This window comes from Gobio gobio (assembly GCF_949357685.1).
Source record: "Gobio gobio genome assembly, chromosome: 5".
Classification (NCBI taxonomy): domain Eukaryota; kingdom Metazoa; phylum Chordata; class Actinopteri; order Cypriniformes; family Gobionidae; genus Gobio; species Gobio gobio.
Genome location: NC_137101.1, coordinates 39,335,563 through 39,406,998, shown reverse-complemented (window position 1 = coordinate 39,406,998; position 71,436 = coordinate 39,335,563). Strand labels below are relative to the sequence as shown.

General features: G+C 40.4%; 2 protein-coding genes across 2 annotated transcripts; both read right to left on the bottom strand.

Moving 5' to 3' along the window:
• Positions 1–10,774: 10,774 nt before the first annotated feature.
• LOC307126512 (uncharacterized protein) lies at positions 10,775–44,629 on the bottom strand. The gene is made up of 3 exons (XM_079817072.1): positions 44,310–44,629; positions 40,893–41,021; positions 10,775–13,269 (listed from the first exon to the last, which is right to left on the bottom strand). Exons 1-3 carry the CDS (start codon positions 44,584–44,586, stop codon positions 12,113–12,115), a joined length of 1,563 nt encoding a protein of 520 aa, XP_079673198.1. The 5' UTR covers positions 44,587–44,629; the 3' UTR covers positions 10,775–12,112.
• Positions 44,630–62,456: 17,827 nt separating this feature from the next.
• LOC307126295 (zinc finger MYM-type protein 1-like) lies at positions 62,457–64,304 on the bottom strand (the record flags this gene model as incomplete). Its single annotated transcript, XM_079816760.1, has 1 exon — positions 62,457–64,304. One exon carries the CDS (start codon positions 64,302–64,304, stop codon positions 62,457–62,459), a length of 1,848 nt encoding a protein of 615 aa, XP_079672886.1.
• Between the last annotated feature and the right edge of the window lie 7,132 nt (positions 64,305–71,436).

The following is a 71,436-nucleotide window of genomic DNA, read 5'->3' as shown; positions in this document are numbered from 1 at the left end:
ATTGTGGTGGGGAATCACCAAGTTCTGTACAACCAATCTTCGTATACATACACACTTTGTATACGGAACACAAACCGGAGAGACCAGGGGCCCATTTCAGAAAGGAGGTTAAGTGAAAACTCTGAGTATGTTTACCCTGAAATGAGGGGAACTCTGGGTTTTCTGTTTCTGAAAGGGTGGTATGTTAAACCCGAGAAAGCAGGCTAAGCAGGTTAGAGAGAAGCAATCGAAAATCAGGGAGAACAACTAGTGTTTGAGTACCGTTTTCATTTTCTCATTTGATCTGTAGTTCAGCTGTTATTTAGAACGTTGTCTGTGTGGTGTAGTAGGCTGTTTGTTGTAGTCTCGTTTGTTAACACGCTGATCACGTGACCTTGTGCGAGCTCAAGCGGTTCACTGGGCGTGGCCTTAAGCCAGCGTGGTATATGAGCGTTCACTTTTTACATTATTGAGTTAGAGAGAAGCAATCGAACATCAGGGAGAACAACTAGTGTGTGAGTACTGTTTTCATTTTCTCATTTGATCTGTAGTTCAGCTGTTATTTTGAACGTTGTCTGTGTGCTGTTTGTTGTAGTCTCGTTTGTTAACAAGCTGATCACGTGACCTCGTCCGAGCTCAAGCGTTTCACTGGGAGTAGCCAGCTGTATTCAATAACGACACTTAACGTGAGTATAAATTGAGTGGTACTCCGCGGCAGCAGAAGCGGTAGCCCTCGTGTGAAGCCCTCATGGTGTGAAGAACGAAGAGTGTAAAGACCATTCGACTATGCGCGACTCCACTCGAGCAAGGACACCGACAAGGCACTTGAGTATAGCTTTCCTTCTACTTTGTCCACTTTTGTGTTTTGCTTGTTTTCATCTGTTTATTTCTCTGACCCCTATTCACTATTTGCTTTCAAATCTACTATTACCACATACACCCGTAAATCACGCTCAGTACATTCTAGACGCTGTAATCCTAATAATCTGCCTAGTGTCCCTATTTCCTCTGCTACATTAATGTCCATTCCAATTGGTCTCTGGAATTGCCCGTCTGCTGTAAACAAAGCAGACTTTATTTAATCTATTTCCACTCATTCACATCTCAGTCTCATGGCTCTAACTGAAACCTGGATCAAACCAGAAGACACTGCCACTCCTGCAGCTCTCTTAAATAATTTCACTTTTTCCCACACCCCTCGCCCGATTGGGAGGGGTGGAGGTACTGGTCTGCTCATCTCAAATGATTGGAAATTTGAGCCCATTCCTTCTCTATCTGGCAACTGCTCATTTGAATCACACTCAATCACTATCACTCACCCTGCTAAAATCCATGTTGTAGTTATTTATCGCCCACCTGGTCAACTTGGTAACTTCTTGGAGGAATTGGATATTTTACTCTCTCACTTCCCTGAAGATGGCATTCCTCTGGTACTGCATGGTGACTTCAACATCCACCTTGATAAACCCCAGGCTGCTGACTTCACCACTCTTCTGACCTCATTTGACCTTAAGCGAGTATCTACTACAGCTACTCACAAATCACGTAACCATTTGGACCTTATCTACACACGCTACTGCTCCGCAGACGACACTTTAGTTACTGCATTGCACACCTCAGATCACTTTCTCATCACTCTTAACCTCCTACTGACTCCTGACACAACACGCACTCCTCCGCAGATCACCTTTTGGCGTAATCTACGCTCGCTCTCTCCCTCCCTATCCTATGGTTTCATCCTCCCTCCCTCCACCTGCTCAGTTCTCAGCACTGGACACTAACAGTGCTACTGACACTCTTTGCACCACTCTAACATCTTGCATAGACAACTTCTGTCCCGTTTCATCCAGGCCAGCCCGCACCACCCCCTCTGCCCCCTGGCTGTCAGATGTTCTCCCCGAACATCGCTCTGGACTCCGGGTGGCAGAGAGGAAGTGGCGCATAACTAAAAACGCTACTGACCTAACCCTGTATCAGTCTCTTCTCGCTTATTTCTCTACTAACGTCTCCACTGCTAAAACTACATACTACTGCAACAAAATCAACAACTGCTCTGACTCTCATGCACTTTTCAGAACATTCTCTTCGCTCCTTTGTCCTCCTTCATCAACTCTTACAGCTGATGACTTTGCATCATTTTTCACAAACAAAACCTCCTCCATCAGCAGCCAATTCTCCACACCACAAACCGACACGCATATCTCAATAACCATCACACACACACTCCCCTCCTTCTCTCTTCTCATGTCTCCAAACAGAATATGAAGCAAAATATTTTCTAACCAGAAGTGCAATAGCAGCAAGTGCAGGATATACAATGGTTGAATAAGTGCAGAACATGGATATGTACTGAATATATATAAATATATATAAATAGAGATGGATATTACTATAAACAGAATTTACAGGTGAATATGTACAGTGAATAAATATACAGATGGCTATTACTATAAACAGAATTTACAGGTGAATATGTACTATCAATGTATATAATATAAAGATGGTTATTACTATAAACAGAATTTTACAGATAGAGGTATACAATGATATGTTAGGCTAAGATGAGGAATATAGCAGTGGATTAAGGTAGTGCAATGAAGTATGGACAGAAGCTATCTGAAAAAAGTGTAAAAGTGCAGAGGAAAGTGATTGCATATTACAGTTAGAAGTACGGTGCAAAATGCAAATGTAAACAGTTTGTACTGCAAATAACAGTCGTCAGTGCAAATGAGCATAATCCAGTTAAGGTATTGTAGTGCAAGATGCATAAGTAAACAGTTGTTACTGTAATAAACAGTCGGTAGTGCAAATTGACATTCCAGTAGTGCAAATAACAAGTGAAGGCAGATGTGAGGTAGGAGAGGAGAGTTAACAGTATATGAGGGAAGTGGATCAACGAGGGTTAGAGTTCATTAAAGAGACAGCTCTGGGGAAAAAAACTGTTCTTTAGTCTGCTGTTCTGCTGGTCCTGGTCCGGAGGCACCTGAAACGCCTGCTGGAGGGCAGGAGAGAAAAGTCCAAAATCCAGTTGCACATTGAGGTGTTGATCCCCAGGTCTCCAAGTTTGGCTATTAACTTGTTTGGGATGACAGTGTTGAATGCTGAGCTGAAGTCAACAAACAGCATACGTGCATAAGTGTTCTTATTGTCCAGGTGAGTGAGCACAGAGTGCAGTGCCATGGAAACTGCATCCTCTGTGCTCCTATTGCTGTGATAGGCAAACTGGTGTGAGTCCAATGTGGATGGTAGAGAGTCTTTTAGGTGTTCCAGGACCAGCCGCTCAAAGCACTTCATAACGATGGGTGTGAGTGCTACAGGGCGGTAGTCACTAGGGCACCTCGGGCTAGAGTGTTTTGGCACTGGCATAATGGAAGTGCGTTTAAAGCATGTTGGTACAGCTGCTTGGGCAAGAGTCAGGTTGAAAATGTCTGTAAAAACCCCAGCGAGCTGCTCCGCACATGCCCTGAGAACATGTCCAAGGATGTTGTCTGGTCCAGCAGCCTTGTGCGTGCTGATCCAGCTCAGTGCCTTGCAGACATCTGTGGAGGAGAGTGTGATTGGTGGGTGGTCATCTGAGGGTTTGAGCTTGGTGGCAGTTTGTAGTCACTGATGGCCTGAATACCCTGCCACATGCGTCGAGGGTCAGAGTTGGAAAAGTGTCCCTTTATCTTTAGCTTGTAGCAGTGCTTGGCCTTTTTGATGCCCCTCTTCAGGTTTTCTCTGGATGTGCTGTAGGCTTGTGCATCTCCTGATCTGAAGGCAGTATTGCATGACTTCAGCAGGAGTCGCACTTCCTTGTTCATCCATGGCTATCTTGGGTACTATATATCCCAGTGGATATATAGTACCCATCTTTCAGTTTGCCCTCGAGATGCAGGGGGCCATGCTGGGCAAGCACGATAAGGAGCTGAACGCTGCCCGTCACGCCGTGGAGACACTGGCCGTCCAGGTGACTGATTTATCTGTTCAACTGAGTCGCTCCCGGGCTGAGTCGTCTTCTTCAAAGCCTCTCAACGCACATGAACCCAGAGTCAACAACCCACCGTGCTATGCTGGTGAGCCCACCGAGTGCCGTTCTTTCCTGACTCAATGTGAGGTGGTGTTTTCGCTACAGCCCCTGACATATTCCAAGGATCCCTCCCGGATCGCTTATGTGGTCTCTCTCCTGACGGGACGAGCAAGGGAATGGGGAAACGGCCGTGTGGAACTCTGAGGCGGATTGTCCGGGTCAGCACACTCTCTTCAAGGAGGAGATGCTTCAAGTGTTTGATCGTTCCGCCTACGGTGCTGAAGCCTTGCGCCTTCTTTCAACTCTCCTCCAGGGAGACAGGTCTGTCGCGGATTTCTCAATTGAGTTTCGCACACTGGCCACCTCTTGTGACTGGAACGAATCTGCACTGGTGGCTCGGTTCCTGGAAGGATTAGGTGCAGACATCAAGGATGAAGTACTCTCTCGGGAGACACCAACCCGTCTCGACTCCTTGATCGACCTGGCTATCTGCATGGAGAGGCTTTTTGACCTGCACTGCCGCGCTCGCAAGTTGGAGAGATCACTCCTCTCCGCTCCTCCGCTCACTACTACTCTCCCCACGTGCTCCCAACCTGAGCCCATGCAGTTGGGAGGAATTTGCATCTCCAGCGGCGTATCACGAATTACCTCTGCTTGAACTGTGGAGCGGTGGGTCACTTTGTCTCAACATGTCAAGTAAAGAGCCAGAGCTTACCAGTAGAGAGAGGGATACTGGTGAGCGCTTCAGTTCAAGCCCCTTCTTCGCGTTCCCGCACAACTTTCCCTGTCCACCTCCGCTGGCCGGGTTCGGCTGTCTCGTGTCAAGCTTTGATCGACTCGGGAGCGGAGGGGAATTTCATTGACGAGTCCTGGGCCCTCGACCAGGGCATTCCTCTCATCAAACTAAGAGAGAATACACCTATTCCTGCTCTTGATGGCAGTGTGCTAGCTAATGTCCGCTGTGCAACAGTACCGGTGAGTCTCACCGTCTCTGGTAATCACAGAGAGACTATTTCCTTTTTAATTTTCCAATCTCCCTTTTCTCCTGTGGTTTTGGGTCATCCCTGGCTCGTGGACCACAACCCTCAAATAGACTGGGGCAGAGGAACAGTTCTTTCATGGAATTTGTCTTGTCATGTTAAGTGTTTAGTGTCTGCTGTTCCCCCTGTGTCTTCTGTTTCTGTGTTTCAGGAGGAGCCAGGTGATTTGTCGGGGGTGCCAGAGGAGTATCATGATTTGCGGGCGGTCTTCTTCCAAGGTCCGTGCTGTGTCAGATTGGCCTATTCCGGATTCTCGTGTCGCACTCCAGCGATATTTGGGGTTTGCAAACTTTTATCGATGCTTCCTTCATAAATTTAGTCAGGTTGCGGCTCCACTCACTGCGCTCATGTCCAGCAAGACCTGTTTTGCTTGGTCCACGGTCGCTCAAACAGCTTTCGATCGGCTTGAGTGTCTTTTTACGTCTGCCCCTATTCTCTTAACTCCTGACGTCTCCAAGCAGTTTATCGTCGAGGTCGACGCAACGGAGGTAGGCGTGGGGACAATCCTTTCCCAGTGCTCTTCCTCCGATGATAGAGTTCATCCCTGCGCGTATTTTTCGCATTGTCTCTCGCCCGCGGAGTGTAATTATGATGCCGGTAACCGCGAGTTGCTGGCGGTCCGTCTAGCTTTAGGTGAGTGGCGCCATTGGCTGGAGGGAGCCTCGGTTCCATTCATTGTCTGGACGGACCACCGTAATCTTGAATATATTCGTTCAGTGAAGAGGCTTAATGCTCGTCAGGCCCGCTGGGCTCTTTTTTTTTGCCCGTTTTGACTTCACCATCTCGTTCCGTCCAGGGGTTAAGAACGTTAAGCCTGAGGCCCTCTCACGTCAGTTTGCTTCCCCAGAGGTGGTGCCAACCCAGGAGGCGGTCCTTCCCCAGGGCCGTGTGGGGGGCGCCGCGGTCTGGGGTAACGAACGTCTTGTCAAACGCGCTCTCGCTCATTGCATTACTCCTCGTGGTTGTCCACAGGGACTTTTGTTTGTCCCATCCGCTGCTCATCTTGCCGTCCTTCAGTGGGGACATTCCTCTAAGTTATTTGCCCATCCCGGGGTGAGGGGCAACATAGCCTCTGTTCGCCAGAGGTTCTGGTGGCCCACCAGGGAGTGTGACATTCCAAGTCCAAGAATGCACTGCCTGCTGGTCTCCTTAGACCCCTTCCCGTTCCCTCGCAGCCATTGTCCCATATTGCCCTTGATTTTATAACAGGACTTCCTCCTTCGGGGGAAAATACTGTTATACTCACTGTTGTCGACCGTTTTTCTAAGTCAGCCCATTTTATTCCGCTACACAAGCTCCCATCCGTTAAGGAGAAAGCCCAAGTCGTCGTCAAGCATGTTTTTCATTTACACAGTCTCCCCTCTGACATTGTTTCGAACCGCGGTCCTCAGTTCGCTTCACAATTCTGGAAGGAGTTTTGTCGGCTCATCGGAGCGTCCGCTAGCTTATCCTCGGGTTTAAAGGTCCCGTTCTTCGTGATCCCATTTTTCAAACTTTAGTTAGTGTGTAATGTTGCTGTTAGAGCATAAATAATACCTGTAAAATTATAAAGCTCAAAGTTCAATGCCAAGCGAGATATTTTATTTAACAGAAGTTCCCTTTCAAAGCCTACAGCGAACGGCCGGTTTGGACTACATCCCTGTACTTCCTGCTTTAATGACGTCAGTAGAGCAGTTTGTTGACTAACCTCCGCCCACAAGAATACGCGAAAAAGGGGGCGTGGTCTTGTTGCTCCCTCGTGGAGAAGAGGGAGTGTTGCGTTCGGTTCGGTTGCGTTTGTCGCCATCAGACGCTGTTATTTTCATCCCGGAGTCAAATCACCTTTGTTTGGCCAGGGACGCTGTAGTTTGAGTGCGTTCATCTCCCCGTTATGGTAAGAGGCGTGACCTTCTCGGGCAACGTGTGCTAAGCTGCTGTCGAATCACAACACGGGAACCGCTGGCACAATCAGAACTCGATACGTATTTCTGAAGGAGGGACTTCATAGAACGAGGAAATTCTCAGGCCGTATTGAGGACAGTGAAAACAGCAGTATACAGATAAGTAAATTGTGTGAAAAATACTGTGTTTTTTTACACATGAAACATTAACACATGTTATATTGCACACTGTAAACACAATCAAAGCTTCAAAAAAACACGAAAAACGGGACCTTTAACGGTCAGGATGAGCGGGCCAACCAGATTATTGGTCGCATCCTTCGCAGCCTTGCCTTCCGTAATCCTACTTCATGGGCCGAGCAGCTCCCCAGGGCTGAGTACGCCCACAATTCGGCTCCGTCCTCCGCCACCGGGCTTTTCCCTTTTCACTGTTGTTTAGGTTAACAACCTCCGCTCTTTTCATCTCAGGACTCCGTATCCAATGATCTGTCAGCAGAGTCTTTTATCCAACGCAGTAAACGCACCTGGAGAGGAGTGAGATCGGCACTTCTCAAGTCCCGTTTCCGCGTTCGTCGAGCCGCTAACAGGCGCCGAGTAAAGAGTCCTCGTTATGTCTGTGGTCAGAGAGTGTGGCTATCCATTCTTAACCTTCCTCTCCAGTCCGTCTCACGCAAGTTAGCCCCTAAATTCATCGGGCCTTTCCGCGTAATTAGGGTTCTCAGCCCTGTCTCTGTTAGACTCAGGTTAACTCTCAATTTGCGACGTATCCATCCAGTTTTTCATGTCTCTTGTCTTTAACCTGTAATTCGCGCTCCTTTGCGTCCTGCTGCTCCTCCTGTCCGCGTCGAGGGCTCTCCTGTATATACTGTTCGCAGGTTATTGGACGTTCGCCCTCATGGTCGTGGCCATCAGTTTCTGGTTGATTGGGAGGGATACGGTCCCGAGGAGAGAAGTTGGATCAAATATATATGAAAATGTATTTGACGCAAATCGACCTGCGGTTCGAATCCGCCTTTTGCTGAACTTACTCCTTTTCCCCACCACATATCAGATCGGAAAGACATTTATTTTCCATGAAAATTAAGAAAATATTAGAAAAGTGAAAATAAAGCTTCTAACGTGTTTAATCAGTGTTCAGGGTATGTAAACAGACGTGTTCAATTAGAGACGATAAAAGTGAGTGGGTCGATGCCATCTGCTGGCGAAACACGGGAATTCATTCAATGCCTCTCACAGTGCATTATGGGTATAGAGAGAGCATTTTCTTGTGGTGCCCTACACGCAGCGCGTGGTGGGAGCAGCGGCACTGATCATTCTGAATCCACAGTTCCTCTGTGAAATTGCATACAATGACCTCCCAGAAATACTTGAGGTATATGTGCCCACTCCCAAGTGTAAGGGGCTTTCCTTGCCATTAATGCTTGGATAACACTCCTACGTCTCTTTCAATTAAAAATAATGGCTAGTGCGGTGACTGCAATATATGTAAACCTAACAACATCCGTCGTCATGATTTTTGTACATAGTACATTTACTGTCAGAAGCTTCTTCCACACGCAGCTGGTGACAGAAACCTCCATGGTGAGGTAATTAAACGTGATGACACGACACAGGAGCAGTAATAGCTGTACACACTCTTCATGACTATTCTCTGTTCTGCTCTAAACAGAAATCACATAGACCTAAATGTTGCGATCTCTCTAATTCATGGAAAATTAGCCCGTATGCGTTACATTTTCAACGGAACAACACAGAGGAAAATAACCTCAGTAAGGTATTGACCTCAGTAAGTAATCCATAATTGCTATGGAGGGAAAGATATGGTAAAGGGTTTAATTATGGATCAGTCTAAATGGGTCACAGATTCTGTCTTTGCCTTCTCTGCATACAATGTCATTCAACTTCTCAAACCCACATACTGTATAGTATGTCATACGTAGAATTTGATCTTTCTATAAATATTGTATAATTGCAAACAGCCTAAGTTAGAAATATTATTCTAGCTTTGTAACCAGGGGCGTCACTAGAGCCCCAGTGAAATACTACTGTGCCCCAGCTAAATATTACTGATAAATCATTCAGGGCTCTCAAGTTTTGAAGATAAGAGTGACATCTCCAACCCCCCACCCAAACACAACAATGGGGGTGTTATGTTTGGTAAGGATCACTGAATCGCAACGTCTCTTTCTCTTCCACCTGCAACGTCTCTTTCTCTTCCACCTGCAACGTCTCTTTCTCTTCCACCTGCAACGTCTCTTTCTCTTCCACCTGCAACGTCTCTTTCTCTTCCACCTGCAACGTCTCTTTCTCTTCCACCTGCAACGTCTCTTTCTCTTCCACCTGCAACGTCTCTTCCTCTTCCACCTGTATCGTCTCTTCCTCCTACACCTGTACCGTCTCTTCCTCTTACACCTGTACCGTCTCTTCCTCTTACACATGTACCGTCTCTTCCTCTTACACCTGTACCGTCTCTTCCTCTTACACCTGTACCGTCTCTTCCTCTTACACCTGTACCGTCTCTTCCTCTGACACCTGTACCGTCTCTTCCTCTTACGCCGCATTCACACGGGGCGTCGGCGTCAACGCTTCTCGTTTACTTTGAATGGGTGACGTCATGCGTTGCCGAACTGAATTGTGGGTTCCGTCGCGGCGCTTCACTCGCGTTGCAAGCGGCAAAAGTTGAAGATTTCTCAACTTTTCAAGCGCCAACGCAGGCGTCATCCAATCAGATCACCCTATGCAAATATCCTAGAGCAGACGCTAGCCAATCGCGTTCGTTTAAAACACCGGTGAATGAAGAGTGAATGAAGAGTGAAGAACGATCTAAAATGGAGGAAAAGCTAATAATTGCGGTGGGTAATCACCCGGTCCTTTACTACCAATCATTATTTACATACCGGGACACAAACTGGAGAGACCAGGCCTGGAAGGAGGTGGCAGAGACGGTTGGAGAATCTGGAATGTATCATGCTTGTATTCCGTCCGTGTACTCTGTTTATTGAATGACAGGCAGCATATATCATATCATGTGTGGTTCAAATAGGCGCTATCCCCCAGCCAAATGAGGAATCAAATATTAAAGTGATCAGTTTTCATACACAAAATAGTCTCACAGACTAGCTGTCAAAAAAGGCGCTTAAAGTGTTGTGTTGTGGTCCAAGCGGCAAGTAATGTGATTAGCTGTTGTCACTATGACGGTCGCGTCAGCACCAAGCTTCAGCCACGCCCTCCGTCAAGCGTTGACGCCGAAGCCCCGTGTGAATGCGGCGTAACACCTGTACCGTCTCTTCCTCTTCCACCTGTACCGTCTCTTCCTCTTCCACCTGCAACGTCTCTTTCTCTTCCACCTGCAACGTCTCTTCCTCTTCCACCTGCAACGTCTCTTCCTCTTCCACCTGCAACGTCTCTTCCTCTTACACCTGTACCGTCTCTTCCTCTTACAGATATGTTAAAGCCCGCTGGCACGTTGATGTGATTGGTAGGTAGTCAGAAACGGCAGTAATTTCAAAGTGCATTTTTGAGCTCGTCTTTGGTTCACTGTCGTTTTAAGGAGAAAATACTCAGCAAAAACACCACGTATACATATAAACAACCTTAAACACTAAATTTTCACCACAGGGGGTCTTTAAGAACACAAAATATACTCTTCATATTTTATAGGTTTAAAGTCGGTATTTAATTATCTGTATATTATATGCAATATATTCTACTTTCAATAAAAGATGCAGTTGGTTTGTAAAAGTTAATTAATTACATGGGTGTTTGTGTTCTCGTTGCATTCAGCGTGTGTGGATCGACATCTTCGAATCACTGAATCATTACATGAAGCATTTAATTCAACTAATTCAGAGTATCAAAAACGGGGCCAAAGTTTAAAGCAGCAGTCTCAATTTATTTACATTGTTCGGGTGCCAGACAAGCTCAATCGTGTCAAAATAAAAAATACAGTTTTTGTTCTCTTTTCCCCCCCGGAATAGCTCTAAAGCCACCGATTACAAAGAAAAATCAGATTCTCACACAAAGAAAGTTAATATTCACAAGTTCAAGCTCATTGACATGGTTATATTGTTAAATTCTCACGAGTCAATGAAAGAATCACACAGAGCACCAACAAAAAATAAATAATAATTAATTAAGCAACCTTAGTTTCACACATTTATTCCTCAACAGAAGGTACAGGAAAGAGACGGGGGGGGGGGGCTATACTATTATATAGCTCACCTTGGCTCAAGTTCAAAAACTCAAACCTTTTCACCAAATCATAATTCAACACAAAAGGTAAAAATAAGAACAATGAAAACAAAACAATAAAACAAGGAAAACAATACAAGTTTGGTGTTACTTAATTATCTCTTTGGAAACCCTCGGCGGATTCAACACCTTCAACAGTTTCGTTGCTCAACACGAGCAACTGAAATAACAAATAAGAAAAAACATTAAACCAGTCAGTTCTTACATCACGACAATACTATATAAATATATAAAAACGTATGCAAGGTTATTATAGTTTTGCATTTTTAAATTAGTTTTTATTTTATTATCTTTTTTTATAGAGTTTTTATATATTTCGTTTCAGTTTGTTTTAGTAATTATAGTTTAGCAAAGAGTTACCAGAACAAAGTGTAGAGGCCAAATCCAGATTTTTAATTTCAGCAAAGTCTAATGTTTGCACCGATTAGAATTTACTCTTATGCAGACATCTTAATAATATAAAAAAATAATGGAATACAGATTGTTTTATTTAATGCCATGTCAGCAGCTAAGGCTATATTCATGGAAAAATTTAAATTACAAAAATAATTTTAACGCGCGCTGTTAGTGGAGGCTCGCGCTAACCAGTCTTGGTGGGGACGACGGTCAGACTTATAAAATCCCAAAAACTGCCATACTGGCGGGCTGACTTGTTTTCCTGTTTTATACCAACAATTTCCTCGCTTGCTGCGGTACTCATTTTCCACTTGTCACTCCACGCCGGTTCTGTTCACTGAAGAATGAATCCAACACGAGACAACGATATGGCGCAATATGGCGCAACCAAACAAGATACAGTTACCTGATTTTTTATTGATATTGATTACATGTCTATCGCGATACATATCGTTATCGTTTTATCGCCCAGCCCTATTTCCAGAATGAGTTTTCAAATGCCGTTTCAGCTCTGAGTGATATGCGAAACTCTTCTCACACTGAAGACACCTTCTCTCTCAAGGCTTCTCTCCAGTGTGAACTCTCATGTGAGACTCAAGGGTTCTTTTCTGACGGAAACTCTTTTCACACTTAGAGCACGTAAAAGGCTTCTCTCCAGAGTGAACTCTCATGTGAGACTCAAGGGTTCTTTTCTGACGGAAACTCTTTTCACACTGAGAGCACGTAAAAGGCTTCTCTCCAGAGTGAACACTCATGTGATTCTGAAGGTTTCCTTTAGTTCTGAAACCCTTTCCACACTGAGGGCAGACGAACGCCTTCTCTCCAGAGTGAATACTCATGTGAGTCTGAAGGTGTCCTTTTTGTGAGAAGCTCTTCCCACACTGTTTGCAGCTGTAAGGGTCCTCTCCAGTGTGACTTCTCAAGTGGATATCAAGGGATACCTTGTGTGTAAAACTCATTTCACACTGGGTGCAGGTGTAAGGCTTCTCTCCAGTGTGAATTCTCATGTGAATCTTGAGGCTTAATTTACAACTTAAACTCTTTTTACAGTGAGCGCACATGAAACGCTCCCCTCCATTGTGAATTCTCATGTGACACTTAAGATTTCCTTTTTGTGAGAAGCTCTTCCCACACTGTTTGCAGGTGTAAGGCCTCTCTCCAGTGTGACTTATCAAGTGGATTTCAAGGGATACCTTTTTTGTAAAACTCATTCCGCATTGGGTGCAGGTGTAAGGCTTCTCTCCGGTGTGAATTCTCATGTGAGTCTTGAGGATCATTTTAGTACTGAAACTCTTTTTACAGTGAGCGCACATGAAACGCTTCTCTCCATTGTGAATTCTCATGTGAGTCTTAAGATTTCCTTTTTGTGAGAAGCTCTTCCCACACTGTTTGCAGGTGTAAGGCCTCTCTCCAGTGTGACTTGTCAAGTGGATTTCAAGGGATACCTTATATGTAAAACTCCTTCCGCATTGGGTGCAGGTGTAAGGCTTCTCTCCAGTGTGAATTCTCATGTGAGTCTTGAGGCTCATTTTAGTACTGAAACTCTTTTTACAGTGAGCACACATGAAACGCTTCTCTCCATTCTGATTTCCCATGTGGACTTTAAAGTTTCTAGTTCCTGTTTTTTTTGCTCTTTTTTCTCCAGCTATGAAATCTTGATCTTTCTCTTCCATTTCATTCAGTTCTTGACTCTCTTCTTTCAGCAGCATCGGGTCTAAGGTGAACAGAGACAATAACGCCAGTTTAATGGCACAAAGCAGTAGACATCAGAACATTTTTTACATTTAAGCCAACAAACAACATATATACTAGATCCTATAGCCACTGTATCATTATCTGTAGTGTGAGTTTTCCTACATCTTAAAACTTTTAGTTTTATAAATGGGGACAATATTTGAAGGATGATCAAATAATGTTTTGCTAATCACATTGAAAATGACATTTAAACATTATAATATTATAGTTTTGAAGTGCTGGAATAAGACATTTGTCTATTTCTGTCACAATACCACAGTCGCAGATAGTATTACTACATTAAATCCATGGTGAATGTTGTTGATTTGTGGACTTAAAGTATTTTATAACTTGTTCATTCATGGCTCAATGTTGCACCTGGTTTCCACGTCAGAATAGTTTGATCTTATATCTGTTATGTATGTTTTATAACAGAACTCAGCACCGAATCTTAATGCTTCTCACTAGACCTTGCAGCGATCAAAGAATTAATATACAGACTTTGCAGCGATGTTATTAATTCTGTGGCGAATTCAACGTATTTCTCCACTGGATCTCCCAGCACTGTCTAGTAACCATGTCACGTGATCGAGATCGACTTGCGAGTAGTTCGCACCAACCTATTTTTGGTTTGAACTAATAACCAGCCCGTGAAGCATGAATGAGTAGCGCACTTTCGTTCCGCTGTAATTGGCCAATGGCCGCTTTAATTAGGGCCCAAGCCCAAAGGGCGCAGAGCCCTATTGTTCTTCCTCTGTTTCTTATTATTAGGGCCCAAGCCCTGAAAGGGCGCAGAGCCCTATTGTTCTTCCTCAGATTATTCTTTGTTTTTTTTTTTTTTTTTTTTTTTTTTTTTTTTTTCGACTTCTCGGGTACTTTTGGGGCACTTAACATGCTCGAAAACTCTTGAAACTTCGCACAGGCGTCGGAATGCGCGGCCATCAGAGCCGGGCTGAAGCTGGTACCCGGGCGTGGCAGGGGGGCTCGACAGCGCCCCCTTAAGTGGGGTCTGAAAACTTGGTCCATATATCAAACACACTTGCACGTACATGTATGAAACTCGGTACACATATAGACCTCATCGGGCCAAACAACTTTCGTGCTCATAGTTATGCGTCAGCCCAACAGGAAGTGAGCTATAATCGGTTGTTCGGAAAACCCATGCTCTGGAATTTAATATACTCCTCCGAGGCCATTGTTTCGATCATCGCCAAACTCGGTCAGCATGAAGAGAACATATCCAGGATGCTAAATTGCGAGCGGATTTTTGATATCTCAAATGGTGTGGCCGTGGCGAAGCAACGAATTTATGGCGAGAAAAGGGAAACAGGAAGTGTGTTATAACTTGTGCAAACATTGACTGATTTGGATGAAACTTCAGCTGTGTGTTTTTTGTAAGAGGCCGATCACATGGATATGACTTTTGTGAGTCAAAGTTATAGCGCCACCAACTGGCAGCAGGAAGTGTGTCACTTTCAAAAATGCTTTGAATCACCATCTTATTTTCACCCCATTTACTTCAAACTTCATCAGTATAATGTGAAAACATGACAGATAGAGACGTATGAAATGGATTCCTGAAATTTCAAATACTGTTGCCATGGCAACGTGTCAAAGTTTAATAATCTTTTGGCTGTTCTGAGGCTCTTAGCATGCTTGAAATTGCTTGAAACTGCTTGAAACTCAACACACACATCAGAGATGTCAGTCAGTACACATGGACAAAGCCTCAGAAACGGGCGGGGATGAGGGGCTCTCTAGCGCCACCTTTTGACAAAAGTGAAGGGCTTCGTTTCATCTACAATCACCAAACTCAGTATATATATTGACCTCATCGAGCCGGACAACTTTCTAATTTACAGTCATTAGCTCCGACCAACAGGAAGTCAGATATTTTGGTTTGAAGGTAAATTTTTGGTTAAATCGGGGTCTGAGTTTTTACGTTCTCCTCGTAGGCGTTTTATTCAATCTCCACCAAACTCGGTCAACATGAAACAAAGATACTGAAGATGCTAAAATGTGAACGGATATTGGATATCTCAAACGGTGTTTCCATGGCGAGGGATTAAATAAGGACAAAAAAGGGGAACAGAAATTCTCTGTCTGCTGCTCTCCCCTCAATGAACACAAGATGGCAGCATTGTATTAGTTTTGAAGCAGGATAAAAAAAAAACTTGTTTCTCTCTCTCTCTCTCTCTCTCTCTTGTTTGTGATTTATGAGGACACAAATTTGTATAATGACATGGGTATTACACTGGTATTACAACGTGTATGTGTGTGTGTTTAAAAACATACTAAAACAATGTTTTATTAAAATGTAACCAAATAGCTTTAAAATAATCATACTATTTTTCAGATCAATATATTTATTTTATTTAATATATTTCTTCTGAATATTTATTCTCTGTCTGCCCTCCCCTCACTAAAGGGTGGCAGTGTTGTGTTATTTTTTAAACTCTCTTTCTGTGTGTGTGTGTGTGTGTGTGTGTGTGTGTGTGTGTGTGTGTGTGTGTGTGTGTGTGTGTGTGTGTGTGTGTGTGTGTGTGTGTGTGTGTGTGTGTGTGTGTGTGTGTGTGTGTGTGTGTGTGTGTGTGTGTGCAGGCCCGTCGCGACAAGGCAGGCAAACCAAGCAATTGCTTGGGGCCTCGAGCTGGCCTGGGGCCCCAAGACAGCGACAGGTTAAGAATAAAATGAAACGACAAACTGTGTGAGCGCCCCATTGATAGTCAATGCAGTAAAGTGCAATGACACTGCTATCGGGATCCCCCTTAAGGGGCCCCTCTCAGAAGTCGCTGACAGCAGCCAGCCAACCACGCGATCTCTGCTGCGGCAAAATACAAAATCTTCGGATTTTAAGCGGAATTTTATGCTTCAGGAAGCCAGAAAAGAAAATAGAGAAAGGAAGAGGAGGATAAGAAAAAACAAGATAGTGGTATGTGATAAATTACACTGGATAAAATAGCTCTACTTGTCTTGTACAAAAAAAGTGTAAGTTTGCAGCAGGTAGGCTAGCAAAAATATGTTTATGTTAGCTATCGTTACCTGCCTGACGGCAAATGCTGCTTGTAACGAACAGTTAGTGCAACTTTTTTTTCGAAAAGACGGAATGACATGAGATTGCTATAGCTTTGTAATAGGTTTTGATGAAAGTGGCATAGCATGCTCTACTAACTATTATTTATGCTATGCATAAATAACCTGGAATAGTTAATATAGCATGCTATATTAACAATTATTATAAACATTATTTAACCAGAAAGAGGCAGAGGAACATGATTTTTTTCATAGCTTATCTTAATGTGCTAGTGTCGGGATATATACGGTAGTAGACAGTTTATGCAAATATGACATTATTTTTATGAGTTACCAATAGATCTTGAACAATTACTTTATTCTGTGGCAATTTTTACACTGTTACATTTTGAAGTACAGTATCAGGACAACCCACATGTTTGACTGGTACTGTTTACATGTTTTACTGGTACTGCCCACGTTTTACTGGTACTGTTTATTAACTATTTAACAAGGTATTATAGTCATCGGTTGCAACTTTATAATAACCATCCAGATAATGTTTATAGACAGTTTACAAAACAACTAGTAACCCTTAAGTATTCCCAAAGTGTTAGGAATATCTGGTCCGTCTATCTATGTAAAAGTAATGTTTATAGATGTTTAAAAAATGGTTACTTAAAGGTTTAAAAAAAAAAATTTAATGATACAGTGGTGTTTTTTGCAAATGTTTTCAAATTTTATGCACAGTATATGCAACAACAGTATTTGCACTGTAAACCTTTTTATTAATATAAAGTGTGGGTGAACTTAAACTGTATGGCTATGCTGCGGTATGCTGTGTGTGTGTGTGTGTGTGTGTGTGTGTGTGTGTGTGTGTGTGTGTGTGTGTGTCAGCAGGGGCGCAGCTAAGGGGGGGAAAGTTAGGACGATTCTAAGGGCCCACACACTTTTGGGGCCCCCTGAGATGATCTTGGATAGCTAGATTGGTGTGGTAGAGGGCCCAACATCAAATTCTTTCATAGGGCCCAAAATTGCTAGCGGCGCCCCTGTGTGTCAGTGTCCTATCTGTGTGGATGCGTCTCATGTCAGCTAATCAAGGGACACTGACACACACACACACACACACACACACACACACACACACACACACACACACACACACACTCGACGCATAGATAGACTCGCGTCAGTTTCCTGCTCACATCGAGTTCTCTTTTGCTCTTGAACAAACAATAACACAGAGGATTGTGAGTATTCTCATATTCGAGTCTTAAATTAGTTAAATAACGTCTTAAATGAACTTAAAGAGTTGTGAGGAAATGAGATGCGCGGGACAGCGCGTGAGATCCGCGGTTGTTCTTAAAGTGACAGCAGCACTGATGATGTCATTAATGTTCATCAAAGAACAACGGGAACAGAGAAAATTGTAGCTTTAATGATGATTCATCTATATTTCATTTATTATTTATGCAGTTAAGGAAGGTTTGATAACTATTACATTTCTGTATAACAGGGAAGGCCATGGGTAAATATAACATTTATTATTTTGGTGATTTAGGTAAAATGGTTTAAAAAAAAACACAGCAGAACCACAGCGCATCTGATATGACTGGCATAACGCTGGCGAAGTTAGGGACCGTCTGCAAAGTTACATACAACATTGAAACGTGTATAACGTTACCAAACTTCACTAGCATTTAAAGAGAATGACAGTCATAAAACTGACTGTAAAGTGTTCATCTAGGTGTCAGGTATGATGCACACATTTTGATATTTAATAAAATAAACTGTCAAATCATATGGAAATATGGATATGCATTATTTCACTTGGATACTGTTTGGGCTCTAACACAAAATATGCTAGATTTAAATGCATCATAGCTGAACACTGATGAGAATATTTCTTGAGAATATATTTACAGAGATAATATTAGAGATTATATTTACGACAAATTATTATTATTTATGCGTTATGCGTTGCTATTGACGACGGCCATTAAGTAAAGAAATCCCACAGAATCTAGCTTAAAAAAGTGCTTAGAGCTGCTTTAGTTATTTGTTGTTTGTTTAATTTCAAATATAAAACTTGTTGAAATGTTTTAAGTGTGTGCATCTGTTCTTTTTGAACACTTTCATCTTGTTTGAACAAAACCGTGATAATATTGATAACCGTGATAATTTGGGTCACTATAATCATGATGTTAAATTTCCATACCGTTTCATCCCTACTTTAGTGTGAATAAGTAAAAAAGAACTACAAACACCTTGAATTAAATACTGGCCTTCTGGACTTACAAAATTTTGAGCAGGAAAATATAACTTTTATCTATTTTATCCTATGATATTAAAATTAATCTAAATTTAAATTACATCATGGGTGTGGCTTGTGGTGATAGTGGCACCAGTTGCTGCGGTAAATGTGGCACATTCGAGCGATTCTAAAATATTCTCCTGTTTAAATGCATATTGCCTGCCGTGCACAGTTAAGCTGATGCCACCGGCGTGGCGGTGCCACCGGCTTGGGCCCGTCATCGCTGCTCGCAGCTTTAATTAGGGCCCAAGCCCAAAGGGCGCAGAGCCCTATTGTTCTTCCTCAGATTATTCTTTGTTTTTTTATTTTTTATTTTTTTTTTCGACTTCTCGGGTACTTTTGGGGCACTTAACATGCTCGAAAACTCTTGAAACTTCGCACGGGCGTCGGAATGCGCGGCCATCAGAGCCGGGCTGAAGCTGGTACCCGGGCGTGGCAGGGGGGCTCGACAGCGCCCCCTAAAGTGGGGTCTGAAAACTTGGTCCATATAGCAAACACACTTGCACGTACATGTATGAAACTCGGTACACATATAGATCTCATCGGGCCGAACAACTTTCGTGCTCTAAGTTATGCGTCAGCCCTACAGGAAGTGAGCTATTATGGGTTGTTCGGAAAACGCATGCTCTGGAATTTAATATACTCCTCCGAGGCCATTGTTTCGATCATTGCCAAACTCGGTCAGCATGAAGAGAACATATCCAGGATGCTAAATTGCGAGCGGATTTTTGATATCTCAAATGGTTTGGCCGTGGCGAAGCAACGAATTTATGGCGAGAAAAGGGAAACAGGAAGTGTGTTATAACTTGTGCAAACATTGACTGATTTGGATGAAACTTCAGCTGTGTGTTTGTTGTAAGAAGCCGATCACATGGATATGACTTTTGTGAGTCAAAGTTATAGCGCCACCAACTGGCAGCAGGAAGTGTGTCACTTTCAAAAATGCTTTGAATCACCATCTTATTTTGACCCGATTTATTTCAAACTTCATCAGTATAATGTGAAAACATGACAGATAGAGACGTATGAAATGGATTCCTGAAATTTCAAATACTGTTGCCATGGCAACGTGTCAAAGTTTAATAATCTTTTGGCTGTTCTGAGGCTCTTAGCATGCTTGAAATTGCTTGAAACTGCTTGAAACTCAACACACACATCAGAGATATCAGTCAGTACACATGGACAAAGCCTCAGAAACGGGTGGGGATGAGGGGCTCTCTAGCGCCACCTTTTGACAAAAGTGGGGGGGTTAGTTTTATCTTCAGTCACCAAACTCGGTACATATATTGTTCTCATCGAGCCGGACAACTTTCTAATTTACAGTCATTAGCTCCGACCAACAGGAAGTCAGATATTTTGGTTTGAACGTGAATATTGGTATAATTCAGGCTCTGAGTTTTTACGTTCTCCTCGTAGGCGATTTATTCAATCTCCACCAAACTCGGTCAACATGAAAAAAAGATACGGAAGATGCTAAAATGCAAACAGATTTTGGATATCTCAAACGGTGTTGCCATGCCGAGGGATTAAATAAGGACAAAAAAGGGGAATGTGTGCTGCCCTTCCCTCAATGAACACACGATGGCAGCATTGTCTTAGTTTTGAAGCAGGATAAAAAAAACCTTGTTTCTCTCTCTCTCTGTGTGTGTGTGTGTGTGTGTGTGTGTGTGTGTGTGTGTGTGTGTGTGTGTGTGTGTGTGTGTGTGTGCTTCTGTGATTTCTGAGGACATACATTTGTAGACATTTCATGTGTCCCCGTGCATATATTGTTCTCTTCGAGCCGGACAACTTTCTAATTTAACTAATCTAATTTAACTAATTTAAAACTTTCTAATTTTAAATAAAAATGTCATGTGCTGTGTTTGCCAAGATCACGTATGATGCATATGCAGGGTATATGCAGGAATCCTGAAGTAAATTTTAATACCTTTTTAAGACTTTTTTAAGACCTTCTCAAAATATTTAAAGACCTCATCGGCGATGAGAACTACTGTTGAGCAATAAAATAAAAATATATAATCATAAGCTATAACAAAAATATATATTAAATTAGGTGAGTGGATAGTTAAAAAAATTTGCAATTACAAAAAGTAATTCTTGAAAAAACATCTCTGGACTAATTTTATAAAATCTAAAAATGTTAATGAAAAGGTACAAATTACTTTGTGTTCTTATTAAATACATTTATAAAAAAAACAATTTATATTTAATTTATATATGAATGTAAATAATTATATGGGCCTACACAAATAATATAACATTTCAAGATTTATAGTTTATTGTAAACGTAATGTGCAGCTCTGTAAAGGGGCAACAAATATATGATAGATACGTGAGAACAAGATTTTTTTTAATCATCTTTAAGTGCACAAAACTATGAAAATATATGAAAGCGTGGCACAATGCGCTTATGCACATCCCGGGTGCAGAATGATGCGCTTAAAGCAACATGGAGTCAGAGGGCGCAGTGCAGCGCGAGTGCACATTAAAAAGTTCACGGCATAAAGAAACGATGAGCGTTGAGCGCACAAATCCTAGTCTACTATGTATATCGGTCGGTTTCTTCACAGTTTTAAATTCCGGTTATTGTGCGTGTGATGCCTTGTGTTGTCACCCGGGTAGGGAGCACAACATCGTTCAGAAACCGCTAGATAAACTCCAGGAAGATAAATTATTTTATCTGCATATCAAGTATTATAATGGGAATATATCATCTTGGAGTGAGCTTTACCGAACAGCTGACTGACTGTAACCAAACACGACGCGCAGTTTGAATGCTGAACGGAGAATGATGGACAGCTACAGTGGAGGAAAGACATTCAGCTATGGAATGGCTTTAGATGACTTTGTACTAGCAAATCATAAAATACTAATAATGATTGCTGAAAGATCATGTGACAATATATATTTCTGATGATTATTTAATTACCATGACATGCCTAATCTGAGCAAGTGACTGCCTGTCTTGAGTTTTGTCGACAGACGGAGGTGGCACGAAATGTGACGGAGGCGGCCGCTATGCAGGAAAAACCATAGAAAAACCCTGCGGTCATTGTTTAAACTCATCCTACTCCAACCAGGAGTCCGCAAATTTACATTTCCCCATTTCGGAGTCTGTTTCGCAACGTGTGGAGAGCAACACATCACCTAACTGCGCATTTCGCAAAATACGTGACATCACCCATAGACGGTGTGCGCGCCCGAGCTGATCTCACTGACATATCACTATTCAGACAGGACTAGTTTTTGTAAATTATATTTGAGTTACAATTCTCATCACCCAACATCTGTGATTTCAAATATATTCAAAATAATGTTTTCAGAGATTGAAGTAAAAAAAACTTTCTCCCACCATTTAGATTTTATTTCTTTTTGTTGTTAAAATCTTGTGAATCTTGTTCAATGTGCAGATTGCCTCTCTCTCAGTCCTTCCCCTCCCCCCTCACTCTCAGGCTCACCCTGGGTGTGTGTGTGTGGGGTCTCTCTCTCACCCTGTGAGTTTGTGTGTGTGCCTTTCTCTCTTTATGATGATAATTTACCCCTTTCATATCATAGACTATCACAAATAACTATCACTTGTGAATAAGTAAAAAAAGAACTATACAAATACCTTGAATTAAATACTGGCCTTCTGGACTTATAACATTTTGAGCAGGAAAAGATAACTTTTCACATATTTGAAAGAGATCTATTTCATCCTATGACATTAAAAATCATCTACATTTAAATTACATCATGGGTGTGGCTTGTGGTGATAGTGGCACCAGCTGCTGCGGTAAATGTGGCATATTCGAGCGATTTAAAAAAATTATCCTGTTTAAATGCATATTGCCTGCCGTGCACAGTTAAGCTGATGCCACCGGCGTGGCGGTGCCACCGGCTTGGGCCCGTCATCGCTGCTCGCAGCTTTAATTATTATTATTATTATTATTTTATCGACTTCTCGGGCACTTTTGGGGCTCTTACCATGCTCAAAAACTCTTGAAACTTAGCACACACATCGGAATGCGCGGCCATCAGAGCCGGGCTGAAGCTGGTACCCGGGCGTGGCAGGGGGACTCGACAGCGCCCCCTAAAGTGGTGTCTGAAAACTTGGTCTATATATCAAACACACTTGCACGTACATGTAAGAAACTCGGTACACATATAGACCTCATTGGGCCAAACAACTTTCGTGCTCTAAGTTACGTGTCAGCCCAACAGGAAGTGAGCTAATATGGGTTGTTCTGAAAACACATGCTCTGGAATTTAATATACTCCTCCGAGGCCATTGTTTCAATCAGTGCCAAACTCGGTCAGCATGAAGTCAAGACACAGAGGATGCTAAATTGCGAACGGATTTTTGATATCTTAAACGGTTTGGCCGTGGCGAAGCAACGAATTTATGGCGAGAAAAGGTAAACAGGAAGTGTGTAATAACTTGTGCAAACATTGACTGATTTGGATGAAACTTCAGCTGTGTGTTCGTTGTAAGAGGCCGATCACATGGATATGACTTTTGTGAGTCAAAGTTAAAGCGCCACCAACTGGCAGCAGGAAGTGTGTCACTTTCAAAAATGCTTTGAATCCCCATCTTATTTTCACCTGATTGACTTCAAACTTCATCAGTATAATGTGAAAACATGACAGATAGAGACATATGAATGAATTCCTGATATTTCAAATAATGCTGCCATGGCAACATGTCAAAGTTTAATAATGTTTTTGGCTGTTTGTGTGCCCTCCCCTCTATCACCAAAAGGGGGCAGTGTTGTATTATTTTTGAAACTCCCTTTCTCTCTCTCTCTCTCTCTGTGCTTGCTTATGTGATTTATGAGGACACAAATGTGTATGATGACATACACTGGTATTACAACGTAGTGGTTAATGTGGACATGAACTATGACACTATATCAGTACAGGACTCATTTTCTAAATGACATTTGAGTTACAATTCTTTTCACCTGACAGCCGTGATTTCATGTACTCATTCAGACAGAACTCTTTTTTTAAAACAGAGGAGTGTGAGTGTGTTTTCTATACATGTGCTTTACAGAAGGTCATGTGCTGTGTTTGCAAAGATCACTTTTGACACATTTGTCTTTAAATTCATACTGACATAGTTCAAATTTATTTAAAAAAAAAAATCACATTATTTTCTACAAGTGTCTGTTTATAAGTGTCTTTTTTCACAGAAAGTTTTTGTTTAAACGTGAATATTTGTATAATTCAGGGTCTGAGTTTTTACGTTCTCCTCGTAGGTGATTTATGCAATCTCCACCAAACTCGGTCAACGTGAAACGGAAGCTTAACGCATTAAAAATATTTAACGCAAATAACACAGCGTCCGTTTTTATATCCATTTTTGCTTAGCGTTACATGATCACGCTCCTATTCATGTAAATGCTTCCAAGCGCGACAAGACACAAGAGCGCGCGCTGTATGCCAGTGTCCTGTCTGTGTGTGTGTGTGTGTGTGTGTGTGTGTGTGTGTCAGTGTCCTGTCTGTGTGTGTGTGTGTGTGTGTGTGTGTGTGTGTGTGTGTGTGTCCTGTCTGTGTGTGTGTGTGTGTGTGTGTGTGTGTGTGTGTGTCAGTGTCAGTGTCCTGTCTGTGTGGATGCGTCTCATGTCAGCTAATCAAGGGACACTGACACACACACACACACACAAACACACACACACTCGACGCATAGATAGACTCGCGTCAGTTTCCTGCTCACATCGAGTTCTCTTTTGCTGTTGAACAAACAATAACACAGAGGATTTTGAGTATTCTCATATTAGAGTCTTAAATTAGTTAAATAACGTCTTAAATGAACTTTAAAGAGTTGTGAGGAAATGAGATGCGCGGGACCGCGCGTGAGATCCGCGGTTGTTCTTAAAGTGACAGGAGCACTGATGATGCCTGTCATTAATGTTCATCAAAGAACAACGGGAACAGAGAAAATTGTAGCTTTAATGATGATTCATCTATATTTCATTTATTATTTATGCAGTTAAGGAAGGTTTGATAACTATTACATTTCTGTATAACAGGGAAGGCCATGGGTAAATATAACATTTATTATTTTGGGTTTATGTAAAGATTTTTTTAAGTTCACTTAAATTAAAAGTTGTTTTTTAAAGACTAATAAATGTTGAAATTGGGAGCTTTCAGTTATACTGTAATGTAACGTCATTAATGTTTCATAGAGAATTTAGTATCAGTGATACTGGCCTTCATTCATAAAAAATGACAATACAACACATATTTACAATATGCTGTCTTTAAATTGTTTCTAAATTAATATGGAGAGTAACTGAAATTATTACAATATCAAAATATTACAAACTTAAAATATTAAAAACTTGCGATTAATCGTGATTAATTACAGAAAAAAATGTGATTAATTAGTTAATTTTTTACTTTACAGTCATTAGCTCTGACCAACAGGAAGTCAGATATTTTGGTTTGAACGTGAATATTTGTATAATTCCTCTTAACATGCTTGAAATTGCTTGAAACTCAACACACACATCAGAGATGTCAGTCAGTGGAAATGGGCAAAGCCTCAGAAATGCGTGTGTTGGAGGGGTGTTTATTACAACATAATCATGGTTTATGAAGACATTTCATGTGTCCCCGTAAATAAAAATAGCTTTAACAGCATACTAAACAATTTTTTAATAAAAATGTAAAAATGCAGAATGTTTTCTGTGATGGTAGGTTTAGGGGTAGTGTGTGTGTGTGTGTGTGTGTGTGTGTGTGTGTGTGTGTGTGTGTGTGTGTGTGTGTGTGTGTGTGATATGTAGGCTTAGGGGTAGTGTAGGGGGATAGAATGTACAGTTTTTACAGTATACAAACCATTAAGTCTATGGAATGCCATCTGCCTGTCTTTCCCCTTCCCCCTCTCTATCTGTGTGTGTGTGTGTGTGGGGGGGGTCTCTCTCTCACCCTGTGAGTTTGTGTGTGTGCCTTTCTCTCAGTCCTTCCCCTCCCCCTCACTCTCACTCTATCATTGTGTGTGTGTGTGTGCCTTTCTCTTTTGATCATAATTTAACCCTTTCATATAGGCTATCACAAAATAACTATCACTTAAAATAAAAACGTCATGTGATGTGTTTGCCAAGATCACGTATGATGCACATGTCTTTAAATTAATTATTTACTGATATAATATAAATGTATTAAAACATAAATTTCACATGATTTTATAAAAGTGGCTATTTATAATAAACTTCCATAAAATGTAGACACGCATCTTACTCTTACCTGACACTGATATTAAAATCATCTTTGCAGTTTCTGTGATTTGGCTCCATTTATACATTTTTTATTCAAAAGAATTTATTGGACCACCCATATTGAAATGAAAGCATGTTTTATGGTGCATAAGATTGGTGCACAAACGGTAGCTAAGGTAGCTCAAAAACACATGAAGAGAAGTGTTAGAATAAAACAACATCAGCATTCGAATGGTATTCTGAACTCATTCCAATTTGACCTTTGACATAATCTGACATGAAATTCATATAAATTTAATTGATCTCATAGATGTGGCTGTTGTGGTTTGTGGTCATAGCAGCACCAACTGCTGCAGTTAATGTGGTGAATTCAGATGACTTTGACATAGTCCTTTTATGTTTTCCCATTTTAAATGCCTATTGCCTGCCGTGCACAGTTAAGCTGATGCCACCGGCGTGGCGGTGCCACCGGCTTGGGCCCGTCATCGCTGCTCGCAGCTTTAATTTAGTTTTCTATTTGATGTTGGGAAACGTTGTTGTGGTCGTGCCAGCGCGACCTATATCAAAATTTTGGTCGCACCAGCAGAAATTGTTTTGCAAAATGACTCACAGTCTGAGGTCCTGCCTTATTGGTCGGCCTCTAATATTAACTAAACTGTGGTTTAGTCATGTTTCTAAAAGGGTGTGACGTTTTAATCAAAGGGTGGAGATGATGGTGGACATTAGCAGCAGGGAAGAGCTACAACTCAGAGTCAGCTTTAAACATCTCTGAGAACTCAATATGGTCACTCACAGGAGCATCAGACAAGACTAAAAGAGGTAGTTCACCCAAAAAAGGATTATTTTTTTAATTTCTCACGTCGCTCAAAATTAAGACTTTTGTTCATCTTCGGTAGACAAATGAAGATCTTTTTGATGAATTCTGAAAGCTTTCTCTCAATCCATTAACAGCTACGCAACAACCACTTTGATGCTTCAAAAAGTTCATAAAGGACTTCTGGTTTGGGCGACGCAATTCATTGTTTAATTCATTGGCACGAGCGCACTCAGTGAACTAAGTGCCGGTATTTTCTTTGCCAGATAATCACAAGTTGATTTTCGTCTTTTGTCATGTAAACTCGGGTAGGCTACATTTAGTTGAGTGACTGATTCGCCAGGACTTTTTATTTATTTTTTCGTTATGAGAACTCAAACCTGCGCAATGCAATATATATATATATTGTTGTCTCTTTGTCTACTTTGATTTTAGAGACTCGGATACACAACGTGGACCTTTTTTTTTTTTTTTTTTTTTACATTAAAATGTCTGTTAAATTGAGATGATAGGATCAGGAGCACCGCCAAACTCACTAGCCAGAAGAGATGAGTGAATATCACAGTAAGGTGATCTCGTAGGGCTCTCCTGTGGTGAAAAGAGGGACACTCTCCTTAAAACTCCAAACTTCTAAACACAGTAAGGGTTATCTTTAGAACCTCACTTCTGGAAGTCCTAAAAGTTTGGATTCAGATTCTTAACATGTTTATGTTACAGTATGTTTTTTGTTCTACTTTGTATTGTTTTGTAGCTGATGTTCATTGCAGCCAAGATGATGCATCACAGAAAATGGACCTTGTAAAAGAAGTACAGTTATTAAGTGCAATTTTGAGATGGAGACCAATAAGCAGAGACAGAGAGTTATCTCCTTTAAAGTTAATGGTGTATTAAACACTCAAAAGCAGTTATTCCTTGGTTATGAACGACAACCAGTTAAGAAAAGGCGAAAACTTATCAGGTGCAAGGATAACTTTGAGGTAACGTTACAAGCTAAAGCGAGTCAGACATCAGCTTCGACCAGCAACACTGAAGTGCAGACCGAACTGGAAAAGCCTCGTAAGTAATTAGTTTATGCAACATCTTTATTTCGCATGATGGCATGCATTAACAATGAAATACATGATTTATCCTTTAGCATTTAAAAAAAAAAGAGCCTAAATGTAGCCTAATGCACCGCACTGCTGAGCTTAAGTTGGCTAAAAGAGTAGTGATTATCTTCTCTGGGTGCCCAATTTAACTTACCCAGTTTGTGTTTAAATTGCTTACATAGATTACAGTGCATGCACCCACTCTGACACTACTCCGGAGACTTCATTCTTGGATGAGCGACAAACCTCCACAACCCATGAGCATGGTAAGTTAGCCTAGTACAATGTTTTCCCCCCCAGTTAGATTCGAATCTGTATAATGCAAAACTATGTTGGTAGGTTAACCAGAGATGATAGTGAGTTAAGTGTCTAGGCTATACAGATAAACAAAAACAAAAAAAGGTTAGGCACCCCTGGTAATTTTTTTTACAAAGTTTATTATCTGCTGGGCTCTTGAAGCAGTAACTTCCTTTGGATATGTTTTGTACAAATAGTGACATTTAAGATATGAAATTACATTTATAGAATCAACTTCAACAATGTTATATAATAACAATAGGTGCAAAAGTTACAACAGCCTGTAGATGCTTCCTCTGGCCACTGCTTAGTCCCTTGTGCCTGCTCAGCAGATGATAAACTGTAAATATTAATAATGAACAGGGGTGCCTAAACTTTTGCATAAAACTAAGTACTAGTATTGGTATTCCTATAGATAACATGAATTACCTTGCCATCTGCTACTGAAGTAGTAGAGCACAATATTAAGCCTGAAGCCTGATTTCATTTTCATTGTAAATTTAGATTGTAATGGGGACGCCTCTTCTGACAAGACAGAAACCCAGTGGGAAGACCCTGCCTTACTGCATCATGGTTATGCGAAGCTGCCCACCAACACTAAAGAAGTCCGGCATCAAGCAACACAGTGCAGTGTGGCACATAATATTCTTCTGAATGATTCAGACTCATTACTGTACACTGGCATTCCACTTCAAACATTTAATTATCTTGTTTCAGTGCTTGAACAGTTTGCTGGATCTTTTAAAATGTCTGTAAGAGACCAAGTGCTTATAACATTAATGAAATTAAGATTGAACCTAATGATTGGTGATCTGAGCAGATGGTTCTTCATATCAGAGCGCTTGTCAAGTAAGATTATATCTTACTGGATTGACAAATTGGAGGAAGTTACAAGAAACCTCATCCTTGTCTCTGCAGCTTATGGTGGACGCTGTAGTGACAAGTTTATTACTATGGATTCTGGAGTACTTACAACCGGGTGATGAGGTCATGGCAGACCGTGGATTCACAATTAGAGACATACTCTTTGAAAGGAAAGTTAACCTAGTCATACCGTCATTCACAAAAAAAGGGGCACAACTTACTGAAGAACAGGTCACTTCCAGTAGAAGAATTCCAAATGCTAGAATACACGTGGAAAGGGCCATCAGACGCCTAAAGGTGTTTAAAATCTTATCACAAGTAGTGCCTATTTCCCTGGTCCCAAAAGTAGACAAAATTCTACGCATGTTCTGCCCTTGTGAATTTGCGGTGTGATCTCATTCGTGATGCCGAGCAGCAGGTCACTTCATGCGTGTTTAAAACCAAGCAGGGAGAGAGTTCAGGGGGAAGCAATGGGAAATGTGAACTTCAGTGCAGCTTCAAATAAACTCAAGAATTGTGATATTAGACAGGATTGATATCAGTGCAGAGTAGAATTGTGATAGGTAGAAGTAATATTTGTATTTTAATATTTGTAATTGTTGAAATGTTGTCCATGTCAGACATTGTCAGTAGACATTTTATTTTTTTAATCAACATAAAAATAGATGCATGAACTTCAATGAATTTAAGTGCATTGTAATAAACATAAATTAACATTTCATTGCTTTAAATTGAATTATTTCCAACAATGGGCACTAACAATTGCCCTTGCTCACATTTGTCTTTCCTTACTCTTGCTTTACACTTTCCTCACAATTTCAGTGTATCTCCCATCAAACTTAAGACGCTCTGCTGCAAATTTGTCAACAAGTTGAGGCAGCATGGATGAGAAGTAGAAAGCTCTCAACCGCTTCACCTGTTCCATGACAAACAGCTCATCAAATGGTACACTAAATACCACACTCTCATCTGGTGTCCAGATCATCAGTCTGGCTGTCTTGAGACCTGTGCAAAACATTCCTAGTTGGACTTGCATGCAATAGCCTCGGCTTAGTCGGCTACCAGTTTTCTGAACCTCAAGTTTTCCATCCACTATCTTGAAATCACTGAATCTCTGAGATAACAGTTCACTGAGTGTCTGATGATTTTTACTGGGGACAGGGCATTTAATCTCTAGGAGCTCACAGGAGTTGATGATTCCATCCGGACTTGCTGACAACCATGGCTCTGCACCACATACAGGGAGTGCAGAATTATTAGGCACGTTGATTTTCTGATCATATTTTTTTTTCCAGGCACATTTGACCAATTCCAAACCACAGTAATCCTAATAACTACTATTGATTTAGTATTTAATAATGTATAAGTGTAGGCATGTTTTCTTTTACAGATAAATTGAGCCAAAAAAGAGATTTAACTCAGACTGAAAAGTCAAAAAGTATTAAATGCCCATGAGAAGGATGCAATAATAATGCAATACTAGACATTGCATTTAAGGCATGACCATTGGACAGTGAAATGCTCGTTGGGTCAGCAGGGTCAGACAAAAACATGTGGCGGAGAAAAGACACCTGTTAACTGCAAAAGAATTAAGAATTAAGGTGAAGAATTAAGGGTGAAACCATCAGGAACCCTTTAGTCTCCAGCGCCACCATTTTCCAGAGCTGCAACCTACCTGGAGTCTCCAGAAGTGCAAGGTGTCAGGATCTCAGAGACTTCAGTTAGGTAAAGAATCCTAAAAAATGACCCCCACTAAATAAGAATCATAAGCTGAAGTGTTGTAAAATACATGAAGCCTGCTTTTTTATAGGCTTTATAGGTTGAGAATGACTCTTGAAGGACCAGCTCCACATCCTCTAGTACCACTGTTTGAAGAATTCATCTTCCAGAATCTGGCAGTACGTTTTGGGAGTTCATTTTAGTCCATCCTGAAGTCCGTTTTGCAGAGATGGACTAAAAATGAACTCCCAAAACGTACTGCCAGATTCTGGAAGATGAATTCTTCAAACAGTGGTACTAGAGGATGTGGTGCTGGTCCTTCAAGAGTCACTCTCAACCTATCTGTCCATAAAGCCTATAAAAAAACCTTCTTCATGTATTTTACAACACTTCAGCTTGTGATTCTTATCTAGTGGGGGTCATTTTTTAGGATTCTTTACCTAACTGAAGTCTCTGAGATCCTGACACCTTGCACTTCTGGAGACTCCAGGTAGGTTGCAGCTCTGGAAAATGGTGGCGCTGGAGACTAAAGGGTTCCTGATGGTTTCACCCTTAATTCTTCACCTTAATTCTTAATTATTTTGCAGTTAACAGGTGTCTTTTCTTCACCACCTGTTTTTGTCAGATCCTGCTGACCCAACGAGCATTTCACTGTCCAATGGTCACGCCTTAACTGCAATGTCTAGTATTGCATTAGTATTGCATCCTTCTCATGGGCATTTAATACTTTTTGACTTTTCAGTCTGAGTTAAATCTCTTTTTTGGCTCAATTTATCTGTAAAAGAAAACATGCCTAATAATTCTGCACACCTGAATATAAGGTGATTTTCATTTCCAGCCTTCATGAACAATTATATATCACTTATACATTATTAAATACTAAATCAATAGTAGTTATTAGGATTACTGTGGTTTGGAATTGGTCAAATGTGCCTGGAAAAAAAATATGATCAGAAAATCAACGTGCCTAATAATTCTGCACTCCCTGTACAACTGTGCCCGTGTGTGTTATGTTTATTCCCTGTTCTTTCAATTGGTTGCAAGCTGTTTCTTCCTTTTCTTTCCCATAATTAGTGGCATAGTTACCACGAAAGCTGGGGTAAAAGTGCTCACACAAAAACTTTTCACTATGTGCCTGCACGTACAGGCACCTTCTTTGCTGAACTGGCTGTAATTCTAAGTTTCCTAGAACTGTGCCACAGATCAGATGCACTCTGCCCCCTCGTCTCAAGTTCCAGTGTATTAGCTTGTTTGCCATCCATATTAACATAAGCCTGATAGAATTTCTGGCATTTCACACAACTCAGATCACTGTCATGATTTTGATGTGACAGAAATGTTAAATCATTGATGGTTCCCTGTTCTTTTGAACTGCCCTGTTGTTCTGCTGATGGAGTGGCATTGTAACACTTTTCTAGTAGCGTGTTCTTGAAAAGGAATAGAGGTTTTGTTTGAGATGCGTCCACTCTCTAAAGTCTTTGTGGGACTGATACTGTGGTGTGTTTGGGAGTTGACTGCCAACTGCCCTAGTTTCTCCCTCATATTTATTCTCTGCTTTGTGGTGACAAACAGACGCTTGGGCTGAAGGTTCTTGAATGTCCCTTCATTCCATCTCCGCTACGCGTCAGTACATGCAAGCCCTGTCTTTCCACTAACCACTGCATTCTGGACCTGAATCAGACATAATGATATATTGTTGCTGATTACAGGTGAAATTTGAAAAATTAGAATATTGTGCAAAAGTTAATTAATTTCAGTAATTCAACTTAAAAGGTTAAACTAATATATTATATAGACTCATTACATGCAAAGTGAGATATTTCAAGCCTTTATTTGTTAACATTTTTATTTTCATGTAATGAGTCTATTTAATATATTTGTTTAACCGATTTAAAAAACTGCACTACAACTGTATATATTTTTGCAAGGGGTATGTTTATTGTTTTCAATAATTTACAGATTTAATGTGTGGCAAGACCGCTCTAACAGCCTAACGTTACCTTCCAAATGACCGCTGCTGCATGGCTACAAGATTTCCCTAGCCCTGCAATGCATGAACAGCCGACTGTTTCGATAATACCAATGGGCCTCGTTATTAACCAAGCAAGTTGCTTGGGCTTGTTGAGGCTCTGACTAGGCTCGACTTCAGCCTTAAGGAATATAAACTTGTCGTATTTTTTACACAGTATTTTGTTGCTGTGTAGATAGTTGTAAGCCTCTGTGCTCTTATAATTGAAATAAAAAAAAACACCCTCATTAAGAACGAAATAGTTAATGATATCCACATAGCTAACGTCTGGCCACAATTTCATATCGTCTACCCATTCCGTTAAGGTAGACGGATGGGGCACTTTAACTGAACTATCACCAGTTCTTGTAAGATAGTCAGATCCATGCAACCATCTGGGAGATGTGATCATTTTGCCAAGGGCGTTGTTATAAAAATCTACTCCAGAACCCTGATAATACCAAGCGTATCGCTGATAGCAGTATCTACAGACTAACATAAACCGGAAGTTCGATACCGGCTTGTTCTACGTTGCCATAGCGATCATGGGAAAGGTCAGAGTTCGGGAAAGTTGTGGATACAAGAGACACATTTAAACGAAACTGAGCATTTTAAACTTTAAGGGGGATTTAAATATTTATTTTCAGTTTCTTATAAATCTGGTCACAGACGTTGTAATTCTTATATCAAGTCAAGTAACTTGCGAGCATTTGTCAGAAAGGAAAGATAAAAAAGGCAGATTTACATCTACGCCCCTCCTGGAAGTCAATGGTCTTTCTTCAGGCAAATATTTAAAGGTCCCATGGCATGGCATTTTTCTATTATTTTATAATGTTTCCTGAGGTGTACTTATATTGTTAGTATGATTTTTACATCATAAAATGTCATAATTTATAAATAAAAGGCATTTTTTCAATACTGCTGTTTGCCCTGTGGCTGAATGCCCTGTTTCAAGAGGCGTGTCTGCTGTGAGACTTCAGTAAAAACGCCCACTGTTGTGATTGGCTGACATCTTTGCATTTGAAATGAGAGGAGGGGGCGTGGTTTAACGAGGTCTACGAGGCACGAGCTGCTGCCAGAGAGACGGATGGACCGGAGTTCACTTCACATTAGGGATGGGCGATATCTTATCGTTTGCGATATACCGGTAAAAATTCTCCCCACGATAAGAATTTGTCTTCCCACGATAATAGCGATAAAGCCTTGTTGATGGCGCGACCCATCCGCACAATGCCGCCGCTGGCCGTCTTGATGCCCTAAGCGTTATTACTTTATGATGGCCGCGGTGGCTGCGTTCGTCACTTTGTATAGCTGAACGGGGGTTGGAGAGAGAATTTTCTTGTGGTGCCCCCCGCAACACTCGGTGCCCTAAGCGCCGCGCAATGGGAGCGGCGGCACTGAATCCGCATCTCAAGTGCAGAGCGAAAACAACTATGGTGAAAGCTGCGGAAGAGTTAACAGCTAAACGAGGGGCTACCTGAGGGCAATCTGAACCATACAGATGTATTTTCACTCGCTGAGCGCTTAAGATATCCACTCTTTCTCAATCGATCGGTAAAGCACACTATTTCAGTTCATCTCAATGAATGCGCAGTGTATTTGACGCACATTAAACACTAGTGTGCGGCGCGCGACTGAGAGCGCTCAGTGTTTCACACACACTCAAAGAGAGCGAGAGAGTCTTATACCACACAGAAATGATGTGCTACATGTAAACAATATCCTTTGTTGTATTTTCCTGTAAAATAGTGGCGTTTATTTAGAATTATTCAGCCTTTCATGAACAGGAAGAAACGAATGCACAAATGGGAATCTCATTGGCTGGCATGCACCTATTACTGTGTTTTGATTTCAACAAATCAGTTTGAATGAGCGCTGACAACGTGATTAATATTCATGAACCCAGAAGTTAATTAATCCTTAGTCCAGTTTATTTGTATTAGTAGAAGAATTTGTGGTATTATTAACTCAAATTACTGAAGTTCTATCATTAAATCATTATTTTCAACTTTTTTTTAATCTGAAGACATTTTTGGGATAATTACTTTTGCTGTTTCTGCTATTTTTACCACTGTTTACCACTGCACCATGAGTGTATGTATAAATACAGAATCGGTTTACATTTAAAACTTGTCATTGATTTTAATTATTATTGTTTGTATTGTGTGATGTTTTTCAGCACAGTTGCACTATTTAAACATTACCTGCACTTTTACAGAAGACAATTATATCTGCAACTTTTCCATTTCTGAAAAGGCTGGTGTGGAATTTTACATAAAATGTTTTTATATATATATATATATAGGGATACATTTTTCAAGTCCATATCGCCCATCCCTACTTCACATCAGTTCTGTCAGTCTCAGTTCAGTGAACTGTTGTAGTACCAGCATATACTTCAGGTTATTAGTCTATTTCTAGTCAGAGGGGCTGTCACTCATGTCAGAAAGTTAGTAACTTTAGTAAATTATGGATCAGCGCTGACTGGAGACGCGAACCGTTTAGAACGATTCAGTCCGATTTGGTGAACTGATTCGGTTCACTAAAAAGAACCGATTCAAAAGAATGATTCGTTCGCGAACCGGACATCATGGAGACGGAGCGATTGCTAACAAAGTTATTTATAGTAACTACGGAGTTATGAGAGCGCTGTCTGTCAGCGCAAGTTTATTGTGTTTGTATCTGAGAGTTCTGAATAAACACGAGTCCCAGTCTAACCGAGTCCGTCTTCGTAACACATGCAAAGTACCATTACACCTGTTGAGATGAACGAGTTATGAGTAATTGTTGATAATAGCATTATTTTTAGATATGTTCCTATCATATGAAAAGCGTCAGTGACGCGCATTGAGTGCACAGCGCAAACAAAGACACAACAGCAGTAATCAAATGTAATCCAGTTTATTTTGGGAATAGCTGCCTAGCCTAGCCCGGATATGCTCACGCTTACCCCCCTTCTGCTTAATCTCGCGCCGCGTTTGGTGCCTCCGCTGTGGGCCAGATGCAGTACTGGGGGTCGGTGATGTTGAAGGCCGACCGGTCAGTGCAGCCCAAGCTTCGGCGTGTGTGAGGTTTATCTCTAAAGATGTGACTCTGCTGATGTTGAGCAGAAACGACTGTATGCACATTTTAGAACCGATAGACGAGGACGTACAAAAACACTGACTCACAAGATAGAAAACACGAAAACACCGTTCTGTCTTGAGAGAGAGAAGCCGCAGTGTGTGCACGAATAATAAATAATTAGCTACACATCAGAAATCACTGATCACAGATCAGAAGGAACTGAAAAAAGACTTCTGTTTTCATTTGTACATCCAAACACTGAGAAACTGCCAGCATTCACTTGTTCACAAGCCATGATCTCTCGAGCGCTTGCATGGGCGTGCCAGATTCTCTGGGTGGAGGAAAGGGAGGTAACCGTTCCTGCTTGGACGTCAAACCAGGAGACTTCAGGATTGGCTAGTCAAGCCTGTCATTTTCTCAAAGGCAGAGAGAGACAGCCAGAACTCGGTTTTACACCAATCAACATTTCTATCCACTTGGGGACAATATTCAGGCTAGGGGAACTCATATTAATGTTGAAAAACCTCATAAAATGAAAATTTCATGCCATGGGACCTTTAATATGATATCAAAAGAATCCGAGGGCATACTTATATGTGGAGGTGACATGAATATTCGCTTGTCAAAACTGGACTATTCTAGGAAAAATCCTATACTTCAAAACCGGGTGAGCAAGAAAGTTAAAGGGGTGATGAATTGAGAAATCAACTTTCCTCTGAGCCTTTGATTTATAAAAGTTCATTGTGATATAAGAATATCCTGTAAGTTTCAGAGCTGAAAACGTACTTGTTGGTCAAAGAAAAGTTTTTATTGACACCAGGCCCAGAAAACGCTCAATCTCAGAATATGTCGACCACTGACGCCATAGAATGCAGAGGCACCGCTTCAAGCCCGCCCACCGACTCGAGGAGCTAAACGGGTCGCTACAGGGCAATAAACATGCCGGTTCCAGCTGTGTAAGACATTGCACGTTCTTTCGCTTCATTTCACCACGGAATTGATTGTAAACAAGATATAGGTCGAGAATGGATTTGCAAACATATTGAGATTAAAACACAATGCTGTGCCTTCTGTATTGGATCCGACAGGAAAGGTGCAACACACACTTATGTGAGCAAAACATGTTTTTTTATGTGTTAGTATTGCATGGTAACAGATCGTTTGATATCTATTGATTACATACCTTAGGACGCGGTCACAGGCTGGAGAAGGTGTTATTAGTTCATTCGTGATCAGACTCTGACTTGTAGCGCCAGTGCTCGCAAAGCCCAACGTCCCGGGGCTATGTGTTTTTCAGACGGGTTACCAAAACGTATCACTGGCCTGCCGACGGGTTATCTTAAATAGTGAAATAACATTCCTTTCTTGCACGCGCATGCATGTGTGTGTACAGTTCGTAGTTATATTCACTGATCAGGCAGGCCAAATACAAAAATAACATTCAAATCAATCGCGGGTGTTTGATAAAGATATTCTTCGAGCCCTGTGAACGTTTCTCCAGACGCTTTCAAAACAATTTCCACATGTACTGTCACTGACAGGGGGAGCTGAAGCTCATTAACCCTCAGGGGTACTTCATTTATGGGTCACATTCAGGACCTTCGGGTCAAAAATGACCCGGAGGGCAGGATTAAGATAAAAAAAGATTTGAGTAAAATCAATGAAATATATTTTTGTTCAATAATATTTTTTCTTTTCTTTTTTGGTGTTTTGAGATAATTTTATGATTTAAAATTAATATTTATGCAATAATTATGACCCATTTTTTCCCATTGAATATAATAAATGTATATATATAATATATATATATATATATATAATTTTTTATTTTAGCTGTATTTCATTTAAGAGTCAAGCCAAGGCCTCATTTAAGCAATTTTTAAAATGAGATCGGTGCCATCCGATGGACACATTGAGCATTTTTAATCACGCAATAACACATTTTTACCACTATAGTGGTATAAGCTCGCTGTCTTTGTCCTCCCCAAGTTTCTCCACCTCTACATGCATTTTTACAGTCTATGGTCACTTCATGAGAATTTACTGTCATATAATGAACACAGACACTCAAATGCGTTCACGGCAACCCGTCACAATAAAAGTTCGGTTTAACGTGAAGAAATTTTCAGAATATGTTAACTACTGTTGTAGCCTACAGTAGACCTACGTCTCTATGTAGTAATAATAATAATACGTCTTTTATACAGTTATATTGTAAAACTAAAATACATTTTTCCGTTTGCAGTGTTAGATTTGCGGCTGCATTTGAAGTTCTTTTTCGCTTAAGAAAAATAAATAATATTACTGTCAAATGCATGTCTGATAATACAAATACTGTAATGAATACAGTAGTTCACTGTATGTATTTGTTCATGTTTTATTAAAGGATAAGTCTGAAGCACACCATAAAATATTTCAAGCAATTCATACAGGGCTAGTAGTATATATATAGCTGTATATGCAGATATACACCTAGATATCAGATCAGTACTTAGTATCGGCGGATACACTGAGCCCAGGTATCGGAATCGGTATTGGGAAGGGAAAAAGGGTATCGGAACATCTCTAGCCGTATCTATATATATCCGGAATGTAACCGGACCGAATCAGAACGTGTTTTCACTGGCACCGAGGCAGAGAGCTCGTCACATTTCACAACTATTCAGTATTTTCAAGCACATGTTTATTTTAGGTTTCAGACATTTAAATGCACATAATTATTAGCAAAAAACACACACCGATGTCTATAGCGGCAACGACAATCCTTTCAGACAGTTATAATTTGACTACGTGTTTACACATTATAAAGTTTACTCTATTGTTCTCCCAGTTCAGCGGTCACTTACTTTCATGTAATTCGTGAGACTTAGATGAATTTATGTGATGTAAATCCGACAGATCCGATTCTCTGAGGCGCAAACTAACATGGCGGTGCCCATAGCGCATTATACAGCTCTGGAAAAAATTAAGAGACCACTTAACATTGAGAAATCAATGTTAAGTGGTCTCTTAATTTTTTCCAGGAGCAGTAGATCAACTAACACACATATTTGAAAATCAGAATATCAGATAGTTCATGACATAGTTAAGGGTATAAAACGGGTGACATGACTAAAATAATTACATTTCTTACGCCCCATGAAGCCTTGCGTCAAAAGTGGGCATGTCTTCCGGTTCGAAGTAAACTAGCGGTACGTGACATTCGTGACATTATGCATTTACATTGTAGTTTATGATGTTTTCGTAGCGGATAGAAAATGTATCTGACTCAAACAAGCGGATTAGTTTTTAATGCACATTTTTAGAATTCATGTGCATCTTGGCGTTTCCATTCAGCATGTTTTTATGCGATATTCCAAAATGCGCAACAAAAAGGTGGATTGAAACATAGCTTATTGACATTCAACAGTTGACAGTCATTCAAGCTATCCAAATTTGCTAACAATGTGCACAAACTCAACGAACTTTCAAAAGGGTGAAACAACAGTACGTTTACCCTCCGCGGTAGTTGGTTGGGAGGATGACGTGAAGTGGCCTCATATCACATACGGTAGCATTTTTACCTATTTTCTAGATTCAGTAGCCTGTGATGGTAAGGCGATGAACAATTTGAAAAGCTCACAGGTGTATCAGTCAGAAACGAGCTTGTGTATCTAAAAGCGGACATTGAGCCATCATAAGGCTTGTGTGCTAGCATCGGTCACAGGTGAAGTACAGCAGGGTTGCCAACTCTCACGCATTTGGCGTGATACTCACGCTTTCAGGCTCTGCCTCACGCTGCCCAACTTAATCTCACGCCAAATTTCCAAACCTGCTTTTGATATTAAATAAAGTCTAAGCTTTAACATTTTTTAAAGTTTAATGCGAAATTCAAACTATAAATAGCGTTTTGCTGCTAATATGGCATATTAAACAGTTAAAGCCAGAGTGTTGAAAAACGGAGTTGCGACATGCTCTCTCATCTCCCGGTGGTGCGCGCGGTCACGTGCTTCACGGAGCTCTCAATACTTCTAGCGCTGTGTCAATGCATTTGAATGGCTTGATGCACAACAGCTCCACTTTACAAATGTTTGCAGCAAGTTTTGGTAAACAGTACAGCATTGTGTGCATTGATTATTACGTCAACCATACAGGATCGTTTTATAATGGAGAGTGATGGAGATGCGTAAACGTTAACAATGTTAATGTTATTTTTATTGTATTTAGCCCTCAGGTAGCCTATTCCTTACTAATTGGTCACACTCATACTCATTGATGGTCAAATGTGACCATACACCTTAACTATTTTTCAATTGTATAAATGTTCTATATTTTAGTTCAATAATATTTATTGAATATTTTAAGATATTTTGGTACTAAATACTATTTGCGCAATAATTATGGTCCATTAATGACCACTTAAGATATTTATATTATTTATATTAGGCTACAATTAGTATAGTAATTAAAGGGTCACTTCAGTGATTTAGCATTAGGCATTGTATCAGTAGAAACCCGGTGGAATATTCAAATTATGGTACTTTCTCTCCTCATATCCCCCTGAGACGAGATAATGATGCATTTTATTTCTGGAAAAATTCCTCAGATGACGCAAATATCGTCATTTTGCGTCATCCAAGGATTTTTTTGGCCAGAGGCTAAAACTACAGCCACTAGATGGAGCTGTTCCGCATGTTATCAACCCGCCCACAGGGGAGAGATCTCACGCACAGAATGTAATATACAACAGCTCTTCGTGATGAATGAAATCTGACACTGCTGCGTCTGTGACGTGACTTTCGTTCGGCTCACTCACACTTTATTGAAAAGACACGTTCAGTTTTTAATTGTAGTGTTTATTCTCTAACTGGACGAAATGATTGTATTACTATGAAGATCAAAACAACGGTGTGGCCTTGTAGGGCAGCGAAGCAAGTGCATTCTGGGAGTTGTTGTCTTTCGTCCACATGAGACAAAAATACATTTTCTCTTTTCTCAGTCTAGAAGGCACCAAATTCAAAAATAATTTCAAATTTCTTCTGAATAAATGACCCTGTTTACAAACAAAGCTTAAGCTAAATCACTGAAGATACCCTTTAAGGTTAAATTAGAGAATTCTTATTCAAAGAGGCAAATTAAGAGTCATTTTGTGGCTCGAAAAATAATAATTTCCATTTGTAATGCCATTACCCACTGGTGCCTTTATAGTCTATGATTTCAAATTTGAGAATGAAACCAACCTGTTTGTTCCTCAGTATCTTCTTGTTTCAGACTGAATACTTCTTCAATCCTCAAGTCTTCACTCTCCTCTTTAATAAACGCCATCTTTATAATAGATGTGGATCTCAGTCGCTTCACCAGGAGTTTTTCTGTGTCATGTTTAAGATGAGAATATTTACCAGAAAGAAAAATAAAGCTCAATCAAAGTGATTACCACCCGCAGCAGTACAAATTAATACAATTTCACAATATAAGAACACAAATTATACATAAAGTTGGTATTTAATGATTTGAATATTACATTTTATTACACATTACATTAGAATTTTCAAGAAAACATTTTCAGTTGGTTTGTAAAAGTTAAATTACTTAAACCTCCTTTCATCACATAACTTTCTCCAGTGACTGAGTTCGTGTTTACGATGAACTGATTCTGAACTGACAATATACAACGCAAAATGAGACGCACCTTTTCTGTTAAGGCCTTTGCACACTGAGTCCGAAATTCTCGCATGCGTTTTTTCGTATTCGTGATCCGAAAAATTTGTCACGCACAGAGACCTTGCACACTGAGTCCGATGGGTATTAATGAATGCGTTACGAAAAAAAACGCAAAACAACACAAAATGCCGTCTTCCACCTCCTTATCAAGGAGCTGCGGGATTATCCAGACCGATTCAAAGTTGAATGTCAGTGGCTCCGTTTGATGCTTTGCTAGCTATACTGGAGCCACGTATTAAAAAGAAGACCACTAATTACCAATCCTGAGCACGCAGAGGCAGTATGTCTAGGATCCGCGCGTACACTCACACACACACACACACACACGGTTTACAGGGAGTTGGTGTGCTATAATTATAGCGGTGATATTGCAGTATTTTTGATACAATAATATTTGTATATATAATTGTATGTATCTGAGGAGCACTGGCGATTCATTCTCCACCATTGCTAGCAGTTTTAGGTTGGGCATCAGCACTGTAGATGGGAAAAACGGATGCGAAAAACGCAGAAAATCGAACCTGTTCCGATTTTTTTTTTTGACGGACAAAAGTTTCGGAGGCAGTGACAGTGTGCAAGCGTACGGAGCCCCTAAAGGGACGTGGTGGTGGAAAAAAATTAGGATGGGAGGATATTTTTTTTCCAAATCGTTTGCGTTCCCTCGCAAAGATATTTGCGTTCCCCCGAGAAACTTTGCGTTCCCACGCAAAAGTTTTGCGTTCCCTCGCAAAGATATTTGCGTTCCCTCGCAAAAGTTTTGCGTTCCCTCGCAAAGATATTTGCGTTCCCTCGCAAAGATATTTGCGTTCCCTCGCAAAGATAGATGTCCCACGGGCCGTTTCAAACAGCTCAGTAGGCTACGTTAACAATATTGTATCCATTAAATGAGCGGTTAGAGTTATTTTGAACTTGGACTTAGGCTATAGCCTAGGCGAGTGCTCAATGAGTTCGGTGAGCTAAACGTTGTTAAAACACAATGTCTCTTTAACGTAGACAACAAGCTGCAACCTATTTTTCCTCAAAACGAGCCTTATAATATAAATTAATTGGGTCTATATGAGCAGGCGGCTGAGAGACAAGTCCGAAGGGACTGTCTGCAAAGTGCAAAACCCGAAAAGCGTATAGCCTACTACAAGTCATAACTTCAATGTTACACACTGTGTCTCCAAATTCAGTTTACAAATCAATGGTCACTTAGTTACGGAGCCCCTAAAGGGACGTGGTGGTGGAAAAAAATTAGGATGGGAGGATATTTTTTTTCCAAATCGTTTGCGTTCCCTCGCAAAACCTTTGCGTTCCCTCGCAAAGATATTTGCGTTCCCCCGAGAAACTTTGCGTTCCCACGCAAAAGTTTTGCGTTCCCTCGCAAAGATATTTGCGTTCCCTCGCAAAAGTTTTGCGTTCCCTCGCAAAGATATTTGCGTTCCCACGCAAAACTTTGCGTTCCCTCGCAAAGATATTTGCGTTCCCTCGCAAAGATAGATGTCCCACGGGTTGTTTCTAACAGCTCAGCTCTTTAACGTTGTTAAAACACAATGTCTCTTTAACGTAGACAACAAGCTGCAACCTATTTTTCCTCAAAACAAGCCTTATAATATAAATTAATTGGGTCTATATGAGCAGGCGGCTGAGAGACAAGTCCGAAGGGACTGTCTGCAAAGTGCAAAACCCGAAAAGCGTATAGCCTACTACAAGTCATAACTTCAATGTTACACACTGTGTCTCCAAATTCAGTGTACACATCAATCGTCACTTAGTTTGATAAAAACACTTAGTTTGATAAAATTTGCTTTTGCATAATTGTTAGGATTATTTTATTAGGAAAAATGTTCAGCAAACTTCACTGAAATGCACTGTACTGTAGCCTACTGTCACCAAATTCAGTTCACACATCACGCTCTCCTGCTGGTTATACTACAACGCTTAGTTTGGCAATAGCACATAAAAATAATAAAAGTAATAGCACACAGCCATAGGCCTATTCTTTACACAAATGATGTTGGTACCCAGCTAAAATACAGTAGTTGCAAGTTCCATAGCTTTTGTATGATAATTGCTTACTAATTTTGATGGCATTACACTGTATAGCCTACTGTATTAGTATATTGTAGTAGGAGATTGATTATTATTGCCTATTTTTTAGTAACGCCTTTCGGGTTTTGCACTTTGCAGACGGTCCCTTTTTACTTGTCTCTCATATATTAAGGCTCGTTTTGAGGAAAATTATGTTGCAGCTCGTTGTCTACGTTAAAGGTGTCATTTGTGTTTTGAACGTTTTTAGCTCACGAGTTATTGATCCAGGAAGTTAAAATCTGTGTATACATTGCCAACTACTGAACTCCGAAGCACTGACTGTATTATAATACTTAAGCCCAAGTTCAAAATAACTCTAACCGCTCTAACGCTATTGGATACAATATTGTTAACGTAGCCTACTGAGCTGTTTGAAACGGCCCGTGGGACATATCTTTGCGAGGGAACGCAAATATCTTTGCGAGGGAACGCAAGTTTTGCGTGGGAACGCAAATATCTTTGCGAGGGAACGCAAAACTTTTGCGAGGGAACGCAAATATCTTTGCGAGGGAACGCAAAACTTTTGCGTGGGAACGCAAAGTTTCTCGGGGGAACGCAAATATCTTTGCGAGGGAACGCAAAGTTTCTCGGGGGAACGCAAATATCTTTGCGAGGGAACGCAAAAGTTTTGCGAGGGAACGCAAACCATTTGGAAAAAAAATATCCTCCCATCCTAATTTTTTTCCACCACCACGTCCCTTTAGGGGCTCCGTACGTTATAGATGTGTAGCTTTACATAACATTTATTAATATCAGATGAAGTAATACAATTGTCCATTTAATGCAGAATAATTTTCTAATAGTTATAAGAACGCTATTAATTTCTATCGATCCAAACAAGTTAAATGTTTTAAAACACAAACCTTTCTTCAGCCGATTCACAACAAACGCAGGGTCGCGACGCATACTTGTGACGTCACATCGCCAGACCAAAATAAAAGTCCTGTTCACAAGTTGCTGTCTCAAATCACAAAGTGGATTTAAAGTGACATGCAAAAACTCACAGTTCAAAATATGAAGAAACAAATAAGGTTCATATTTGAATCCTTGAAGAAATGCATATTTAAATACACATAGCCTAATGATGTGTCCCATGATCTTATAGAGATTCTGTGTGAGATTTAAAACAGTCATGATCATAGACTGTAAAAAAATATGGACGACGCGACTCCATTGACTTCCGCTGACCAAAGTTGAAGCTTTCATAGGCCCGCTCACGGCGCTGACATCTTGGGACCGAGTCTGCGCAGTAGCGATCTCGGGACCGGAGTTGCGCAGTAGAGAACAGGAAGTAGAGGCGCGATTATCAAAAGCCCGCCCACACTCTCACAGATGCAGAATAATTAATTATGTTGGTGTGAAATAAACAGTTATGGAAGTGTAGAAATGAAAGCTAAAGCTCCAATCTCCTCACAAAAATCCAGAAAAAAGTCCGTTAGTGCCTCAGTGACAACTTCACTCAGAGAAGCCGTCAATCTCAGCTGTCAATCATGACGTCACACCCCCGTTTTTATAGCATCAAATAACTCACTAAAACTAAACTTATTTAAAAAACGAACACTTGAAATGAAATTATTGTAATAAAAACTGCCTAAAATGACAGAAACCATCTTTAGGAAACAATTATTTGAAGTGTAATTAAATAGTTTAGTGTGTCTCGCGCCCATTCATATACATGGAGAGGCGGGGTTTAGGAGCTATACTGGGACCGGCCACCGGGGGGCGATCGAGGCGCGAAAGCTTCAATTTCTGACTGGAGCACTACAGGCTTGGTCATGATAGGGTGCAGAAACTATTACATACCAAGGGTTGGTAACAAATTTTTCAGTAACAAGACATTTATAAATTGATGTTTGGATGCATTTTTCTAAAGTGCCATAGCAAAAACTATAACTTACTCAAACAAGGTTGCCAATAAAATTAAACCTTTATTATGGCCACAGACAAATATACAACAATATATAGGTAACATTCAGTCTAGCACTTTCAAATATGACAAACTGTCCTAAATTAATAATAGTTTACAATATTTAAATAAATACACATCAATGTTTTGAATACACATTTTTATCTAATCCGAGTGTCGTCAGTGTTTGATGAATGAACACATTTTGTCCAGTGAAGTGAACACTGAATATAAACCCTCAGTCGGAGCCCAGCTTGTGTAGATTTATCGATCTGATCAATCTCAGCATGTTTTAAGTGTGTGTCGCTACACTTGGATCACTAAACATAAATTAAAATGTATTGCTTTGCTCTGCTTCATCTGAGAAATGAAAGCATAGTTTCAAGAATGTAAGAAAATGTAAGCATAAAAAAAGGGGGGGGGGGCTTATTTATCCTTGGAATGATAAATGTAAAGCTCTAATGAGGGTGCGGTTGTTGATTTGTAAAAGTCCTTCAGCCTCCATAAAAAGAAATAAATCTCTGAAGTTTGCTGACAGCACCTCTGCCCATAGCCTTTCTATCCTCTGGTTATGCACACTTGGTCCAACCAGAAAACTGTCAGTTAAGTCCTCTGTGTTCAATCATGAAATGTGCAATGTCTATATTTTCTGAGCCTGCATCACTTCTTAGTCTACTAGGAACTTTTCAGAGATGCTCTTTTAAAGCACCAGTGGTGTTTAAATCATTCATTCATTCATGCTGCACAAATGCTTTTCATACTGAATATTTTTCCTTACGCTATTGGCAGATAATTTGCAAAATAAGAAAAATGCACTTAAATAAGCTTTTTTTTTGTCCCCCATGAAATAAGACTAAATACCTTATGTAATTTTTCTTATGTAGAAAATGCACATTGATTTAGAATCTTTAGATATTTTGACTGAATATTACAAGACAAAAGAAAAGCATTTTTTTCCAGTGCAGGTACATTCATTCACTGCAAATATTTTCATCAAGAGGACACTGTCAAAGTGACAAAAACAGCATCCTGTAGATGAGGAGGCTGCAGTAATTTGTAGGGAGTTACAGTCATGTTTTTCGAGCAGTACCATGCTTTAATGATAGTTTTCACCAGAGATGCAGAGCATATTAGTATGGCCGCTGTATGCAGAGAGGTAAGGAAAGTTTGCCTCACTCTCAAGTTAGCTCTTTCTGAATATGTTTGTGTTGTTTTCTGGGTACAAACCCATGAGAGCATCAAAGATGAGCTTCACAGGATTGCAGGTCAGTGGTGTAGAAATCAGGTTAAATGATGTTCTATTAAGAACATCTTGTTGCAACCTCTGGAAGTAACCTAATAATTAGAATTTCCTTTAGGATTTCCAATGTGGTTGGATGCATTGATATGCATATTCCCATCATCGCACCTTCCACAAATGAAACCGATTACTGAATGGAAGAATGGATGGAAGGTTAGTCTGAAATATATGCCATACAACACAAGTGTTAAATAAACCCGAATGATTCACAATTTATTTGGTCATCTTTATAAATACAAAAGCAACAGTTTTTTTTCCCCTGTTGGATTTTAATATTCTTCCTCCATCTCTTCTTCTGTCAGTATGTGCTGGGGCAGGTCCTCCTATCATTTTGTGAGCCTCTGCCTTCTTGCTGTTGGCTGAGTAGAAGTTAAATGTTAATTTCACTATCCTAATTCAGAAATGTAACATGTTGGATTAGAGAACATTATGTGAAAAGAGCATTAGACTATGAGGAAAAAGCTGCTGCACATTGAAAAAGACACTGAATTATATTTATTTAATATGTTAAATGTTTGTAAAGTCATGAACATTAGTTGCTACCACATTCTTTTTTTGCCCGTGGGATACCATGAAAATGTATATTATTCAATAACTTACTGTAATGCCAGTTTTCACCTCTGCTATTATAACAATGATTAAGAATTAAACTTACGTTTGACCCGGAAGTATGGGAATGTCTTGGGTGCTGTTGCCATGGTGAATCGTAATTTCGGAGCTCCATTGATCATGGCTGAGATGGTTGGTGAATCTGGTATGTATCGTGCTTGTATTGGGTCCGTGTACTCTGTTTATCATTGAATGACAGGCAGCATATCATGTCATGCGTGGGTTCAAATTGGCACTTTCCCCCAGCCAAATGAGGAATAAAATATTAAAGTGATCAGTTTTCAGACACAAAATAATAAATTACATTTGAGTGGATGCCATCCACAGAATTTGACCATTTATCTGTCAGTTGGCTGGTAGAATTCCTCACACTCACCTGATTACTTTCTTAACCAGAGATACGGGGGAGTACTCTGGGTTCGGGCCAAATACCGAGCTCGGAGCCCTCTGGCGTACTCTATGTACTCGGCTGCCATGGCACTGCACCGTCCTGGTTGAAGTAGGCACAGTACGTTTCTCAGAGTTGGATAGCTCTACGGGTGGCATTGTTGGAGCCCATCCTTGGTGCATCTCGCAGGGCCTCAGGAGCTGAAGATGGCTCAATGGTGGGTTCAGCTCTGTGTGTGCATCTTTTTCCCCTTTCCAGTGTCTTCATGCGCAGGAGGTTGTGCAACACGCATGTGGCCTGCACACAGCTCTGCAACCTCTGGACTGGTTACAATGACATGCCGGTACATCCGCCACCGAGCTGAGAGGGATGTGATGTCCAGGGTATGGTCGCAAGAGGTTGGTCATCAGTTTCTCAGAGTTGGATAGCTCTACGGGTGGCATTGTTGGAGCCCATCCTTGGTGCATCTCGCAGGGCCTCAGGAGCTGAAGATGGCTCAATGGTGGGTTCAGCTCTGTGTGTGCATCTTTTTCCCCTTTCCAGTGTCTTTGGGCATTGTTGGAGCCCATCCTTGGTGCATCTTTTTCCCCTTTCCAGTGTCTTCATGCGCAGGAGGTTGTGCAACACGCATGTGGCCTGCACACAGCTCTGCAACCTCTGGACTGGTTACAATGACATGCCGGTACATCCGCCACCGAGCTGAGAGGGATGTGATGTCCAGGGTATGGTCGCAAGAGGTTGGTCATCAGTTTCTCAGAGTTGGATAGCTCTACGGGTGGCATTGTTGGAGCCCATCCTTGGTGCATCTCGCAGGGCCTCAGGAGCTGAAGATGGCTCAATGGTGGGTTCAGCTCTGTGTGTGCATCTTTTTCCCCTTTCCAGTGTCTTTGGGCATTGTTGGAGCCCATCCTTGGTGCATCTTTTTCCCCTTTCCAGTGTCTTCATGCGCAGGAGGTTGTGCAACACGCATGTGGCCTGCACACAGCTCTGCAACCTCTGGACTGGTTACAATGACATGCCGGTACATCCGCCACCGAGCTGAGAGGGATGTGATGTCCAGGGTATGGTCGCAAGAGGTTGGTCATCAGTTTCTCAGAGTTGGATAGCTCTACGGGTGGCATTGTTGGAGCCCATCCTTGGTGCATCTCGCAGGGCCTCAGGAGCTGAAGATGGCTCAATGGTGGGTTCAGCTCTGTGTGTGCATCTTTTTCCCCTTTCCAGTGTCTTTGGGCATTGTTGGAGCCCATCCTTGGTGCATCTTTTTCCCCTTTCCAGTGTCTTCATGCGCAGGAGGTTGTGCAACACGCATGTGGCCTGCACACAGCTCTGCAACCTCTGGACTGGTTACAATGACATGCCGGTACATCCGCCACCGAGCTGAGAGGGATGTGATGTCCAGGGTATGGTCGCAAGAGGTTGGTCATCAGTTTCTCAGAGTTGGATAGCTCTACGGGTGGCATTGTTGGAGCCCATCCTTTGTGCATCTCGCAGGGCCTCAGGAGCTGAAGATGGCTCAATGGTGGGTTCAGCTCTGTGTGTGCATCTTTTTCCCCTTTCCAGTGTCTTCATGCGCAGGAGGTTGTGCAACACGCATGTGGCCTGCACACAGCTCTGCAACCTCTGGACTGGTTACAATGACATGCCGGTACATCCGCCACCGAGCTGAGAGGGATGTGATGTCCAGGGTATGGTCGCAAGAGGTTGGTCATCAGTGGAAAGCCCTCATCCCCCACAAACACAAAGAGGCCCCTGCTGTTCTGCTCCTGGGACAGCAGGATCTGATGGTAAATCAAGTGTGCCATCTCTGAGGCCTTTTCCAAATGCCGAGTTGTGGAGTGTTCCACTGTCACTGGTTTGCCATAGCCCCCAACATCCACAACCCTAAAAAGATAGTTGGCATCGACAACGGCCAGAAGAACCAGTGAGTAAGTGGATTTATAGTTAAAAAAGAGGGACCCAGAATTTGTAGGCGCTTGTAAAACCACGTTTCCCATCGATGGCACCAAGACAATTTGGAAAATTCCAACGCACAGAGAACTGGTCAGCGATGGCCCTCCAGTCACCCATGTTGCGAACTAGCATAGTCTCCTCCACCAGGGCTGTCCAGATGGCACTGGCCTCCCTCACAATGCCTGAGACGGTAGAGTGCCCAACACGGTAACTGAAGGCAATTGTTCTGAAGGAATCTCCAGTGGCCAGGTATCTGGCGAAAAAAGGAATATACAAAATTCATAAGATTTACTGTGTATGTACTGTGACTTTTACTATGAGCATGTGTCTATCAGACAGTCTATGGTCATCATATCTAATCTGCTTTTACTGGTTACTATACAGGCTAGAAAAACACACGGGTCATGTGTACAGTTATAGTATGTATGTGTAGTGTACATATAGTATTACATAATATTTCACATGCTCAAACAAGCTGAACTCAGACACAATTAACGAGTTAATGCTGGTAGTAACACTGCTTCTAACTAAATAATTTTTTTGTGACTTTTAAAACACTAAACTAAACCACAGAAGTATTTTCCACTATAATCAGTGGTGTGCTGTCAGAGCCATCAGGGCCTTCTCTGCTGGCCCTGTCAAAATCAAAAATATATATTTTAAATAATTAAATTAATGTGTGTCTGAATGTGTCTAAATTCAGTTAATGTCTATTTTAGTACGTTACAATTAAATTTCCAGAAATAATGTGGTTATTTTTTGTGTACTTCAGCCAATCAAATTTTGGTTTAGCGAGGTCTGTGACGGGAGAGTTGGGAGACAAGCGCGGGTCAAGTGCAAAGAATTAACACCTGTGTCTTGTTCCATTAATGGGCATGGAGAGACCGCATAAAGCCACCGGGAAAGGACATGCGGGAGAGAGAGCGACAGAAGGTAGGGGTCCGCCGACCCCTGGGCACGTCACCATGTGAGTCCAAAGAAGTCGGACGGTGGCACTGGACCCACTCGGCCATTTTCTGAGGAAGACGGGTGATGAACTGATCCAGTGCCACCATATAGATGATTTTCTCAACGTCGCGTCCCTTAGCCAGTAGCCATTTACGGCAGGAGTCTTGGAGCTGTTGGGCCATCACGAAGGGCTGGCCACTTTCACCCAGCTCCAGCGAATGGAATCGCTGGTGGTGCTGTTCGGGGCTTCGGCCGACCCGCTGTAAGATGGCCCTCTTCAAGTTGTCGAATACCAGGAGCTTATGGATCGCGAGTTGTTGTGCGGCGGTCTTAGCCTCCCACGACAGTAGGGGAATCAGACTAAGAGGCCATTGCTCCTGCGGCTTTGGACGTTTTTTTTTTTCAAAAAATGTCTGGATCATCTCCATCTTATTCAGGGCCAGGTGGGTGGACGTGCTTGGGACCACAGGCGCCTCTGCCCATACCTCGCGGTCCTCCTGCTGGGCCTGCACATTCACCTGGAAGTGGTCTCCTGGTCACTCCTCAGGTCAAGCAGAGCCTGATGGAGGACCGCGAGGGATGATGTGACGTCCGCAAACTGCGTTGATGACGGCAAAGTTTGCATGGCGGCGGCTGATGCTTCTTCCAAGGTTCAGTTTAGGGAAGGAAGGAATTAGACAGGGTCGGCTTGAAGCAGACTTGGGTAATGCTTTATTTCTCTAGATCCTAGAAGAAAGCTATGTTTCCCCCCCTCACGTGCAAACTATTAGAAAGCCTGCGGACGAGTCATTTGGGTTAGTAAAATAACGAAATTATAATTTTTAAGTAGAAAATAAAATTTATATAAAGAGTTACAGTAAAAGAGAAATTTAAGTGGAAGAAATCCAAGTTTTTCCCCTCACGTGCAACCTATAGGGCGGGTGAGTAGTTGGATTTTTAAAATAGCCTACAAAATTATTAGCCTGGCTCCGCCCTCCTACGTACTTTCACTCAATTTTAATTTTCCTTCAGTACTCAGTACGTCTGGGACTGCTGTATATGCTTAGGTTTTCTCCCGAACAATTTTTTACTGGTCCAATCAGCGAACAGAGGGAGTGGCTGAGAGGGATGACGTTGATGTCGTGCTAATGTTGTAGTTCAGTAATGGCGGCGGTGAAAGATGCAAGTGTGTGGCACCTCTGACGAATGTCCAGAAGTTAAAGCCGGAGTGTAGCGAGGTGGACGAGCGAGCGAGCATGGATCGGTGTGCGTAATTGAGAATGAGACACACTGGTCTCGAGTCCTCTCATGAGGGAGCACGGAGGCATATAAGGACGAGCGACACCGGTGAAGGACGAGAGAGGACCTGGCCTGGATTTTAAGTTGTGTTTTGTTTACGTTTGGTTATGTATGTGCGCGGCAGCCGTCCGTGAGGGGCTGCCGCTTTTACTTTCATTTCGTGTTTATTATTTGATTAAAAGTTGTTAAACGTTCGCCGGTTCCCGCCTCCTTCTTCCCTGAACAAACAAACACAAGAACAATCACTGCTGAGTTTTGTTGGTGGCCATGATGTTGTGGTCCGGGAAAAGTCTTTTTCAGCTCGCTCCGTTAGTGGTGAAGGAGTTGGCTGAAGCCTTCCGTCTCCCACCACCCGCGAAAAAACCCCAGGCTGAATTACCGACTGCTTTTGACAAACACCAAGGTTGTGTGGTAGGGTTGCCACCCGTCCCGTAAAATACGGAATCGTCCCGTATTTACAAGCAAAATGACGCGTTCCGTATCAAACCAATACGGGACGCGATTTGTTCCGTATTTTTCATAGGTCCACACATAGTTCAATAAACACATAAGGATTTTGCAGTGTGGAGAATACTGATAGCAAATATAAACAAATCAATTTCACAATAAGTAGTACAGGAGCTCATTTGTGCGTGATTGCGTTTTAGCGGCTTTGTTGTCATAGCGGTGGAGTCTCGAGAACATGCGCTGTGCCGTGTGCCTGTAAACTTGCGCGGTTTTTTAAAAACATGTCGAGCTCGCGTCGCGTCCACCGTTTAAACGCAAGAGAATCTCCAGATATAGAGCTGAATATCAAACAGGTATCAATGGGTCTGTCCAGTAACTCATGATGAACCTCAGGCCAACTGCACACTTTGTGAGAAGCATTTCAGTTGCTCAGACTGTCTGACTTAAAGAAACAGCGGTGACACACACATCTGTGCTTCTAAAGGTAGCCTATAGTTCTTTTTAATGGATAATATATTAATATAATATTCCATACATTATCAGAGCTTGGCAGACAGAATTATTATTTTTTAGACAGGTTAATTAATAGATTATAGCCTAATAAATGTAATTATTAATTTATAATTTAGCTACGCTATAATCATACATAACCAATAATCCTGTCATATAAAGTTTATGACATTTAAAAAAAAAAATTAGATAAAAATGGGACAAATAATTACATGATAATATAGTCATAATTTAAGTAAATTAATTTAAAAAAATTACATTTTTGAAATTCAAAAAAAGTGATTACTGGTTCAGAATGACTGCTTAAAGGGACAGTTCACCCAAAAATGAAAATTCTGTCATCATTTTCTCACCCTCAAGTTGTTCCAAAACATGTATTTCTTTGTTATGTTGAACACAGGAAGATTACTGTGGAAGTCAATGGTGCCCCCAAAGAAGCCTGGTTACAAACATTCTTCAAAATATCTTCTTTTGTGTTCAGCAGAACAAAGAAACTCATACAGGTCTGGAACATCACGAGGGCGAGTAAATTATGACAGAATTTTCATTTTGGGCTGAACTGTCCCTTTAAAGTGCACCAAATAGGCTACTAAAGAGTTCTTTAGAAATAAATAAAATAAAAAAATGTAAAATAATATAAAATGTGTTCTGTTGCAAGTTCACATACTTGATCTCATATTTTCTTATGGTTTATTATTGAGCTGTCAAGTTGTCAATGTAGAAATAATAATTTCATGACGTGTTTTTTTTTTTTTTCTGGGGGGGGGGGGGGGGGGGGGGGGTCCGGGGGTTGTGAACGGGTGTCCCTTATTTTGCCACACCAAAGGTGGCAACCCTATTGTGTGGTAATGTAATTGCTCTCCGAATCCACATCTCTGAGTTTTCAAGAATAGATCACTTCAAAATTCACTGTTTATATCCTTTTTAGACCCCTGCAGAGCACCGTACGGTTGCATGAGCTGTAATTTGCATTTCTAGACTTGTATTTCTTTAAATGCTGGCAAGTGTTTACAAGAGCAAAATATTTAATCACCGCTCAAAAAATAAAAGAAGCACGTAAACATTTAATTTGGGCTGTTATTTACGGCAGCATTTATTCTTATCATACCAAGCATGTGACATTTTATTTACAGCATATACAATCATGTTATGATTGCACGAGATATACACCACGAGAGCAGCGCGTTCCCGATCACAAAACACTCCTCTCCACCGTGAATAAATCACAATCCGAATGCACAATGTTTTATCACTGACACTAAGGTGGTGTGCTCAGTTAATGTGAGAATCAAAGGCGAACGGCGCGTGACATACGTCACGACCAAACGTTAGCGATTGGTTAGGCAGATCCAGATTGACTCTTGCCAGATCCAATAGTTTTAAACTTCAACAAAGTACCCGCCCTCAAGCAAGTAAACGCTTGTCAATGGAGAGTGGCCAGACTCTATGTACAAATTAAATGTACGAGAGTCTGGTAAGACCAGGCTACAAAATTATAGTTGAAAATAGAAAATAATATTTACGTAAAGAGATATAGTAAAATAAAGAAACGCTTTTTAGTTCTTCAAGCCTTCTCTGATATTTTCATAATAATAAATTGCTGATTGACATTGTATTTTGTTGGACAACACAGGTTAATGAACGCTTCGTTTTACTAGTTGGTGAAGATATTTGATGCGTTTTTTAAACTCACATTAGCGACTCAAATTCGCAGTGCTTTCAGATGGAGCAGCGTTTATATAGCTGATCACAGAGCCGCTCTTCACTGATGCTGCACAGTTATATTTCGTTCTCCATTCTCTTTCTTTAATGTGAAATACTGTTTGAATATCTAAGATCTGTTGTTCTCTGTTGTCTACCGGAAAATGCGTGCATGCTGGAACGCTTGAATGCTTTTTCACGCGACACGCAAGCGTGAATAGGAAAAAAATTGAATAGGAAAAGATGTTTATATGTCATTTTGACACAAATACATATTAATAAATAACAATTTGATGTTTGAAAGTCTCTAGGTTTTGACATAAATGCAGATATAATTGTAAAGGCCCTTTCACACCGGACATGTAACGGAAAAGCGAAGCGGAAAAAGTGAATATTTTGTGTGCGAATAGTTCGCGTCAAAACCATTCACATCAGCTGCAACGCAAGTTTGCGACGTTTCAGAGCTCCAAAATTACAAAACATTTGCGGCGACAGCTGAGAAAACACGGACATTTCATCATTCAGTGGAGACGAGCTTTTCATTTTTCTTTAAAAGACCGCAAAGAAGGTTTTGGGTGCACCCAGTCTTAAAAAACAGAAAGTCTGAAGGGGAGTATGCTAATCTTGTACAGGAGCTAAAACTTTAACATGGCCGGTTCCGCACTTACTTTCAAATGTCCGTGGGACAATTTGAGGAGCTCCTCCAGAGACAGTAGCACCGCATCTGACGAGACAAACACACACTTCAGGAACCAATCGATCCAGAGCAGCTCTGTTACCAGCTATGTTTCCAGTTGAGTCACAATGTAAACATTTAAGTGCCACAGTCGTACTGACGGAAACACATTCACTTTCTACAATTAGGTTAGAAAAAAAGAAATCAACGTATTGATTATAATATCGTAATCTGTAGCCTATAGTGGGCAAACACAGCTGCATCTGTACAGCTGTAAACACAACTACAGCTGTAATCTTGTGAGAAATGCGATACCTGGCAAAGGTTAATGTTGATTGAATGACTAGTGACATCAACTGGACATTTCATCACCTTTGTTTCCTTGTATGTGATTGGTTTAAGCCTTTTCTATCGCTGCGAGTGTTAAAAAAAATCGGCATCGAAACGGAAAAAATAAACGGCGTTTTTTCACCGCAGCACATTCGCGCTCAGTGTGGAAGCTCTCATTACACAAACAGCTGATCCAAAAATAAAACCATCGTGTGAAAGGACCTTAATTCTTAAAATAAAATATTGATTTTCAAATATTGCACCTGTCAATACAGAACGAAATATTTTGTAGCCTATTTTGCCGTCAATACTGCCAACTGGGGCTGTAATCAACCAAAGAAAACCTTGGTCGACTGACTACGAGGACTGTCATGTTAGGGTTAGGGTTAGGGTTTGAGGAAAAGATGTTGATTGGCGTATGTGTCAGCTTCTTTATTGTGGATAAGTTGTAGACTCATATGCACACTTTTACACACTGGATATGCTTTCAATGCAGCAATAATTGCATTAACTTTCAGTCGAAGAGAATTAAACCGTTAAGGCCCATTCACACCAACCATAACTATATTAGGGTTCAACCAGCAGACGGTATTGTTCTGTTTAATGTAATCGCATGCTTGACTTCTGCTTAAAGGATTATTTCACTTCAAAAAGAAAATTTCCTGATAATTTACTCACCCCCATCTCATCTAAGATGGTTCATGTTTCTTTCTTCAGTGGAAAATAAATGAAGTTTTTTGAGGAATTTTTTTTTTCCAGGATTTTTCTCCACATAATGGACTTCCATGGCAACCAATGGTTGAAGGACCGAATGGCCAATCACTTCGCTACATAAGACCCTGCTATTCGCCTGGGATTGTGCAGAGCCTCTGAAGCCCTTCCTTTGAAACTGCATTGATTTGGACCTTCAACATTTTGGTTGCCATTGAAGTCCATTATGTAGAGAAAAACCTGGAATGTTTTATATTACAATATACACATTGGTATACTGTACATGTATGTGTATGTATATGTTTGTTTGTTTGTTTTGCAGAGAATAATTGTGAAAAGGCCATGGAGCCCAAATGAAGTGAATGCTGTCATTAAACATTTCAACGTCCATATTTCAAAGGGACACCTTGCAACAAAGGCAGAGTGTGAGCAGTGCAAGACTGCAGAGGACTCTGTTCTGAGAGAAAGAACAGCCCAAAATATAAGGGATTTTGTGAGGAACCGAGGTTTAATGCTGAAAAAGAAATGTTCTTAGAGTTCTTCGAGAGGTCATTGTCGCCTTCCATTAATGCCCGTGGCTTCTCTAAAGTTCTCCTAAAGTGTTGTTGGGCCAGAAGAGGCTGAGTTAACACTATATTTAGTGTTCAAGACATCCTTTGTTAAAACACTGTTTAAACAAAGATATGTACAAATACATGCATTTATTAGAAGGCAATATAATTTGGTTCTATTTCCAGTGTGTTGCTGTGTCTGTTTGTTTGATCACTGAATTTTCTCCAACCAGGTTCATTCAACTTGCATTTTGCTTCAAATGTGTTGGCTGATATAGCAACAGCGCATTGTAGCACTATTTCCTTAGGTGTGCGTTTTACTTTTACAGGTTTAGTGGCGTGTGAGTGAGGTCCAGTTAAACCCAGAATGTCCTCGTAATCAAGGGTTAGTTAGGCGTCTGAGTGTGTGTGTGTGTGTGTGTGTGTGTGTGTGTGTGTGTGTGTGTGTGTGTGTGTGTGTGTGTGTGTGTGTGCGCGTGTGTGTGAGAGTGAGGTCCAGTTAACCCTGAAAGACCCAAATATAGAAAAAAACCTGTAAACAAATGTTTCCACCTTATACATGTTGTTGTAGGAGGCCTCTAATGCAGAAATAAATGTTTTTTTTTACATTTTCGACATTTTAGTAAGTTTTTAGGGGAATGTTGTAATATTGCAACGTTGGGCCTGCTGGGTAGCAGAATTTCAGCAATTTCACTCACTGTCTGAAAAAATTTAGAGAACATCTAAGGGTTAATTTGCAGGGTGTAATGATTATATAAGTAGCATATATATACACTAATAATCACACAATATTAATAATTGGACAAGTCATATTTTTATGAAAAATAATTTATTATTAAAAAATATATTTAGATTGTAATTACAAAGCATGATGAACTGAATTAAAACTTTGGCATTTATGTAATTTAGCTTTGTACATAGCCATATTCAGTTACGATAGTCCCAAAGGCAGTTATGCAGAGATGGGCATTGCACTTGCTGCAAAGTGTGTTGGTGTAGCCTTTACCACAGTGTCTGCAGCGTCCTCTATTTTCTTCATATCTTCTGACACAAACTTTCAGAAATACTCCAGTGGCATACTAAGCTGAAATACTAAGCTCGGCATCATTAGTGATATGACCTAAAAAATCAGTGTTGGGAGTGGGACTGTCACAGGTCTGTGTTCTTGAGTGACTTGATTTTGTTGGTATGATGTCCACATAATCATCAGACGGGTGGTCACTGGATTGTTTATTTTACTTTTCCAGTTCACAGGCATCTCCACATTTATCTTCTTAACTTGTATCAGAATCCATTTCAAAATCACTGTTCCCATTTTGGATGCAATAAATAATTGAGAAAAAGAGGAAAATTATGGCAGGGTGTCGGTGGGGTTTTAAAAAGTATTAAAAGATAGTAAATCAAATTAGTAAAAATTAAGGCCATTCAAATGTATTAATCACTATTTTATGAGATATTAATGTTTTGAATATTTTTTTTGCAAACTATGGGATAAACGGTTGTCTTTCAAATTCCCTCTGCACGCAATAGGATCGCTACAACCAACCAGAGCAACAAAGAAGTTTTTTTCGGTCGCAAAACTGGATGAAACATTTTACGCGCTGAACTGGATGACTAGTGGATGACTTAACAGCTCTGACAGCTAGGCTACCTAGACAAACATGGGCAAATGCAAATTTTCCGATAAATAGCTAGAGGACCCGGCATTTAAAGACTGGCTCTGGCCTCTAAAGGGGAAAGGCCGGTAGGCTTACGGTTCAATTTGTAAAAAAACCCATCAGTATAACTTGGATGGGGGTTAACGCTTTTCGGTCGCATATGCAATGTACCAGCCATAAATCTGGAATACGCAGAGAACAGTTATCAATCGCCAGTTTCTGTGCTGCTGCTACCGTAAGGCCTACACCACCGCAAACCAGTGCCACCGTCCAAACCAACTTTACGGCTTCAGCATCGACTATGGCAGACCTCCGGGTGACGTTGGGTGCCACACCAACACTGCGCACAGAGGTTCTGTGGTGTCTGTGCACTGCGGTCAAACACTACTCTCTGAACGCCAATGGAAGGATTGGTGAGCTTTTTAAAGCAATGTTTCTCGACTCTGACATCGCTAAGTCATTCGCTGCATGTGGCAAAGATAAAACGGGGTACATCATCAGATTCAGATTAGCACCATTCTTCAAAAAACAGCTTGCTGATGCCATCAACAAGGCTGGGCCATTCGTGCTGATGTTTGATGAGAGCCTCAATTAGACGTCTAAGAAAAAGCAGCTCGACATTCATGTTAGATATTGATAGGATGACTGTGTCCAATCGAGATACTTTGGATCTCAGTTCTTGGGACATGGAAGAGCCGATGACTTGTTGCATCACATCAAAGTAAGTTTATATTCTCAAAGGCCTACTTAGGGGCATTGTGGTTATGCATTTGAGCAGTTTTCATTCATTTACAATGATTTTATTGATTCGCTGTAACAGTACCACGTTGGCATATTAATTGTAGACTATAGCCCTATTCGGACGGTAATTGTTTCTCATGTGGACGTCCGTAAAAACTAATTTGCATGTCACCTCAGTGATAAAACTTGTGCATTTGGATGGGGTGATTTATTCACGGTGGAGGAGCGAGTTTTGTGATCCTGCGCACCTGGGAACGCGCTACTCAATTGGTCAATAACATGATTGTATGCTCTAAATAAAATGTCATATGCTTAGTATAATAACAATAAATGCATATTTAATTTAATAATAGGAAAATAATATCCTAATTATCATTTAATTATTTAAGTCAGTTTAAATATAGGAAGATATGTAGATCCACATTATAGTTAAAATGGTTTTCTGTCTTGTAATTTATCTCAAAATAAAGGATGTAATTTTATTTCACATGGAAATGAGCCAAAATAAGTTAATACAGCCTCTTATTTACATGAGCGAAACATAATGCTGTGGTTATTTTAACATACATAATTGCTGGCGTAATAATGGCCCATTTCAAATGTTTACGTGCTTTTCTTCTTTGAGCTGTGATTAAATATATTGCTCTTGTAAATATTTGCCAGAATTTTAGTAATAAAAGTCAAGATCTTTAAAATGCATCCAAATTACAGCGAAGCTCAACCAAGCGGTGCTCTGCAGTGGTCAAAAATTATATAAACAGTGAATTTTGATATTCTTGAAAACTCAGAAATGCGGATTCGGACGGCAATTAAATTACCACACAACCTTGGTGTTTGTCAAAAAACAGTAGGTAATTCAGCTGGGGATTTTTTACACAGGTGGTGAGAGAAAAACAATCCGTGTAGGTCAGTGTATATTTTGGCAATTTGATTTTCCTTTTAGAAACGGGTATTAAAAAAACAAAAAACGTTTTTTATTCAGAGGTAGTAATTGAATAAATGTCTTAAATAATCAATTTCTAGACGTGGGCGGAAATTATATGCTCCTTTCTGCTGATTGGTCAGCCGAAGATCAAACTGTTCCATCATCAGTTCTTCCTCAGTTCTGCACACCAGAATAAAAGTCCTGCGCTGCTACAGCTGTACGGATTCTTAACGCGTTTATTGCAACTGCATTTCCTCTTTTATTAATCAAACAACCAGACTAACGAATGACTCAACACAACCCTTACCGGGGCAGAGCCTAGACAGGGCTTTCTCCTGTGTAGATATAAATTCACATACACTTCGCATCAGCTGGGTATGACAGGATATATGACGGTTGTCATAGCCTACCCTGGCTGCCCAGTAAAAATAAATAAAGATTTAAATTAATATAATTAGTTGTAAATTAAATATTTTAAACACTTATACCAATAGGAAAGAATATTGCGTTGACATGTAATAGGTCTATAACGTTCACACAAGAACTGTCATTCTGACTTAGTTAAAAATCCAATAATTTTAAGTTTAAGTACATCTCTGGAGAAAATATATATATTTTTTACATAGTATAATAATACAAAAAGCCTGCCGGAAAACAGGAGAATGTGATACATGCCTCATCTGAATGTGAAGACTACCATTTCAGATGAGCAGGGCATGTGGATCAAAAGTAAGGTATGTAACTTTAAACTTAAAAGAGTGAAATAGAGCTGATTGACTATTTGTTTTTCAGAGCGATCGAGTTTTTAAAGGGTTAGTTCACCCAAAAATGAAAATTCTGTCATTAATTACTTACCCTCATGTCGTTCGACACCCGCAAGACCTCCGTTCATCTTCGGAACAGAAATGAAGATATTTTAGTTGAAATCTGATGGCTCTGAAAGGCCTCCATTGGCACAATTCACGGTTCACTCTCAAGACCCTTAAAAGGTACTAAAGACGTCGTTAGGGCTGCTCGATTATGGAAAAAATCATAATCACGATTATTTTGGTCAATATTGAAATCACGATTATGTAACACGATTATTTCACATGACTTTGGGAATGTGTTGTATTTATTAAAAATACACCTTTCAACAATTCAATTGAAATTGTAACATTTGTTGTACTTTTTGAACTATTAAAATAAATAATATAACATATATTCAAATCAAAGTATTCACGTAAAAATGATAACCACAAATAAATAAGATCAACAATATGGTTCGGCTAGATATGCTTTTCAGGTACGTCTAACATTAGTTTTCAGGTACAGAAATGTATCAAATGTAAAATAACATTGCATATTTGAGTGCATAAATTAAAGATTAATCCTGTTAAACTTACAAAAGCTATTAAATCAAGAGCGGTGAGTGATGTCCTTGTCTTTTGTTGTTTGACATTAAACAGACAGACAGCAGTAAAGGCTACTGCCTCTTTAAAACCTAATGATCGGATATGCGTCGTCTTTATCGACTGTATAAAGTTCACTTAAGGCTGCCATATACAGACTATGTCTGCTAGGATACTCATCAAGATGGACATGTTGACATACGTTTTGTGTGAGTTTGTCCGTTCAAGAGCAAGACTTGAAAGAGAACTCAATATCTGCGCGCTGAGAGACGTGTGCGCGCTCTCGGATGAGCGCACAGAGATACATTTTCTCACAGCGCGCGCGGCTTCTCATTCGCGTCTTCTGGCACTAAACCCGGGTGATGACGGCGAAAACGACTGGTCATATTCGAAAATATGGCAGCACTCGCATGCATTGAACAAAGTTTACAAAGAGAGAATTATTTGAAAAATATGAGGGGGAGAAAAGGACGTTTACACGGCACCCCTGCTCTCGTCAGTTTTTGTTTCTTTATTAGATTGTCATAGGCAGGCATGGATTTAGAAAACAGAGGCCCCTGGGCACAAAATTTTCGAGGCCCCCCAGAACTCGTGACCCAAATTCACACAGCTTAAAAAAATCATGTGGGTTTTTCTTTAGTTTAAAACAAAACCACTTTCTCCAACTCCATTTCTTGTGATGTTATCTGTGACCGCAAAGGAGATCTATAAATATCTATAAAACAAAAGACAAAATGGAAACTAATCACAGAACAAAATCAACAGAATTTATTGCAACAAAGCAGATTAAAATCTATGACAATACAGCCTAATAACATAACTAAGAATAACTATAGTCATGTCTAAAGTCATGTCAACAAAATCAAACTAGCTTCCCACAGTGAACACAATTTTATTTAAAGAGCTGACTTTGGAGAAACAGATGATCAAATATATACAGGGTACAGGCTGTAGTTTATCCGCACAAGGGACTCTTTTCTGTCTGGGACCTTATGCAACAGTCTTTTTTCTGGCCTTTCTCCTAGAAAACTCCTCCACGACTTCAGTAAAGTCCAGGTCTCTGACAAGATCCGACTCTATTGCCAGAATTGCAAGAGAGTTCAAGCGTTGTTGACTCATCCTTGTTCTCAGTTCATTTTTAATTCTCGCCATGTGGGAAAAGGAGCGCTCCCCTTCACAGTTTGTCACTGGCAAAGTGAGAAACATCCTCAAGGCCACATACACATTAGGGAAGACGGATTGCAGGCCAAGTTCCAACACGGTGTTCAGCATCTTTGATGGCGACTTGTCTTGCTCACACATGAATGCTCTGAATTGTATGAGCTCGTTGGCAAAGCTGCTGTTTAGGTCTGACGGATATGCACAGAGTAGAGCATTGGCGTGTTTTGTGACCTCACTGTTGCTCGTTATTTCTGGCATGAACAAAACTCCAAATATATCCGTCAATTCCTTGTAGGCAGACAGACGATGATCAAGACAGCTAACCAGTTTGTCTATGACGACATTAAACGTGTCTATTTGGAATTTCTTCCTCCCATCATGTAGGTTGCTTGGATCTTCTTTAGGCTCACTCCCTTCATCTCCAAAGGTTTTCCGTTTTCTGCTTCGTTGTAGGTCACACTTGTAGGTGTGGAGCACACCTGTTACATTCAGAGCTGCTTTTTCATACATCTCAAACTGATCACGTTGTGTGGAAACAAACGCACGCAGTGACTCGAGTAGACCCACCGCTGTCAACATGTTGATGTCACTTTTTTGTAGCATTATGCTTGTGGCTTGAAATCTGTCAAGGATTGTATCCCAGAAAAAGGCCATAAATGCAGTTTCTAGATATTTCAACTTAGCACACAGCACCCCTGCTTCATGTCTGGTGTCTCTTTTTTCCTCATCTGAGCTTGCTATATTTGCAAGTGCCTCCTCTATCTTTGCATAGTTTTTCGATAGAGCTTTGGTGGCATCTGCTCGACAGCTCCATCGTGTACCTGAAAGAGATTTCAGTGTCAAACTTATCCCGTTGGTGTTGCGGAAAACTTTCCCCCATCGGTTGGTAGAGGAGGAACAAAATGTATACAGTGACTGCAACATGCTAAAGTAATTTCCAACTTCTGGGCTGCTTGCCTCTATGGTGTTGACTCCAACTAAATTCAGGGAGTGAGCTGCGCAGGGTACATAATGCATTAAAGGATTTCTCTTCTTTAGATGCGCTTGAAGTCCATTATACTTTCCAGACATATTACTGGCGTTGTCATATGACTGGCCTCTGCAATTTGACAGCTCCAAGCCTAAGCTCTCAACCATGGCAACAACGCATTCTGCCAAACTTTCACCTGTGTGGCTTTCAATTGGCTCAAAAGCGAGAAAACGCTCAACAACTTTCCCTTTCTTGTCAACAAATCTGAAAATGAAAGTAAGTTGATCAACGTGGGACAGGTCTGGTGTAGAGTCGACAACTACAGAAAAGTATTTGGCTTCCCTAATTTCATCCGCAACAGTCTGCCTAGTTTTTTCTCCCATTACATCAATAAATTCCTCACAAGTTGTGGATGACAAATAAGAAACATTCCCGCTTCCTTTCTTACCAAACTTTTCAATATGTCTAGCTAAGAAGGGGTCAAACTGAGCTATCAGTTCTAGAATCCCGAGGTAATTTCCATTTAGAGGTGAACCCAGCAATTCATAATCACCTCTAAAGGCAAGTCCTCTCTCTCCGAGAAACTTGATCACCGCCACGACTCTTTTGAGGACCTCTCTCCAGTATTGTCTTGCTCCTTCCACTTGTTTTAGTAAAGATGAGTCAATGGTTGCTGTGCCCTTACATCTCTGATGTAAAGATAGCATGCAGCTCCTGTGCACATCACTCTTCTCATGATCCCCAATGCGTTCCGAGTTCTTCCAGTCACTAAATCCTTCCACAAACTGATTATGCTTTTTTGAGAAAAGCTTACATGCAAAACAATATATATTTCCATTTGATGGAGAGAACATGACCCATTCTCGAGATACTGTCTGTCCATTTGGTAGATGAGAAGTAAGTAAATCATTGTTGAAGCAACGCCTTTTACCACCAATGGTCCTATCCCTGGCAGAAGCTGGATAGTTGGATCGTCGGTTATGAAAAGCCGCTGCACCCCTTTCGATGAGAATAGATTTAACAATATCGCTACTTGTGTCTCCCCATAAAGCTGGATCTTTAACGTTGTTGAGCCAGTCGTCCTGCATTGATGATCCATGCTTAGGTGCTGGTTGCGTTTGATTAGGTTTGAGTTTCAAGCAGCCGCTTTGGGAAGTCTCCCATTCAGGTGGAGGATGGCACGGAGGTTCATCAGAGCAGCTGGGAGTGGCTTTACGGCAGAATAAAATTCTGTTGCATTATTTTCCTGTTTAACACTGTGAAGCTGCTTTGAAACAATGAAACAACGAGCCTTCTGCAAGTGAATCTCCGCAAAAAGTCAAGCTTCCGTGAATGAGCGCCACTGCGTGCATGCGCGCCAAACAGGAGCACAAAATTCCACACATGCCAGGGTGATGAAACTCAGTGTATTTACTAGTAAAATAGCGCAAAAAATAAAAATTACTGAACATGTATTTAACCATAGCAAAAGTAAATTTCTTACTTAAGTTTAGTTTTCATCTCTGTTTTTGTGTTTATTTAAAATAAGACAAATCCGATATTATTTTAATCTTATAGCCTATCTGTTATTTAACAGTTGAGATCAGCAGACACAGAGAGAGAGAGAGTCATTATTTGTATCTTTTCAAGTCTTTCATGTTAAAAATGAATAGTAGGCTACACAAACATTTCTAAAACTGTAAAAAACTTTTTTTTATAACGCATTAATTAATTAATTATTTTATGATAAAAATACTGTTTTAAGTGCACTCATTTATAGTCATAAATTAAAAATAATTGATAAATAAATACATTTAAAAAATAAATACAATACATAATAATAATTGTTGTTATTATTATTATAATTATTATTTGCCTATTGTTGCATTTAGGCTACATGCATTTAGAAGAAAAGGGAACAAAGAAATTAAAAGTCAGTCATAATACACAATGCCAGGTTTATTAGGCAATAATAATAAAGTGCTAAGATTATTACAGTTAAACAAGATTTTGACGCACATAATTCTTATTAAATCGTTGTATTCCGCCAACCGTTTACAGAGAATCACTGTAGTTAATATAATTTGATGAATAATACACAATAAAACAATAAGTATCGTGGGAGTTTGCTGTTCTTCTTCTAAAATAAATCCGTGAGAAAATGTTTTAAAAAAAACCGTGCGCACGGATTGTTAAAGCGTGCGCATGGATTGTGAATTAGTATTAGTTTGAGTTAACTTATAACCCTAATAATAGCCCTGCAAGTTAGATTATGATTTATTAGTATACTTGAGCCACTAGTTACATAATAGCCTACATAAATAAGCACATTTTTATCTCATAAAATAATGATTTAATCAGCGTAAGGTTCTAATTAAAAACAACAAAGCGATGCTTCTCTGTATTGGTGAACTGACGGGAAAAGATGAAAGATATAACGTTAGGCAATAGGCTACTTTTAAAATATGTGAAATACGCTCAACTAGAGAACTAGTTCCACATCTATGCATAGATAGCCTAAGCCTAAAACGCGTATCTTGTCATAAAAATTAACATTCAACATTAATACAGTAAACGTTACGTTACTAAAAAGCAACATATCATCGGGGACAGACGGTGAAATGCAGATGCTGGGCTCGCCTCTAGCTAAATCAGGAAAATAATTTATTTAGGTGGGTCGGGTCGGACCTGGGGGGTGCAGATGAAAGGCTTCTGCGCCGATCTGGCTATAATTAGGGTTTTTAATAAGGGAAAAAAATAATAGATAGACCTACATTTTTTAGGCTGTCAAACTGGTTATGTACGTTAACCTACCCGTGAACGCCGGGTCTCTGCAGCCATCAGCGGCTTCCGAGGCACCTGTCTCGGTTTCGGTCGGAGACTGTGGAGGTGGGAGGGCACTTGAACAGGTGTCTGGGTTCTCTGTCTTGTGGTGCTGATGCTCAGGTTCAATACAATCCTCTATGCTGCTACCATCACCACCGCAGGCGCCGGTGACGCCAGGCTCTTTTGAGTCGAGACTTTTAAAAAAAGTGGAGATTGTTGGAATAGTACTCCTTATTAATTCTTCTCTGATATCCTTCTCTCTTTTAGCTTTCCTTTTATTGGCTCCACTGCTCCATCGTTTTTTATCCATGGCATGTTTTTTTTATTTGTATTTGTCCTCAACTCTATTTCACAGTCTTCTACCGCCTGTCTTGCCGCGTTTCCGCGGTAAACTGATGCTGACTCATTGTCATCATCAGACACAACCGAAAAGCTGATCATGATTTTTTTTTTTGTGTGCAAATTATTTTTTGTTAACACACATACACACACTCATTCATTAATTTTAATTTAATCTAATAATAATAATAATTAAAAAAAAAAAAGGGCCACAGTTAGTGTGGTCTTGGAGGCCGGAGGCCCCCGGGCACCGGCCCAATCGGCCCGGTGGTAAATCCGGCCTTGGTCATAGGTCACTCTGTTTAATTTTCAAGTGGTTAAACAAATTCGTGGTGTTCCCTTGCGTTGCAGACACTACCATGTAGCAAATCTTGCACGTAGCATGTTTCTTGCTCGTCGTCTGATTCCTCGAAGCCAAACTGTTCCCAGACAACGGAGTTGGTTTTGCCTTTTTTGCTCACCAAACGCTGCTGTAACTGCCCTCCTTCTGCCATCTTTACTCGCGCTGAGTTTTTAAATTCCAGCGGATGATATGCACACGAGACTCACGAGACGACCTGAGAGAGATTTGTGGCTTCGAGAGGGGCGGATGAGCTCGTGCGCATTTCATTCAGAACGCAAGACAAAATAAGAGTGTTCTTGCAAAACTGAACATGGCAAAATAATCGTTTTTTCTCGATTGTACTATTTTGGTGATCGTTGGGAGGCAAAATCGAAATCGAAATTCGATTAATTGCACAGCCCTAGACGTCGTTACTAAGTCCATCTCACTACAGTGGTTCTAAAATAACTTTATGAATCGGTGAGAATAGTTTTTGTGCGCAAAAAAACCCTAAATAACGACTTACATAGTGATGACGATTTCAAAACAAGGCATCATGAAGCTTCGAAGCGTTATTAATCAGTGAGCCGAATCATGATTCGGATCGCGTGTCAAACCGCCAAACTGCTGAAATTTGGCGATTCAAAACGCTGATTCGGCTCACTGATTCATAACGCTTTGAAGCTTCATGAGGCCTTGTTTTGAAATCTCCAGACATCCCCCCCAAGATCTTGAGTGCAACAAGGTTCGAGCAGTGAAAGTGCAAATCGTTAAATATGGATATTTTTCTTACACAAACGCATCGATTCGCTTCAGAAGGCCTTTATTAACACCCCAGAGCAGCGTGGAGCATGTTATTTGATGGGCAGATGCCCTTTTTATGGAATTCAAAAACGGAGCAACTATTAATCCAATTCTAATGTTTGGATTAGCCTGGACTTTTGTAATATAACTCAGATTTTATTCGTCTGAAAGAAGAATGTCATATACACCTAGGATGACTTGAGGGTGACTAAATTATTGGCTAATTTTAATTTTTGGGTGAACTATCCCTTTAAGGCAACTAAAGCAAAAGTCTATCGTGATCTTTTTGCTATCCAAAAGAAGCTACAAATGACACAAAAAGAAAATACAAAAAGAGATGCACTAGGCTTTCTGGGCGGCTTTCACAACTAGACTCCCCAAAGCAAAAAACAAACAAACAAATTAAACTGCAACCAAAGGCCCTAAAGAAGACACTGCTCTTCCACAATGTGGTACTCTCTGAACACAAAAATAAATACAAACAAGCTGGAGTAAAAAACAAACAGATTGTTGCCAGGATTCTATCTGGAAAGGTACTGAAGAAGTACCATTTTTTAAAGGAAGCACACCGTCAGGTTGGATTCTCTTACAAAATAATGCACAGCAACAGAAACAGACAAAACATGTTCAAGTTGATGGTTGTGTCATATATATATATATATATATATATATATATATATATATATATATATATATATATATATATATATATATATATATATATATATATATATATATATATATATATATATATATATATAGCCTCACATCTGTCCATTTCTTTCAACAACACTCACCACAAGTCATTATTTAAGCCTTTTTTTTATTAAAAAAATGTGCTTTATGTATCAGTGCACTTTTCATTTATGTCATTACCAAAACACTGTCATTACCAGAACAGTATGTCATTACCGCCACGTTGCTTAATTTACAGCAAACATACCTTTAAAACTGTTTTATGTTCAATCTTGAGGTGCTATATAAAAAGCCTAATGAAATACTCATCCAGCTATTCAAAGAAAAAACATCTCAAATAAATTTTCCAGAAATTAAACAAAAGTGTGCTTTGATGAACACAGAAAAACACATTTTGATGGTAAGAACAAGAAAATATATGCAATTCGCTGAATGGAAACATTTTGTTTTTTATACGTATTGTTGAAGGTTACCAATGTTTGCAAGATAAATTAGTTTAAATGATCTCCTTGATACATTCTTTGTATTATGAGACTTTTTGATGTTGTGATGGGAATGACGTTTTGCAGTGCCAGTTGGTAAATAGATATAGAATTCTCAAATAATATTTAAGCTCAGTTGTGGCCATTATTATATCTTTACATAATTTGTCTTGACATAATTCTAACAAAATTCAACCAAATTTCATTCATCAAAATGTAAGATGGCAAAATAGCCCCCAATTGAAGAATCACCCATATATACAGGTGCTGGTCATATAATTAGAATATCATCAAAAAGTTTATTTATTTCACTAATTCTATTCAAAAAGTGAAACTTGTATATTATATTCTTGTATATTATATACCCTTGTTACAGCCACTGATCATTAAGGGGACTGAAGTGGAAAAAGCTGAGAGTCCAAGTTCCTGGGCCTGCATGTGTCATCAAATCTGAGTTGGACCATAAACACTGCTGTCACAGTGAAGAAGGCCCAACGGTGGCTTTATTTTATCAGGCTGCTAAGGAAAGCAGGACTTAGCCGCAAGCCACTCATCCAGGCCTATAGAGGACTTGTGGAAAGTATTTTAACAAATGGCATCACTGTATGGTTTGGAAGCACTACCCAGGCAGAAAGGAGAGCTCTCCAAAGGGTCATAAAGACCGCGCAGAAGATCATCGGATCGGATCTTCCATCTATGGAGGCCCTATACACACAACGCTGCAGGAAGAGAGCTAAGAATATTCTCAGGGATACACACCACCCTGCACACTCAATGTTCAGGCCTAAACACTCAATATATAACTTGAGATATGGCAGACCGGACAGTATTATCTCGCACAGGGTGCGGTTTTATAACAGTTTTTTTCCCAGCGACGGTTAGATTGATGGCGAAGGATATAGCAGAGGAAACAAACATGTCTGTTTTTATATAGAGATGTGAGAGGTAGTCTGTGTTGTGTTCATGTGTCAGTCTCTGTTAAATAGAGAATGTTTTATAATAGTTTTTTTAGCACTGATAATACGTATTATCTCGGGACAGTATTCAATACTAAATTGAATTAAATGTGCAATAATGTTTATTTTAAATTTGTATCTTAAATTAATAATCTTAGTGTGTGGGTTTACTGACATAGGTTTGTGTTGCTCTTCGTTAATTGTTTCTCAAGAGTCTATTTATTGTGTGAAGTCTATTCATTGTGTGTAGTCTATGTATTGTGTGTAGTTTGTTAGCTGGTCTTCTATGTTGATTTTATGTATTGCATTATTGCTGACTCAAAGAGCTTTGCTACAAAAATTCCTATGTACCTGTATTGCTGTACTGGTACAAATGGCAAATAAACTTTTCAACTATATTCATTCATTACACACAGACTGATATATTAAAAATATTTATTTCTTTTAATTTTGATGATTATAACTGATAACTAAGGAAAATGTATATTGTTATTAGTAGTATAATAATTATTATTATTATATTATAAATAATTACTATTATCTATTACTATTATAATTTTTTACAGAAACACTGAAAGACCAACAATATCTTAAGCACCACCACCAGTCCTAAATTCAGTTAAATTATCAAATATGCATTCCATAAAAAAAAAAAAAAATTTTTTTTAACTTACTTAATTTTTTCTCTCCTTCTCATTAGAATGGCATCATCCCATCCCTATAGTCGCCCAGTCCCATCAGGGTCAAATGCATAAAAAACTACATAAAAACAAAAACCCTAAATTTCCAGCAGGTCAATAATGTAATTTGTCCAGGCACAAAAGAAAGCTCCCACCTTGGTGCCCTGTCAAGTGGTGGAACGGTGTATGTGTGTCAGTCCTCTTCATGCACTGCAGTGTTTTAAGAGGGTGTGACATACTTTATAAAAAATTACACTGTGTCCTCCCGATACAGGCCAGATCATCTGTACATTGAGCAAAATACAGCGATCTACAGAACCTCTCCCCTCTCACTGACAGAGGAGGAAGAGAGGCTGGCAAGAGAGGCCCTCATTCCTCCATCCCTTGAAGTCACCGAACTAGACCAGGACCTCTTTTCCCGGGGGGGGATACCTCACACTTGAAGGGATGGTGGAAAATGAGAGTAATTCTACCTTGTCAGAACTCTATCAAACACTTACAAAACAACAACAATGCATTTATAAGTTATTTCTAAACATTTGTAAGTTGTCATATTGACTTTTAATGTACCATTATTTTAATCGCTGCAGGTACTGAGGATGACCACGGTTACGGGCATGGAAGTCCCCATCTTGGACTTGGCCATCAAACGCCTGGACGTGTCCCTGTGGCGAGATCAGGCCCCAAGCACAATCCACCTCAATGACAAATTAAAAATTACACACCTGAAGGGGAACACCAAGTCTTTTAAGTTT

Bases quoted from the DNA above. Each gene is read 5' to 3' on its own strand.
- LOC307126512 (XM_079817072.1), bottom strand. From the start codon at position 44,586: ATGATCATGACTGTTTTAAATCTCACACAGAATCTCTATAAGATCATG. The intron at 41,022-44,309 runs GTTTGTGTTTTA...AACATGACACAG, and splicing joins TGTGAATCGGCTGAAGAAAG to AAAAACTCCTGGTGAAGCGA. The intron at 13,270-40,892 runs GTTGGTTTCATT...TGTTCACCTTAG, and splicing joins AGATACTGAGGAACAAACAG to ACCCGATGCTGCTGAAAGAA.